The sequence below is a fragment of the Leguminivora glycinivorella genome, chromosome 15 (genome assembly GCF_023078275.1).
Source record: "Leguminivora glycinivorella isolate SPB_JAAS2020 chromosome 15, LegGlyc_1.1, whole genome shotgun sequence".
Taxonomy (NCBI): Eukaryota; Metazoa; Arthropoda; class Insecta; order Lepidoptera; family Tortricidae; genus Leguminivora; species Leguminivora glycinivorella.
Window position 1 is genome coordinate 12,437,477 of NC_062985.1, and position 72,089 is coordinate 12,509,565.

Here is a 72,089-nt window from a genome sequence, read left to right on the forward strand (position 1 = left end):
CGTAGTGATAAACTAAACGGTTTAGAAGATAGATGGTTGTAAAGGACACGTCAAAATTCTATTAACGTCCTTTACACCCATGATTTGATAGGGTCGTAAATGACGGTCTTAGATGATTTTTATACAAAACCGGGGCGTAATTGTAACCGAAATGGTACAAATGATGTGCTAAGTTTACAATTAAAAACTGGAAAAATGTGTCAAAACGTACTTAATATGGCATAGAATAGCTACATTAGTTTAATGCAGTGTATTATTTATCTAAGCTATCTTAGCAACAAAAAAGAACAAGACTATTTTATTTATATCCAGTTTTGTAATAAAGAAACAATATTTGCTTAAAAACTATCTACTTATACTTTGGCAACAAACTCAAAGTTTTTTTTTTAGTATTCGCCGCTGTTGAATAGTCAGTAGGGTACGCATTCAACCTTTAATTCTAGCAGGGAAACGCTTTCGTAGTATTATTGTACTGCGGCGAGATGTAGGTAATTAAAAAAAAAACACTATGGTAATCAGGGTACGTACCCAAATGCACAAACGCTCACGATAATATCTATTTCGTAGCTATATATCTTTATCGCTCTTGCGTATTGCACCAAACTGCATTTTTGTCGGCGTCTGGCGTCGACGATTGCCATTCAGCTACGCCGGCAGTAAACTTTAACAGCAGACTATACTAACATTTAGTGCGACAATAACAGGTGCGTTTCGCTAGCGAATGAGCGTTAGCGTTTGGTGACTTGGCTATGTACCCAGGTACTTAAAGCATTGACTATAATATTTCTAGGATTGAACTCATAATTGAGATTATTCTTATTTAACAGGTTAAAGACTAAATAACAATCTTCTGTTTTAAAATTATCAAAAATATGAATCAACATAGTAGGTAGTCTTGACTACAGTTACTATTATTTATTAGTTGGTCACAGTTTGTATACGCGTCCTAACTTGCGTTTATAAATAGGTAATTAACTCTTAGTTATTCTTAGAACTTCTTTCTACTTTAGACTTATAATTACTGTCGTATTAATATAATCTACTGTTCACAGTTGCTGATTAAAGTTTACGTGATTACCATTAGTGTTTTTATATTTACTTAAACTACGAAAGCGTTTCCCTGCTAGAATTAAATACTGAATGGGTAACTTATTGAGACAGCGGCGAGTACTAAAATAATAACTTTCCAAAATACTAGATAGTTTTTAAGCAAATTTAATGTTGTTTCTTTATTGCAAAACTGGATACAAAATCGTCTTGTTCTTTGTCTTTGCTAAATATTAAGATAAATATACACTGTAACACTATTGTGGCTATTCTATGCCATATTAACTACGTTTTGATACATTTTTCAAGTTTCTCAATTGTAAACTAAGCTAAAAACAGTTGCCATTTGTACCATTCCGGTTACATTTACGCCCCGAATTTGTATAAAAATCATCTAAGACCGTCATTTACGACCCTATCAACTCTAATTGTTCAAAAAAATCGTGGGTGTAAAGGTCGTTCATAGCATTTTGACATGTCCTTTACAACCATCTAACTTCTAAACCGTTTAGTTTATCACTACAAGTGCTACACTAGGTTAAGGATACTAAAAATATACATATTTTTCTATATACGTCACAAATATAGGTCAAAAAACAAAAAAGATATAAACATTTTTCTAAAAAAAAAGTTGTTTTTTGCTTCTCCTGAAAACCTGCATTTTGTCCTTTACGCCAATTGAACCCAAAGGTATCGATATGTAACTCCGTATAGACGGATAAAGTCTAAGAAAAAAACGTACCTCAAAGCCATAGAGAAAAAGGTACGGTGGCCTAGATGGCGTTACACCTTTGAGGAACGCTCTGCTAGATGGCGCTAATATTAATATTTGACATTTTGACACATATCATGCTAACAATATGGCCAAAATGTCAAAACTGAGGTTCAAATTTTTAAGCCTCTGTCGAAACTGTCGAGAGATGGCAGTCTATGCACTGTGATTACACATTTTACTTTGACAGTAACTCTCTATAATACTAGATCCTCTTTGGTAGTAGTAAGTACATAGTACATACTTAAGTATACCGATAAGTTGTTTTAATATTAAGATTTTTCTTACAAAATTGGTGATTTTAATACTCAATACATTACAAGTACCTATTACATTTTTGTGCCTCGTGTGTCGTGTGTTTAGGTAAATTAACTTTTCCATTCTGTATTGTATACTTTTTAACTACACATAAAATACAATAACAAAAAAAATATTTCACCTTTAAGGATTTGAATTTAATCCTTCCTGTTTTGTTTCAAATATTTACAGTTGAACGCGAAATGATCACTCGACTGTCAAGTGGTTAAACAGAATGAGCGCCAATTTCTTACCCAAAATCACATCTGCTGAAAAAATCGCTTTGCCCCATTCTCATTTGAGGAAGATTTTGTTTTGTGAACAAATAGCTGCCATCAGCGCGACGTGTGCACTACATCAAGGAGACAAAATTAGGAAATACGACGTATAGGGCAATTCACACGTACCCTGACATCAGAAAGACATCTGAAAGATGTCATTTAATTATTGTGTCTCGCTCACACCCATACAGCGCGTGGTGCCCTCTATTTCGCCTATCATTAATTCGCATAATATTTGGACAGTGTTATGGAATAAGCGATCAAGCGACAGTTAGTTGAAATCGAGAAAATGAGCTAGAAAGATTTGAAATTTGAATCAGTTGTTGTTAGTTCATTTATAAAGTAAAAAAGTTAATTTTGACATTGAACCTATAAAAGTGTTCATAATTTAAATAGATAAAAAAAATAACACCATACCTATTCAAGTTTCGAAGTTATTAACGTTTTTCCGCTTGATTCTTTATTGAACTAATACTGGGATGAGGTTAATTTATTTCGTCGTAGCGTACTATGAGACATATTTTGTCGCTTGATTCTTTAATGCAAATTGTTAGAGGTAGAATACTGGAATAATATAAAATTTCATATATTTGAGTAAATAGTGCTATTGTAAATAAATCAACAACAATGTTTTCCTCCACAATGATTAGGACTAATCCGTCTAACAATTTAGTTTTGTTCTCCAATCAACTTTTTTTAATAAATGTCAAAAAAATCAGCATATATGGCAAAATTGGCATTGTAACTAATAATAATTCATTAGTACTAGCCAGGATTACACACATAAGATATTATGATATAACAAAACCTCTTGCTTGATACTTAGTTCTCATTAAGCGAAATATCCTGCAATTCAAATATGTAACAACGAATTAAACGACACTATTAGGGCGGTTAAATCGATATTGCGTTTATAAATCATCAAAACTTTAAACCAAAACGAATTAATAACATTTTTATGGCGTTTAACTCGATTTTGCGATTTAGAATATACGCTTATTATAATTTGTAAAAGTAAATTTGGCGTTCAATTCGTTTTTACGTAACGACTTAGTACACAGGACCATACAAATTTTAACGTGTCGCTTGATTCTACCCCTTAAAATAAGGCTGTAAGCATGATTTTTCAACAAAGAAATAGTAAATACTATAGATTATCACATTTATATCCGAACTGCATTCATAACTTTTTTTCGGATTTTGGCGCTTAGTTCGCTATTCCATAACACCGTCCATTAGGAATTCGCGTATAACAAATTAAACTATGCGTTTAATATTATGCGACTTAAGTTATGCGAAATAATGATATGCGTAATAGACGTTATGCAAAATCATATTAGGAGTATTATGTTATGCGAATTAATATAGACCCCGCGTGCTAAATTCAGAATAGGCAACATACCTGTAAGTAAAATTATTTTTTTTATTCCATGCACGAAAAATAACATCAAATAACATGGAATACGAAAAACATGAACAGAAGTTATTTTTAAACCCAATTTCTATTTTATGTCGGAGAGAAAGATATAAAGTAAATCAGTTGACCGTGACATTACTCGGCACAATTTCATAATAATTCCATCTTAGCAAATCGTTCAAATTCGTCTCTTAAAAAAAAAGCTGATTTGACTAGAAGGACAGTAGCCTATTATTGCATGATATTGTTTATAGATGGTAAATTTTAACCTTTACCTTACTTGACCTGGGGGCCGATTTTTGAGTCTCACTGTCACTAAAATACCGGTTGAAAACGGTAACTTGCCTATTATTTTCAGTGACAATTTTCTGAATTCGAACGCGTGATACTCAATAATCGGCCCGCTGGTAGGAATCGAATTAGGTCAAGCAGTGTTTTTGTGTAACGATCTCTCAATTTACCAAGTTCACCGGTGGCCGATCCGGGGATCGAACCCAGTTCTTCAGATTACGCGGCTTCCCGGCCACCCAATAATCACTGTTCTTTAGCCTTGTTTTGAGTTCCTATAGTTTTCAATACAGATATAAAAGAAAGGTTGACTGGTATGAATGCTGTTTTGCATTAAGTCCGCCTTTTGTACTACATATAACTTTTCTTTGTGCACAATAATTAACTGCCCAGATTTAGACTCAGACTACTTATGTCTGTTACTTAAATAGTTAACAATTTAACACTTGCGGTTAAATTTTTCTTGTTAAGGGGTGTTACACATTAAAAGTAAAACGAATTATGCCATCATAAAAACCATCGATTTATTTACATTTTATACATATTTACATCAAATCATTCCACCTCGCAGTTTATATACAACCGCTCGCTATATCCACGAACCAACAATATCAAAGAAAGAAATTATTTTAAGATATGTTAACATTAAACTCTAGAATAAAACATGACTAACAGAATATGTAATAAAATAGATATAGTTAGGACAACAGTACTAGACAAAACTTTGGTTACATTTTTAGTCCTTGCTCGTAATTTACTTACATTATATTTTAGGAAAATAAGTAGAACATGCAAAATAAAACGTACCGGTCGATTAAATATTTTTTTCTCAATTTACCCTGAATTAATTACATTCATCAATTTAAAAAGAAAATAGTACAATTGTGCAGAATACAGAAAACTTCCAAAAAAACAACTGAAATTACCACATTATCCATGTTAAATAATAAAGAGAACATAGGTAAAGGTACTTTTGGTGGCAAATTATGAGCCTCATATAAGTTTAAGATCTCTTACCAGTTTTAGTTTCGCAATTTTGGAATATTTCTGCACCTACTTGCTAGTAGTAGCCAGCTCTATAGAAATTAGCAACGAGCGAAGGATTAGGTCCCTTAGACAACACATTAAATCAGTGGTCCGAATTACAGTAGGTATACCTACATCATATACGAAGATAAATAATTTGTATATTACACAAATCAACAATTTTTGTTAGCTTGTAAATAATCTGAGTATTTTAGAAGTAATAATTGTAAAGCTGAGTTTAGACGTGCAAGTTTTGAGACAGAAGTATATGCAAGAAAGAGATGCAAATATCTGCCACTCACTCTTACCTATAGTTGCGTCTCAAAACTTGCAGCAATAACTTGCTGGTCTAAACTTAGCTTTATAATCTGAAATTTAATTTCAGTCAATATCCGGCTGGTTTACAACCACTTTGAAGCAACGGAAACGGGTTGTTTTGTTGTTCCATACGAACTCCTTTTATTTGCTCTTATATGTAGATTTTATAAACTAACGGCTAACTTCAAACAATGCTTTTAGGATTTCATAGCGGTGCAATACTGACAGATCGGTAAAGTACCGCTCTGATATCTTACAAATATTGCTCTAATGGGGCCGATACTTTCAAATAAGCGAGTCAGTTTTTAATATAAGAACAGACAATTTATTTTCTAAAAGCTTGTTTTTTCAGTAAAGTGTACATTTTACTATTTTCATCACAATCTTTGAATATTTAATTAATCGTAAACGAAACTGGCAAAAGGCTTACAAATAATCAAGCACACTTTAATAAAACGTGGAGTGGCTGAGATAAACATATGCACTCATTTACATACAAATGTCTACAGCAATTAACTCTGAATATTAAATGACGTAATTGAATACTCGAAGCGTGTAAATAATTCATATAATATGGCTGTACATAGCTCTTTCATATAATGAAAATCTACACACCAATACATAGAGAAATAATACACAACTGTTAGTACATAGCATCATCATTTTGTTTTTGAATTGGAACTTTATGACTAATTAAAAAAAAATACATAATAACAAATACATAATACGTAATTCAGATTAACGACGAATTCACAGGGCTCGGGCTAGCACTTCATTGACGCGCCATTATGTCGCCGCGAGATAGACTAAGTACCTACACGTCCTTATGTCATTAATTACAATAAAATTAGAAAACAGACGTGTGATCTATGTCACGGCGGGAAACTACAGCGCCTGTCAGTTGCTACTGTTGCTAGCCTGATGGTCAGATGTCATCATCATGGTCATCATCATATAAACCGAAAGACGTCCACTGCTGGACATAGGCCTCCCCCAAAGATTGCCACAATGACCTGTCCTGCGCCACCCGCATTCAGCGGACTTCTGCGACCTTCACCAGGTTATCAGTCCACCTTGTTGGGGGCCTACCCTCGCTGCGCCTTCCGGTACGCGGTCGCCACTCGAGAACCTTTCCGCCCCAACGCGGCCATCGGTTCTACGTGCAATGTATAGGTACAGTATGTACTTAAATTCGAATGTACAAATAGCTCCAATATTTTCAAAAAACTCTTTGCACCGATAGCTATTGAATTAAATAAGTTTAAACTTTATAAATTGTAGTAGAGAACATCACGAAACGAAACGCTCGTAGATATCTATCTCTATCGCTCTTGCGTATTGGCGCGACAGATCCAGACAACCTTTCGCGGCGTTTCGTTTTCGTTTCGCATCGTAGAAATGCCATTCGGCTACGGGGCCAGTACACTTTTTTTTACATACCTTGTTATAAGAACCAGCTGTTAACACAAACCTAAAATGTGGATTTACAATAATGATAAATATAGTCGTAGATAATTGCCCTCAAAATTTAGACTTATGGGCATTTTCAGAATTTGGGTCCCCCCAATTAGCGTAAGTTGTTAACAAAAACTAACTCGCTGTCAGTTTTGTGACGACAATTAAGCAAAAAATTTACTTTTTTCATATTCTTAAAGTTTATGTAATTAACACAAAAATAATATTTTTATTGATATTTCATGCTTAATTATCGTCACAAAACTGACAGTGAGTTAATTTTTGTTAACGACTTATGCTAAATGGGGGGTCCCAAATTCTGAAAATGCCCTTATACAACCAGATTTGACATGACCTAAATGTTATAGTTGTATACATAACTTTGCAATAGTTCTTCCTTCAATTTAAAAACAATATATTCTTTAAAAGGATGGTGTTGAACTAACATAATATATCGTCACTACTTTGAAAAAATCTCGTATCTCACGCTGCTCCTCAAAGTTAAAATGCAGTAAGTCTATATGCATTCCATACATACTACAATTTTCTTTTCATTGACAGACGAAAATACAAGTTTTTTTTAAAGTAGAGACGATATTAATAAATTCTAATTTGAATATTTGACACTGATTACATTAGGTATACTTGTTTCTAAAGGCACTAACGGGATGACAGAAATTTGAACGATTTTAGCACTATAAAGTAACCCGGAAATAATTGTTTATAGTATAAACTTTATACTTCTAACGCCCATCACCCTTGACTTGTACCAGCTGTTGATTTTGCGTCGCACTTTTTGTAAGGGCCGCTTGCACCACCCGCTTAACTTAAGGTTAGTGAGCTGTCAATTGTCAAATTCCATATAAAATGGTGAGTTAACCTCGGGTTAACCCTCCATTTTCGGTGGTACAAGTGACCCTGTCGTGTAGCTACTAAATAACACTAGTGTGTTAAGCCCGTTGATAGTGGGAATTTATAAGCATGAAAAAAATACAGATATTACGCGCAAATTACATTATACTACATTATTTTCTAAAAACGCTGAAGATTTGATTTATTTACGTTTGCACCACAGAACTAGGTTTATATAAAAGAAACAAGTTCATCTATTTATTTGTATCTAGGGGCCGAGCGTGTCAGATTTTGTACTGAAGTTGTTAATTGTCTGTGATTTTAAATATGTCTCAGGCCCATGTGTGTTCATAATTTTTGTGTTCTTGCAATTAAATATCACGCAACGAGGCATTTTCAATAAAATAAAATAAATAAATAAATAGTGGGGACACCTTACATAGATCAACTTAGCCCCAAACTAAGCAAAGCTTGTACTATGAGTGCTAAGCGACGATATACATACTTAAATATGTAGATAAATACATACTTATATACATAGAAAACATCCATGAATCTGGAAAAAATATCTGTGCTAATCACACAAATAAATGCCCTTACCGGGATTCGAACCCAGGACCGCGGCTTAGCAGGCAGGGTCACTACCGGCTGAGCCAGACCACTCGTCAGTCATTTTCAATGTTTTTGTTGACTTCAACTTACAAAAATTGACGCCCGAAAGTTGCAAACTGCGATTAAAGATGGACAACTCAGTGGATTTTACTGAGTTCATTTGACACACTAAGTAGATACGTTTGCCTGATCTATGGTGTACCCTATATTATGACGTAGACAGGCATCAAAATTATATACCACAAAAAAATCAAAAAAGATCCTCAGTTGTTTCTTACATGTTTTAGACTATTTAATTATTAAGCTAAGCCCTTTAGAAGTCCTCTAACCTACCAAATATGTAGCTACGAAAATTGACCTTTGATCGTTAATAACTGTTTTATATATAATAAAAAATATTGTTACAGTTTAAAATATTTCTTTAATAGACTACAACTATTTGGTCATGTCAAAGTGGTCTACATTATTTTGTATTATAATATTTATAATTCCTAAGCTATGTACACTGTTATCATGTATTCAAACCTTTACACATCAGTCTGTAGTTTAATCTCTATTACAAACCTGCCGGATGATCCTTCTGAGATCAAAAAGCTGTGGCACATAATAATTATTTATAGAGCTGTTTATCAGAAAACGAATTTAATATTTAACTTTACTATAGAAGCCAAAATGAGACGGAAAAGTGGAAAACCCGCGGGACCACAAGAATACCAGTATTCAATTTTATCCCTTTAATCAATGTAACACTTATTTATTTATTAGAATTGAGGGTTCTGAATCTTCCGCTTTATTCGTCAATATAAAACTTTATTAACACGTCTCGCCACAACACGTCGTCGTCGTAATATACGCGTCTGGAATTAAAATGCAACCATCACGAAGTTTTTAAAAGCTATTAAAAACAAACAATGACAGTTTTTTATATAGGTACCTACCATTCTATGGAAAACAACATAGGTCGATTCTGCAACATTACTTTTCTATTAAAATTTATGGTTTGAACTTGAACGTCGAAAAACTCTTCAGAGTTAGTTTGTACAGTTGATTTCAAAGATATGTTTACCTTCACTTGTCAACAGTTGAAAGGGGGAAAACGTATTGATACTCTTGAGATAAGCTAAGGCCTCATCCGGCAAGCACACAACAGGGCTTATCCTATTTATATTGACTCTGTTCACTATGTTGGTTCCTCCAGCAGGCCCGCCTGTCCCGCCGCGACGGTTAGGGCTGTCGCCTTCAGAGGAACCATGTCCTCGTCCAGGGTTGTCAGCTGGGAGTATTCAGCTTGCGGGAATACTGTGCGCCGCTTCCGCTTCTTTATGTTAAACTGTTGAGAAAAAATATAGTTTAATTTTGACCCAAATGATTATAATTAAAAAAAATCTCGTATCTCACGCTGCTCCTTAAAGTTAAGACGCAGTAAGTCTATATGCATTCCATACATACTTACTACATCTTTCTTTTTATTGACAGACGAAGATACAAGTTTTTTTTAAAGTAGTGACGATAGGTACCTTTTTTACATTTCAATTTATTTCTACAAAAATAGCAAAAACAATCACTGAATACTTTAATCTACAAATTAAATGATTGGCCTTAATTGCCGTCAGTCGGCAAGAAATTTTTAAATAAATTTCTAGTGTTGTGGAATAATTTCCATTTGGAAGTAAGTATTTTTTAATTACTAGGTTTTATTGATAAAGTTTTAGTTATTCTTTGTAAAAAAGTTGAAGACGATTACATTAGACTGGAAATGGTCACAGATTAAGTTGGAATTGTGCCAAATCTGTAAGTACTAAAAAATATTCCTTTAAGTGACGTAACACATTTAAACTATTTATGAAGGAGTTTAATTGTCAATGTCATAGTAATTAATCTAACATGCACAAGTGAATAAAAATAACGAATTACCCTTATAACTATAAATACTATGACGACTACAAGAAGCGCCGAGCCGACACTCCCCACTGCCAATAAATCATGGTCCCAGATATTCGAGCGGTCCTTCGATTCGTCAACAAAAAACGAGGCTGTTATACGAGTGCCAATGTTCTCCGCAATGCGCCTTTTACCCGCCGATGAGCCGTTTAAACAGCCTCCTAGAAAAGAATTCTGGTTTACCTTTTGTATTCAAAACGCTTGGAAAACTCTATTGGGAATAGAATCCGTATAAAAGAAATTGTTGCGAAGCCACAGGCTAGACAACGCCCGGATACCGAGTTCGTTATAAACTTTATACCTTTGTTCTTACGCCGCCGTAATCTTTATTTATCCTTTTCAATTACTTCAGTGGCGTCTTTGAAACATAATGAAATACAACAATTTTGTTTGATAAGGATTGAGTGGGAATCTTCCGGAAAATGTATACCAAATGTTTTGTAATTTATTATCGAAAGTGCCTTACCTATATCTTTGTCGCAATGGCAACAGTCAGTCGACACGTTGGTGCTCAAAAAATTTGAAACCATACTTTCTGTACAACATGGCAGACATTTATGATTTACCCTAAAACAAACAAAAATCATTACATGCTTTTAAAATTGCTGTCCAATTATAGTACCTCATATAATACCAACATAGTCGTATAAAAAAGCATATTATAAAAATAAAAAGAATTTACCTATCTAACCGCAATGGGTGAGCACATGTCACACAACTTGTAGGCCCCGGTCCGGAACATGACCGGCAAGAATCGTGACAAGGACGGCAAGTGCGCGTCCTGGGCTCGTAGTATTGGGAACTAAGGCACTCCACACATAGGCCGTTCTCCAAAGAAAAGTGTGTCGGGCAAGACGTGCAGCGCTGCGGCCCGGCGCCGTGGCAGTCCTGACAGTAATGGTGACATCGCCGACAACTGTCTTGCCATGGAAAGAAGTTTTGAGGGCATTCAGGCCTGCACTCGCCGGCGGCTAACCTCCATTCTGGAGGGCAAGATGCACACTGGTCTCTTCGAGGGCCTGTACATGTCTCACACGATAGGTAGCATTTTGAACAGGTTCCTTCATCTGGGTAGTACCCGGGAGCACAGGTCGCTCTACACGTGCCAGACTGTAGACGCAAAGCACCCGCACAAGATGTACAGTTCAATCGCGAGACACACGCCGTGCACGTGTGCGGACACTTCGAACACCGCCCGGCCGTCTGGAAATATCCTTGCCCGCACTCAGCCACGCACCTAAAACAAACGAAACCTTAGTGGCTCCTTTCTTTGCAAAGACAAAAGCCAGACTTAATAAAGTGTCCTCACCTCGATCCCTGTAATAACAGCGGGCTCGAGCAAAACAAACAGTCCCACTCATTCGAACCGCTACATTTCTCACAAGTAGAATGGCAATTTTTACATCGACCTTCCTCGTAGTACTCGTCTGAAAATAAGCTTTAGTTGTAATCTACATGTAAGAGCATGAAATAAAATACCGTATTTCTGATAGTAACATACTTGTATCACATTTCTCGTTGCCACTTGGGAGGCATTTTCCTCCTTTAGTAAAAATCCATTTATCTTTGCATGCTGTACATATTGTGTTTGAGCACATTGAGCACCCAATGGGACATCTGAAATAAGTAATAAGTATGTGAATTAAAATTAATAGTATTTTCAGGAAATCGTATTACGATAATGATAATGTTTTTTTTATATTTATATGCTACTTACGCTATACATTCTCTTCTCTGAACGTCTGCGTAATATCCGGTAGGGCATTTTTCAACGCAACGGCCTTTGAATACGTAATTGCCGATCCTGCATGAGACACACGCCGTTTCGCTCGGGCCGTTGCATGACTCGCAGGTCCCTTGACATGGCAGGCAACCAAAGTCATCCTTTTGATATGTACCCGGAGGACACGTTGCTAAACAAGAACCATTATAAAGCACATAGTTATGGGCGCAAGAAGCGCACATGTCAGCTTTCTCAGAACATGTATCACAGTGCTCTGCGCACGGGAAACAGGCGTTGGCATCGGGGTCCTCATAGTAGCCATCTGGGCATTGTTGTAGGCAGACGGCTAAATCGATGACCAGGAGGTGAGCAGGAGCGCAAGTCAGACAGGAATCTTGGCCAGCGCCAGCGCAAGTCTCGCATGACTCGTGGCAGGGCCAGCACACACCGCCTTGATTCACGAAACTTCGCGGCGGACAGCGCGACACACACGAGTTGTCTAGCCTGTAATGCTTACACGCCACACATTGTGTGGGACCCTTGCCATAACAGCCCTGTGAATCACATTCCGGATCGCATAGTCTTTGCACTTGTTTATCATTGGCATCCGCTAAAACATTTTTTCTTTGCGCGGAAGGAATATTTTTGGGATTGGCATGTCTGTCCGAAATTCCGAGCTCGATTTCGTTAAGGAATTGCGAATATTCGGAGGCATCATAAACGTCGTTTACGTGATAAGCCTTTTTGTCCTGGTATGCGTTATTGTTTGATGTAAAATAGCTTTTATTTCGTAGTCTAATAGGGTTAGTGGCGGTGCCGTAAAATATCAGCTGCCATTTTTTTAACAGCCCCGCTTGGGTCACATGATTATTTCCCGCGTTTATTATCTGAAGGGTCCATCGTCCTTCGGCGCTCTCGCCCCAGAAATGGACACTTAAAAACGGCCAATCGTCAAAATTAGAGCTTGTGGCGTCATGCGTCCTTTCAAATAAAAGAGTCGAAGTGGTTCCCATCGGCGATGTAAGTAGTATGCGCAAATTACCTCTGGGGAAAAAGCTGAGTGAAATTTTACATTGAACGTGTTCCAAAAACCTGACCTCATTTACGGTACCGCTGCACCCATTGACATCCATATGCATTGATATCGTGTAGCCGGAAGAAGTTTCGATCGATTTGTCCTCGTTTATTTCTTGCGACTTGCAAATGTGTTGAGGTGCCACGCCGGTCCATTGTTCGGCTAATGTGACCATTTGGGCGGCGTCCATTAAACCGTAGCCAAACTTGTGGCTTACTTTCCGCTTCACTCCATTTACGATCCACCCTTCTTCTTTTTCTAATGGCTGCGACCTTGAAGTTAAAACCACTAGATGTTGGACGTCTCGCCACGACAGCAAAGGGTTCGCTTCTAGCGCTAATGCACATATTCCCGCAGCTAAAGGCGCCGAGGCGGACGTGCCCGTATGATCTACTGTACATAAGTGATCTGGCCTTAATTGAACATCCATATCAACAGTAGCTACACTTTTATCCCTACCCGGAGTACCGGAACTATAAGTTGAGGCCAAAGTAGAAGAGCACTCTTCTAAATACCATGGCTTATAACCGCCTTGGGTTGCGCTTGATACTGATATCGTGAAAATACTATTTGCGTATCCGTCGCAATTACAAGAGTCGGTGTGCCTTCCTCCGTTGCCCGACGCCCATATAAAGATCGACCCCTTTCCTCCCCTGCCGTTTGTCACTCCATTTATAAAGGCTCTGAAACAAAACATTTTAATGAGCTCACCGCTTGCTATTATTTTTTATCGCATGCAATTAGTAGTCTAACCTTACCTTCTAGCTAAAGGACCAGGTCCGTCGACAGTTTTTCCGTCGTCCTCGGGTCCCCAGGACGCGCTGTATATGTCTATATGATGAGGGTTGAAGCCTAGCGCTTGGGCCTCAACTGCGTCATTAACAAGGCCGTCTAACATCCTGACGCCTCCAATGCTCGCATTGTACGCAATACCGACGCCGCAGTACCTATTGTACGCGACCGCAGCCACCTCTCCCGCGCACCGGGTGCCATGTTTATTGTCGCCATTGTCCTGCGGCGTCGGGTCCGTGTCGTTCCCGTTTATATCGGTCGATGCGGTCCCGTCCTAAAACATCACAATAATAATAAAATATGCCTCCGTATAGTGCTAGCCGTAGAATGTAAAGGTGTAAAAGATACAGGAATGATACGAATTACAAATATATGTTTCCACGGGCGGCAGTTACACAAGAGCTTGAGGCAAAATAATAATTTATCGTACAATAAATGTGCACTTACATAGTTTTGTGACAAGTCTGGATGGTTGGGCTGAATGCCATCATCTAAAATGGTTATGACTACCCCTTTCCCCGTGTATCCCTTCCTCCACGCGTAGCCTACGTTCATGTCCAGACCGTCGGCCGCCCCGCCATTCTGTAACAAAACTAGACATTGGCCCAAAATCGTTGGAAGCATTCCTAGCAATTTGGAACGTTTTAAGGTGGAAACTCATTACACCATATCATGCTATGACCGTGCTATGAACGTGTCAGACAAAAAAATATTCTTTGTATTACAAAGTATGAGGCTATGCATACTAGCCCGTTCCATCACCGATCATACCCGTAGCGTGCCATGCACGGACCGTCAAATATTGTCGGCGAGGATATTTTGCCGGTGTCGAAACGCTCCGTGAATGGCACGCAACGGTGATAGAACGGTGCGTGCAGGCGGTCAAACGGGGTATAACCGCGTATGGTGACCGTTTGAAGCACGTTATACACGCGTTGTCATACTTCTTTCAGTCACTATACTCGCCTATGCTACGGGGATGATACGCAGACACTACGGTCACTATACTCGTCTATGCTACGGGGATGATACGCGGACACTACGGTCACTTAACTCGTTATGCCCGGATATGAAATGATGTGGACACGTTGTAGTGGGCATAGCCATCCGTGTCGCGTAACATTCCGTGCCTGACACGTTCATAGCACGGTCATAGCATGATATGGTGTAATGGGTTTCCACCTTTAACGTATAGTTTGTGCTACTTAGACTGAACGCCAAAAAAGATTAAAACAAAAGAGTCTACACAAATGGTGATTGTAATAGCGCAATTACATTAGGCCGTTATCGAAATTGGGGCTAACAATGAACTACGTCGTATGCACCCGGGTTCGGGAACTACCAATTTGGGAATAATCAAACTTAATTATTTTAGAAGTTCGGCTCCCACATGTGTGGACCTAATCGATATTTAATTAGTGAAAGCAAATCAATGAGTTGAATGAACTTATTTAATTTACATGAAATGAGTTTACAAGTATTCTTCATTATTAATTACACTCGGGATGTTACTTGGTCAGAAACGCTAATTCCTCTCGGCAGCAATGGAGCAAAATGTATTTAAAGCAATGCTCCATCCACGAACAATAGCCTTTTACAGAAGAGGGTTCTAAAGTATTTTTCGTTTTAAAACGTGTTAATACAAAGACGAGATGCTTGCCTCGGTATTTATTTGAAACTATCATACTAAAGAGTTAGTCGGGAAAGATAATAGACATTTTCTTGGCATTTGCTCTTCAGCCTGGTTAGTCTCTGTTTCAAGACAATGTATAAAGCATCTAGTAATTAGCGTCGCTGTACTTATAAATAATTTAAGCTTTCTTAAAATGTAGTGGAGAAAATACGCTTTATTCTTTTAATTTACTCTTAAGGTTAGGTTTAATAATGAGTGATGATCCATACTTTCTATACTTACTAATATTATAAATGGGAAAGAGTGTGTGTCTGTTTGTTTGTCCGTCTTTCACGACAAAACGGACGATTTGACGTAATTTTTTAAGTGGAGATATTTGAAGGGACGGAGAGTGACATAGGCTACTTTTTGTCTCCTATAAAATAAAGAGATTTTTTTCCAAGTAGGCAAAATACAAATTTTACAATGCGCATATGAATATCAAATGAAGCTACATCGGCTCTGTGTCTACGCCTCAGCTTGAAGAAGATTTCAGTCCCCCTTCAGTGGGAGGAGGTATCCACTATGGACTAAAAAAGCTGAAATCTATTATTATCTAAGCAATTATCCATCAGGGGTTATTCAATCAATATCTATGTTAAACAAACCAATCTTTATAAAAATTTAGCTAATACCGTTAATAATCAAGTACAAATTGGACTAATAAATGATGTAACATAATTTAAAATGGAATTTAGTGGAGCACCGTAACCAAATAGTTTTCATCGGCCTTCCATTTGCTTTAGTTTTGATTAAATTTCCCGTTAACGTAAATAAACAAACATAGTTCATTAACTTAACCCCCAACACGTCTGGGATTAAGTATCGAATACTTCCAAATTGTAATGAATCATCTTCAGGGCAATTTATCTTCAGAACAAGTCACGAATATAAATCATGTAGATTTATCCGGCAGCGTTACGGGTGCGGGAAGCGGGCGTTTTCCTTCGGGCGTACTAATAACAAATAAAACAACTTAATAGTTCTCTTATAAACTTTAGGTGCAGAGAAGTGTAAAAATATGGGTGTTACAAAAGGTTACATTACAACCATCATTTTTTAATTTCCGATGCAAAAACGACGGGTTGTTATAAGTTTGACGTGTCTGTCTGTATGTTTGTGTGTGTGTCTGTCTGTGGGTGTGGCATCATAGATAGAATTAGTCGGGAGTGTTCTTAGTCATGATTTATGGAAATCCACTATGTCGGAAGTTTTTTCAAAATTAAATTTTTGTGGTTAGGTTATTTACAATATTTACGTACCTACCTAATAGTAGGGACGAGATACCTAAAGTAATCGACTGTAGGGCTAGCAGATGATAGGAACAACAGTATCTGGCTGCGGCATACTTCACATACTTGATGACATTTATGACGTAAGAGTAGTCTATTTCCCGACGATATACATAATATCGCGCCAAATGCATCATGTATTTTAGACGCTATTGACAGCATGGCAAAATTTAAATTTGAATCAATCTTTGTCAAGGCCATGCATTTAAGGGTTAAGTCCTACTGCTACCCCTGCTGGTGAATTAAAAACGAATAAATATTTTAAAACTCTAGTCTAAAATGTAGGATTGTAGCCGAATTGAGGCCTTAGCCAAAGCACACCTCGGACACTGGCGATCAAATATATGAAAGAGGCGCGTTCCTCGCACACAGTCTAAGCTCGTGTAGGTGAACGCGTACTATGCTTGTATGAGTGAATATAACAGGTCGACTGTTTGCGTTTTTGACAGGCGGTAACTGTGAGTTAACCGAGAAGGGGTGGGCGGCACTTTCAGCGGGGAGCGAGAGTGGCCATACTGTACGTTAGTACTTTTTATTATACTGTGGCCAAAGTCAGACCATTGTAAAAAAATGTACTCTACCTTGAAGGAACTTGTACTTTGGAAAGTTTTTGAAACTTTGTTTATTAAATAGTTCACAAGTTGCCTCCCTAAAAGAGATAACCTTGCCCACATTGCGTGCTACGAAAAATAGTAAAAACAAAAAGCTCTAAAAGAATTACATTTTCTACCTCTCACGAACTCTTAATTATTATATTCTCAAATATTAATAAACAGAGTTCGTGAGAGGTAGAAAATATATGAACTCGCAAAAAACACCTGTTACAATTAGTAAAAACGCCAGAGAGAGACACGTTATCCCCGTATGACACACTTATCTATAATAATATCAATCAGAGAGCGCGAAAGAGAAAAGTCTCAACCAAAGTTTATGTTACTTCCTTCTGGAGGTCCAGTAAATAAGCCTTACAACGTTTTTTGAAAACCGCCAGGGACTTACAGTTAACTATGGGTGGCGGCAAATTGTTCCAGCATTTAGATGCAGCATAGCGAAAACTGCCTTAATCTGTAGTAATTATAACTATTATAAGGTAACTGTAAGATATATCTAAAGGATAAGTTTGCTTTAGTTTAGTATCGCGTATTTTGAACGGGGGCTCTTAACCGATAAGGTTTTTTTCCAAAACAGACTAATATTTTGAATTACTTATATAATGTTTTTATGTAGGCCTAAATCATGTACTACGAGTATTACTAGTACTTATTGACCGCAGCGAAGCAAGGGCTACGTTTTAACTCAAGCAGTTTGCTTTTGTATGTCCGGATGTCTCGCTCTACAGCTCTCATTTCCCAACTGATTCGCGTGAAATTTTGTGACCAGATTCTATGACTCAATAAATTTTTTTTGTCGTCACAGATTTTGGAAATTGTAAAAAATTACTAAGTCATGGGGCCTCACGCCTTAACTTTTAGCCGTATCGATATCTTAAAAGTCTTGCCTTTTAGATGCATGTATATAGAGTGCTTGGCAAAAAAATCAGACGTTTTAGAACACAGGTTTAGACGGTAGATGTAAAAATATGTAATTTTGCATGAGAATAAGCATTTTAATTTCGCCAATCTACGTATGTGTTAGGGTGGCTCAGTGGTAAGTCACCGTGCTTTTTTCAAATTTCTAATCACCAAGTTCTGCGTTCGAATCCTCCAGGTGCCATAAACTTTGTATTTTTTTGCATTTAAATTATGTATTATAATAATTCTATTTTAACCAACTAAGCGATATATACATTTTATATACATATTCATTTTTTTTCAGTAGAAAGTAAAATCCTGTTTGCTTGATGATCGAAATTTGCATTTTTATGTCCGTATATTTTCCTACATTCAACCGATTCTCGTAAAATTTAATTATGTAACGAGACTATTTATATTTATTTTTTATGATCCAGTGTTTAATAATTTTGAAGTACAAAAAAAACTTATTATTTATAAATAAATTTAGTGCCGAAGATGGCAAAAATAAGTACTAACCAATTTGATATAGAAAGGATGAGCTGAAATAATTACGATGCCTCTCCTACAACGTCACGCCACAATATTCTCACAGATGGCGTTAAACAGAAGATAAAAACTTACCTCGGAAAAATTGTGTTTGACCAAAGACCTATATAACTTCGTCTGACTAAGACTCTATACTCTCTGGTTTGACTAAAGAAAACGGACGCAAACATTAAAAATTTGTGCGTGGAGTCCCTCCGCGCGGCATAAGTGAAACTTCGTAACATAATTATGATAGCTGTAATGTTGGCAACAAGAAGAAAAATAATAAAAATAAAAATACAAAAAGTTTTGCATTTGCCGGGAATCGAACCTAGAAATATGACTAGCGTGAGGGCCAAAATGTACCATGAATGACACTGCACCACCGTGGTTTGTACTAATCGGTGCGAATTTAAGTGTTATGTGCTGCCACTTTCAAATACTCGTAGATTGAATTAGTGAGTTGGCGATGCATCGTAGTATTTAAAATAGTTGGGTTAGGGTTTTCTTGTGACCCTGAAAAGCGAAAATAGGAAACCTACTTCGCGGGCTACCGTCGACACGTTTACAAAACAAAAACTGATAACAAAACCAAAATGGACGACGAGGGGGAAGCACCCACAGTCCCACAAGGGGGGCTCGATACCACGTAGTACGTATTGAAAATAAGTTAGGTTAGGGTTTTCTTGCGAAGTTTAAGATCGAAAATAAGGGGGGGGGGGCTCGGCGGCGCAGCCCCCGCAAAATAGAAGCACCAATTAAGTATCCAAACTAAGTAAGGTTAGGTGTTCTTGTGACCCTGAAAAGCGAAAATAAGCAACCCACTTCGCGGGTTAGCGTCGACACGCTTACAAATCGTGGACGACGAGGGGCGAAGAAAGAAATACCACCGTTGTACTTATTGAAAAGAAGTTAGGGTTTTCTTGCGGCGAAACACCCACCCCGGGGCTCGGAGGGGGGGGGGGGTACCCTCCACGAAATACCAACGTAATACCTATTGAAAATAAGTTAGTTTAAGGTTTTCTTGCGACGAACAAGAGTAATTATAAGGGGGGGGGAGGCTTGGGGGGCCCAGCCCCCGAAAAAAAAAGACCTATTAAATATCCAAACTAAGTTAGGTTAGGATTTTTGTGTGACGCTTAGAAGCAAGCCCACTTTGCGGGCTAGCGTCGACACGATTACAAAACAAAAGTTGATAACAAAACCAAGGGCAGGACTATGATGCTTGCCATTTTCTCACTTATCTACGCGGATAAAGCATCCGTCACGTTGTGGCAAGTTAGTCAGTGTGAGATTGACATGTGTCATATCCACATTGATAAGTGATAAAAGTGCAAGCATGATAGCCCCACAGTTTTTATATGTTAAATGCAGAAATTGCCATTAAGGGCTTGAGTTGAGTGCCTATAGCGTACGAGTATATGTCGCTTGAAACTGTTGCTGTCATGAGGTCATGACTTGACTGCGATAATCACTAATTAGCTTTCAGTTTTGCGTTCCCTAAGCATTTCGCGAAGGTCTACAGCTACAACAAAAAAACCAAAGAAGAAAAAAATACCGGTTTTTAGGGTTCCGTAGTCAACTAGGAACCCTTATAGTTTCGCCATGTCTGTCTGTCCGTCCGTCCGTCCGTCCGCGGATAATCTCAGTAACCGTAAGCACTAGAAAGCTGAAATTTGGTACCAATATGTAAATCAATCACGCCAACAAAGAGCAAAAATAAAAAATGAAAAAAAAAAATTTTTATTAGGGTACCCCCCCTACATGTAAAGTGGGGGCTGATTTTTTTTTTCATTCCAACCCCAACGTGTGATATGTTGTTAGATAGGTATTTAAAAATGAATAAGGGTTTACTAAGATCGTTTTTTGATAATATTAATATTTTCGGAAATAATCGCTCCTAAAGTAAAAAAAAGTGCGCCCCCCCCCCTCTAACTTTTGAACCATATGTTTAAAAAATATGAAAAAAATCACAAAAGTAGAACTTTATAAAGACTTTCTAGGAAAATTATTTTGAACTTGATAGGTTCAGTAGTTTTTGAGAAAAATACGGAAAATTACGGAACCCTACACTGAGCGTGGCCCGACACGCTCTTGGCCGGTTTTTTTGTATGAAATAAATACCGATTTCCGAGGTTTGGTACCGCACAAGAAGATATTTTAAAGTCAATTAACAGTACCCGGCGAATGATTGCACATGGGTTTCGACTTCGTAGAGCGTTGTCTCTTTCTTGCTTATGTGACGTTCATAAAATTATCTCTTTCCAATGACCGATGTGCATTCTTTCTCCCTTATTCATAATCATAAACGTTCACTAAAGTTATCAAGCCAATAAAGTTAGTTTGTCCCTTTCCAACGTATAGATGTGATAGAAAGGGACAAACGAACTTTATCGGCTTGATAACTTAAGTGAACGTTTATGAATAAGGGGGTATATCGCCGTTCACTGTACAAGTGACAAAATTATCACTTTTTTCCCGACATTTTTATCAGGTTGCACGACAATGTCGTAAGTGACTTTGAATATGCCTACAAAGTGCGAGAATTAAAATCGTTATATTCCGAACAAATATTTTTTTTGTAGGGAAATTGTTCAGTAATATTTTTGTATATTTGTTTATTAAAACACGTAAATACAGCTCTTCATTTGTTCCTCTATCAGTGCCTGAATCTATACTAGGGTGCCTCAACGGTCCAATTTCTGTCTAAACTGTCATGCCGTGACAGTAATGTGGAGACGGTCCCAACTCTGAACATAAATTGAGTTAAACACGATCGTCGTTTGACCTCTGGCCACAGAGAATATAAAATAAGAATGTAAATAATAAATAAATAATAATAAATAAATATTATAGAACATTCTTACACAGATTGACCGAGTCCCACGGTAAGCTCAAGAAGGCTTGTGTTGTGGGTACTCAGACAACGATATTATATATAATAATATATAAATACTTATATACATAGTAAACATCAATGACAGGTACAAATATCTGTGCTCATCACACAAATAAATGCCCTTACCGGGATTCGAACCCGGGACCGCGGCTTAGCAGGCATGGTCACTACCAACTACGCCAGACCGGTCGTCAAATAATATTTTTGTACGGTCATTATTGTGTTTACAATAAACTGTCAATAAAATCTAGAACTTTAATCCCAATAATGACATTAACTATCCGAGTGTCGTCTTTGAGTTTTTGACGTTTCAAAATAGTAAACGTTACTTGATAGCGTAACTCAGCGTAAGTTCACGGAGAATAATGTAATTTTTAGTTCTAATAATTAACAGTTCGGGGGCGCTGTTAACTTTCGACAAACTAATGCCACGTTCTGTGATGCATCGCATTGCACTGAGAGAAAATACAACCAGTTTTCTTGTTCGTTCAACAAGTATTTTGGTTAAAATAGCGCCTACGTGTTCTTTGGTTCAAACAACAAGCTACTTGTCATTTGAATCGGCAATATATTTGAATCAACAAGTCGATTTTATAAAAAAAACCTGACACATATTGTTTTAAACATACGTTTGGCTGATTCAAACGGATAAACCGCAACAAGTCGAACTTGTTAAATTCACAATGCAAATTTCTCTCAGTGTGTGATGAAAGAAGATTGAAAGTAAAAACGAGTCACTCAAGTGTAAAAAATCATAGATTGTTCGATATGTTTCGCTCCGTAATTTTAAATATTTCGTGCCGTAAAAATCAGCCCCTAGTAAAATAGGTTTTGACGACCGGTCTAGCGCGTATAGTGACCCCGCCTGCTACGCCACGGTCCCTGGTTCAAATCCCGGTAAGGTCATTTATTTGTGTGATGAGCACAGATATTTGTTCCTGAGTCATGGATGTTTTCTATGTACGAGTATATAAGTATTTGTATATTATATATATCATTGTCCGAGTACCTGCAACACAAGCCTTCTTGAGCTTACCGTGGGACTCAGTCAATCTGTGTAAGAATGTCCTATAATATTTATTCTCTTTATTTATTTTCATTATATTTTACAATATGTATATAAAAATAAAATATAAAAACATTTACAAAACAATATAAAAACATTATAAACATATAATAAAAAAACCTAACCTAGTGTGCCGCCAGCAGCGGGGCAGGGCCCAAGCTGCCGGTGGTTAGGGCTGCAGAGAGAGGAACCGTCGGATTATTCGAGCCGTGTCCAAGATCGGCGCCTTCTGCATCTGACCCTTGATCCACCCACCTAGCGAGAGTCTCTTAAGATGTTGGTCGAGACTCTTCGCTATGATAATATGTATTTATTATTATTATTTATTTATTTATAGGTACGTACCAAATACCACTGCTCCTTGAACAGCGGGTCGGGGAAGGACGGAGTGGACTGCCGCATGACGTGGCGCGGCTGCAGGTCCCGCTTCGACCGCCTCAGCTCGCGTTGCTGCATCACCCATCTCACCTGGAAACAAAACTTTCGTTAGCCCAAAATGTTAAGACGATACAGGAAGGGTCAATTCTCCATACAAACGCTCTCGACTATTTCCTCCCTGATTTTTGGAGATAGAGCAATGATTTTTTCAACATAGATTATTATAATTAATTTTTATCTTTGTCGAACCTTTTTGATTTTTTTGATATTCTTATTTTCAAAGACGCTAGAGCCCATCAAAAATTTCCAAAAACGGTGTTATTAATTATGGCGTAAAAAAGGTGTGGTTTTCAGAATTGGTGACAACTAGCCAAAAAAACTAAACGGTTCAACACAGATTATTTCATTGTTATTCAGATTCTCAAATTTCGTTACGATTGATTAAGTTTTGAAGGAGGAAACCGTCGAGAGCGGAACCTCGATTTTAAAGATTTTTTCGCAATATCTTTTAACTGAGTTGTTCTTAATGGACAATTTTTTTTTCGTCAAATATAGTTGATAACACTAGTATATTAAACTAGAATTCCCAAATTGAAAGGGGGGCTTTCCATTTTAGCATTTTCGCTCCTATAGCGTCTTAATTAGGTAAGTTTATAACCGGCAATGCGAACTGCTAAGGAATGGAACATGCTCTCCTCATCTGTATTTCCGTCCGAATACAATTTGGGTGTATTCAAGTCAAGAGTGAATAGGTTATTACTGAACCAGTGAGCTACAACTTCGGCGTTGTCGTCACTTTCCATGAAGTGCGACTAAGGTCAATTTATAAACTGTGCAGTTTATAATAAATAAAAAATATAATTATGTATTCTGGACGTCATTTGTCATAGTTAATTTCACTATATTGCTTGAAAAAAAGAGCTGGTGGCCTAGCATAGCGGTAAGAGCGTGCGACTCACAATCTGGAGGTCGCGGGTTCGAACCCCGGCTCGTACCGATGAGTTTTTTGGAACTTATACATAAGCATAATAATGTGCGAAATGTCATTTGATATTTGCCAGTCGCTTTTAGGTGAAGGAAAACATCGTGAGGGAACCGGACTAATCTCAATAAAGCACAGTTACCCTAAGTGCGTTTTCACATTATCCGATCCGATATCGGATGTCGGACCGATATCCCATACATTACAGGCGCCATCTTGGATGTTTTCTATTGAAATCCTTCCGACATCCGATATCGGATCGGATAATGTGAAAACGGCCTTAGGGGTGGAAGGTCAGATGGCAGTCGCTTTCGTGAAATAGTGCATACGCCAAATCTTGGGATTAGTTGTCAAAGCGGACCCCTGGCTCCCATGAGCTGTAGCAAATGCCGGGATAATGCGAGGAGAATTGAACTTCACTATATTGACTTTATTAAACGAGTAGATAGTTTAATAGTATTTCACAAGTTTCATAACGCTCATTAAATAATTTGATTACCAGCTTTTAAGAAACAGGATAACTTCGGCAAACACGTAATTTCAACTAATATGAATACAGTGTCTTCTATTCACATATGGTGCGTGTCTTCAGTGGACATAAATGACACTCAATACTCAATAAAATGGAAAATATAATAATCGATTGATTGAAATTACCCGTTTCGAAGTTCCTTCCCTTGTACTATCAACTGTAAAAGTGCATGGCGAATTTATCAATGAATTAATTCATAATTTCTCCTTGCACTATTCCAGCTGATAGTACCTTCCGTGTAAAACAAAACATGTTTCAACTATTTGGACCTACCTAACTTCGAATAACACAAACAGTAGGTACCTATGTTGGTTATAGGCGTTGTAGCTATAATATAAAGTGCCTCCCTTTTAAGTATGGATCCAATATATTCCCCTCGAGACTGTCACGTATATAGTATCAAATTATACATAAATGCCTATAGTTACACCTTAATTTCATTTGGAATAAATTTACTGCGGATTCCAGACATAGATTTCCTTGGGGACCGCCTAGGGAATTACTGAAACTTTTATAAAGAAAAAACGTACGCTGAAATCCAATTCGTGTCACAGCACAGAATATTATAGTTATTAGATTAAGGTACCGACGCCTAAGATTTTTAATATAAACTTGTAGTTTTCTTTATAGTGCTAACGAATATAGATACGTAATTGAAGCTCATTCACACTTAAAATGGAGTTAAAATTTTAAAGATGGACTGCTTATTTAAGAACAGGTGGCCTAGTCACAGTTATACATATACAATTTATTCTACCAAAACAGTACACATGTATGCATAGTACATACACATACATACATAGTAGTTATACATATATAATTTGTATCAAAATAAGTAGACGTGTAGGTACATAATAGACAGTGGTAGTTCAATATACACCGTGTTTTATTGAATTCCGCTAACTTCGGCATATAGGTCCATTCTACGAAACGGAATGGCATAGTTAGTTTTCTTAAATTTGTATTTTTTTCTAAAAATCCTGCGATAGATATTAACTTCAATTGCTGTTGAGAAACGGGCTTTACAATTAACTCACACTAAGTAAGTGTCCAAACTATGACATCGCATATCGAATACACAAAGCCCGTTTCTTAACGGAAATTGATGTAACATCTATCGCAGGTGTATGGTATTTTTCAGAAAAAAGTTACGAATTAAAAAAAAAACAATTATGCTATTCTATTTCCTATAATGGACCTAGCTATATGACGAAGTTAACGGAATTCAATAAAAACACGGTGTATAAGATGACTGATGGAGACGCAGACATGATTAGGACCAAGCCTGTTCATTCAATAAGTTATAAGCAATTAACTGTTTCATTTTTTTTAGAATAACGTTAGTAAAGGTAATTGTTTGTCTAGTCAAAAATAAAGTTTTAATTTATTTGCAAAGTTTAGGTCACAACAAAATCTGTCAAAGCTGCTTAATAAAATTAATTTAGATAAATCTTTCGCATTTATAGTTACATGAGATAAGAAAGCTTGTACGGAACCCTCAGCGGTTTTTTCTTCTAGATTTAGTGGCAGACCCAAGCGCTTGTCAGCAAACTTTGCTAACAAATTACTAATACAAGTTAGACTATGTAAATGAAAGCGAAATAGATTTTTTAACTTTTGTGATTAAATTAGTACTTAATGCTTACTTTTGATTGAGTTGAATTATTAAAATAGGTTATCTCCCAGGAGATACCCAGGTACAAAATAAGTTTGATAAAATCGCCTTATTGGACATGAAGCATTAGAAACCTAAGGCCACGAACGCCACATACAGTGTGCAAGTCAAATGTTGACGATAAATTAAACTGACACGTCAACAAGCGTCTATTAATTCCTGACGTATAAGGTACAACAGGCCAAATTCCGACTGGGAGGCAATTATAGGACTTTTTTATAGGACTTTTTATAGGATTTTTTTTTTACACAGATTGATTCGAGCCCCACGGTAAGCTCAAGAAGACTTGTATTGTGGGTACTCAGACAACGATATACACCGTGTTTCACTTAACACTAAAAACCTGAAAACAGTTTGTTCAGAATCGAGAGTAGAATCGATTGAGCTATATCTTGATGGGGGTAATATTTTTATTTAAATTAGTATTATTAATTATTTTTTACGTGCCCATTCTATTGTACTCGTAAAACAACATTGTGTATATCGCATTGCTAGAGGTTGTTTACCTTTTTTTCAGTATTTAGGGGTATTAATACTGGCCGGTTACTCGGACGATTATTTTTTCCGCTACTAGTTTGACGTTGTTTGTCAGTATAATCTTAATGTTTATCATAAGTCATAACAAATTGAACTCGTACCTAATTACAACCTTGTCATTTTGAATATTGAGTTTATTTGCTTACTGCGATTACCTGTCCAATTTGAAGTTTACTGTGACAAAGCTTTAAAGTGTTTTACAGTGACATCTTAGCTGTCTATTGGTAAACCTTATGTCGTTGCAGTAACGTACACAAATAAATAGTGTTATGGTTTATTATGGTAGTTAGCAATTATTTTATTGAGTGTAGAGCTAAAAGTCAAGTAGAGCTGTACAGAAAATTAAAAATTCAACTAAAAAAAAAGTAACGATCAGATTAAAAGATGAATACTCTAGATGAATTTAAAAAAATAAAAATCAGTTGGGGTGTCTGAGGTTTTGAGTGATACCGGAAACACCGTGTATATAATATACAAATACATATATTGTATTGTATTGTATTGTATTGTATTGTATTTATTTTCTACATGTACAGTACAGTGATGCATCAAGATACATGGTGTTGGGTAAAATATCTAGAGATAGTACATGTTACCCTAGAATATACATAGAAAACATCCATGACTCAGGAACAAATATCTGTGCTCATCACACAAATAAATGCCCTCACCGGGATTCGAACCCGGGACCGCGGCTTATCAGGCAGGGTCACTAGTTCACTACCCGCTAGGCCAGACCGGCCGTCAAATTGTAACTGATCCATTTTTTTTCCATTACTACACAGTTAAGTTGAGTTCCACATGTATCCACTAAACAAGCACATATATAACCGTTGGACGGACACTCTATTTAATAATTCAAACATGGAAAAAATTGGATTGGAATACTTTTTTATGTAATTAGATTAGACAAATAAAAAAGGATATGCGCTCATACAATACATAGTTTATAGCATAAACAATGAACGATATACTTTGGAATATACCTACATGGAGAGAAAAAAACAACCAGTTTTCATATTCGTTCAACAAGTGCTCTTTGGTTCAAACAAGTTAGATTTTGTTAAGTGTAACGAGTACATTCTACACGTTACTCGTCATTTGAATCAACAAGTCGATTTTGTAAAAGCAAAATGACACATATTGTTTTAAACATAGGTATGTTTGGCTGATTCAATCAAATATCCTTTTCCCCTCACTAGCTCGGAAACACGTGTTTTGTCCTTTAATACCAGCGGGTAAAAACGCATTTTATCCACTAGTGGGTAAAGTAATTTGACCTTGAATAAAGTCAAATTAACTGTTTTAAAATTGATAAAAGTAGGTGAATCTAGTAATTAAGATGATTTACCACCTGTGGAACTACTGGAAGCAGTGATAAACGTATTTTTACGCGTTGTAGTTTCCTCGCTATAGTGAGGGGAAAAGTTTTGTGTTACACTCGATCGGGTGCAAATGTATTTTACTTCTCGTGTGTTAAAAACTCGCAAGTTCAGGATTCTATTCTCGAACCACTCGCTTCGCTCGTGGTTCAACTATAGAATCCTTTCACTTGCTCGTTTTTCAATTCCACACTCTGCGTTAAAATACAACTTTGCCCCCTTGTATAACAAATAACTATTAACAAGTTTGACCTTGTTGTTCGAACAAATTCGACTTGTATCATCAATATTGTGATTTATTCCGTTTACTAAGATACTCCCGTTTCAAACAGATAATCCCGCAACAAGTTGAATTGTTAAATTCACAATGCAAATTTCTCTCAGTGTACCTTTATTCTTTTTTTTTCACTCTGCACTCCCTATGCCGATATTGCACGACAGCAAAATACCTACCAACCAACCCACAAGAATAATTATTACCACCACATTATTACATATGTATTTGTAATACCTACATACTCTTTGAAACATAATTTCGATCTACTATTTGAAATTAAGGGAATGAATGAAAACAAAATAGTATAGAACTTGTAAATATGAAGTTCTATTTTTTTAATTATTACAGTTAACTAAAGTGAACTGTAATGAACTATTATAGATGTCAAGTGTCAAAGACTACCCAACACTGAAAAGTCAGCATTTATTATAGTTTAGTCTGTGGTGTCCTAATTGACAGATTAAAATCGACGAGTAGAAAAAATTGCATTTTGATAGCCGCCGGTCAGTTTTAAGTAAATATAGGATGGTTTTTGATAGCCGGATAGGCTACCAGATTCCGGGCTGCTCTGTGAAAACGGTCTTAGAAGACCTTCCCACAATTTCAAAAACAATGTTTGGCTTCAACGGATTTTCAAAAAATATACATTGTGCGAGAAAGTGCTCATTTTTGACAGTGTTTATGGTCGACCCCCGAATCAAATGCTTAGAAAAACTATTCTCATACAGTTGTATTTTTCACATGCAATTTGTGTCTACGCCAATCGATTCCATTCCTACACATTGATCGTTTTTCTCCTTTTCCTCCACAAACCGATATAACTTATAAAACGTAAGCATCTAGACGTACCTGGGGATCATTTTTCAGTCTATTCTCGTAGTCTATACTGGCGTTAGGCGAGCGCTTGCTCAAGTGTGGGTGTGACAGGAGGAAGAAATGCTTCAGGCTGCCGATCTGAAAGAGAAAAATCGCATCAATATTGGAATCATCTTTGCTATGTTTGTTTTGGTACGCTGGGAAAAGTTATAAATATTTACCCCCTTATCATAAATTAAATATAACAAGATCATACCATCCCATACATTAAAATGCGACCGCCTACGAACGCGCTTACACTCCACCACACATAGATGGCGCCACAAAAAATGCCTTGTTGCCACCGATTATTTGTAGATTGGCATTAAGTGTCAATTCCGAGGCGTAAATCTATGTCAAAAGTGACACTTAACGCCATCTACAAGTATAATCGAAAGCTACAAGACTTTTTTTTTGTGGCGCCATCTATGTGTGGTGGAGTGTAAGCGCGGTCTTAGGCGGTCGCATTTTAATGTATGGGATGGTATGATCTTGTTATATTTTATCTATGCCCTTATTCATAAACGTACACTAAAGTTATCAAACCGATAAAGTTCGTTTGTCCCTGTCCGACGTATTGGTGTGATAGAAAGGGACAAACGAACTTTATCAGCTTGATAGCTTTAGGCCTAATTTAGACGGCGTGCGAACTCGCATGCGATTTTAGTTACATTGCGGGCTGTTGAGGTTACATACAATTTTGCACCGCTATCAAATACCGCAATGTAATAAAACTCGTATGCGAGTACTCGTACCGTCTAAATGGGCTCTTAGAGTACGTTTATGAATGAGGGGGTTAGTGTTCAGCACTATCAGGGTACGGATGCATTTGGTCATCCGTTTGGCGCAAAAGAACCAGACTGCGTTTCGATTAGCGTCTGGCGTCAACGATTGTCATTCGGGCAGGCCGGCAGCTACCTGATGATTGGCGCGAGATTATCTTGCCGCAACACTTTTGTCATAAATACAATTAGAAAAAAGCGTGCCGTCTATGTTCCAACCAGATACTGTCGCGCCAACCACCTGCAGGGTTAGCATATGATTGCAGCGAGAGTATGTCGCCGCGAGATAGACTACCCGTCCTTATGTCATTGATACATTTAGAAGAAGACGTGTCATCTATCTCGCGGCGTCATACTCTCGCGGAAATCTTGTACTAGGCCTACTGGGCGCCAGCCCTCACTCTGGAGGCTTTTCTATTTTAATTCTAATGACTCTTATGAGTCAAATTAGTACTGTAAGAGGTTTCATATACGGAATGAAATCTTTTACAGCATTTTGATATTCGTTTACTGGCAGTCCCCGGTTTGAATTTAGAATAATAGATAAACGTCAAGGAGAACGAACACTTGACGGGGCATTCGAATAGAAGCAGCGATTGGGAGTAGTTGTTTGTTATTTAACTCCCTTGAAATAAAAAGATATTAATATAAAGAGTGTTTTAAATATATGGATGCCCTTCACCAATAGGCCGTCCCTCTTACAGTACCAACGGCCGCTGCTAGCATTAATGTTTGTCATGCCTATAATATTACGCGTATTGTAACATCAGTGTTACAGGGTTAGGTATTAATTCCTTATAACTGGCCAGTATTTTAATGCGGATCCCTAAAAATATATTCACAAGTCGCAAGCTCTTGAAATCGACCTAATCTAAACACACGGTCATAATTTTTGCTTTTTATTACCTTTTTTCGGCGAGTCGCTCTTATGGTACTTGACACTATCGAATACTCGATAGCTAAACACAAGAGTTCTATTTCAGATGCGTGTAAAAAGGGCGTAGGTTAATTTAAATAAGGTGACACATACGTCATCTTGTTAAAAATTATAATAATTTAAATTATGAAATGACGTATGTTAATGCAAAACGTATGTACAAAAGTCTTTTTATTTTGAAGATCTATTCGTGTGAATGTTATGGTTTTAAAATATAAACCTACAGGAGTTAGTCAAGATTTGGAGCCCGAAACGACTGGCTGGATACGCGTCGTGACATTTAGCCAGAAATCAGTTAATTGTGTCTTTATCTCTTAGGTCAAATCTATATAGGTAGATTAGCCTTGAAAGTGAATTATAGCAATAGTGTGATTTAAAATGACAATAGACTGTGTAGAGATTTTAAGTGTTTAAAGTGTTTGTTTTCTAATAATGTGTAATTATGTTCAAGTAGAATCAGTGAAATCAGGAAGTGTTTAAACTTATTTATAATTTAGTTTTAAGTAATATAAAGTTAATCATTTTATCCCCTTAGGTCATCACGTCGGGTGTTTTATATTTTTTTTTTAGCTTAGTCCAGCGTGATTCGCGAAGGGTTAGGAAATCGTCAGTGGACGATTCGTACGTAGGACAAAATAGATCTCTTCTGCAATGTTCCCGAGTCGAGCCAGCGAGCGAGAGTACGAGTGAACGAGAAGAAGATTATAGGGAGCCCTTCTGGCTACTTTCGTATCTCATGATTTAGCTCGTAATTATTAAATTAGCTATGAAAGTGGATAAAACACTCTTAAAATCACTTTTACTTTGATCAGTTTGCATGAATTGAATGTTGACATTGCAGTGAAGTTGTTTTGAAGGAGGAGCCGAATACCATACATCATACACTCAATCATATATTGGCTCTTTCCGGCAGAATGACGAAATTGTAGTGTCACGCATTTAATTGCTTCTTTGATTCTATTATTTGTGACGAGATAGTGAACCACAATAAAAAACTACACATACACACACCCATGTATTTTGTCTCACAAACATAATACATGGACACACACACTCGATACACACCACACTACACTTACACACACAGCTGACACACCACACGTTTAGTCCATTTGCATACACACACTTAGGTACACTCGGAAGAAGGTCGGTGGCCGAGAGTAGCTCCTGCCGCACCGGGCGCCGAATCTGGCTTTGGCCTGAAGTATCTGACGTGTCAGTGCTTCAGAAGTCCGAAGCCTCTACACCACACATTAGGTACACACCCAAGGCCTGAGTTGTTTGTATTTCTGCAACATTTCGCTCTGTAGTCCTGGGATTCAACCACTCGATATGTGCCGACCCCTGACGTCTGATGTCGTGTGTGAAGGTAGAGTGCTCTCTTTCCAATTTAAGGGGCTGCAGTACAGTGGATGTTGTAGAGTATAAATGATATTCAGAGCACCTTTGGACAAATTCACACACTCACTAACTTTGTCACAAATACGCGGCTGCATGTCGAGTTAGGGAAAAGCGTAAATATCGCAGCGCGTAGATAGCATGGCGTAGTTTATAAATGCATTGTGCGTAAATATATTTTTGAGAATGTCAGGAAAGTGAAGAATGTTGAAGAATGAATATCTAGGTGCGAAGGTTTGAATGTTTTTATGATTAGATAGGAATTGCGCCACGAAGGATTGTCGGACGCGTAGACGGGCTTGTTCCATTCTCAACGTCACGCGAGGTAAGGGGTGTAGGCGTGCAGGGAGCCCCTTTTCGTTCCAAAACAAAGTAATAACTTAGGTTCCCCTTTATAGATCTATGGTCTTATATCACAAGGTCCCTTTGTGGTCGGGTTTTATTTTAGGTTGTTGTTTGTCTGCTGTACGACGGAGTCTATGGATATTTATTTAAGTTAGAAAAGTACTTAGTTGTTTAATTGTAATATAATTATATAATGTAATTGTAAAATCAGGTAATTAAGTCAATTCATTAATTTTATTCTTAGTTTTAAGCCCCATGCTGTTTTCGGGTGAGTTGCATGTTCATTTATGTAGTTAGTTTTTTTTAAATATTTTTCTACAATTTATGTCTGCGGGAATTTTATTGTGTTTTTATTGTTTCATTTTATACGTACAATTTTATTTCAGTACGGTAACGAAATGTATTCGTGATTCTAATGATATTTTATCACAACGTAGCGGGTTATACATTTTAATCTAGACGATCACAAATATATAGGCCAATAGTTGAATAAAGTATTTCTTAAAAGCCGTAGGGTTATTGCTTTTACAGTATTAGTGACAATCAGCGCCACTTCTTTTCGTACATTACCAAGAGAATAGACATTTATAAGTTACGAAAAAAATTCGTTCTATAATAAGCTCTCTCTCTCTCTCTCTCTCTCTCTCTCTTAAATAGAATAGTCGTAGAGATGGGCCGAATACGGACTTTGTCGAATATTTTTAAAGCGGATGTTATGCTTAAAACTATTTACTATGAAATGATTGATGGTTATACATACTACAACTATGTTGTTATGATTTAGCGGTTAACTAAAACAGTAAAACTTAGTTAAAACAACTCTGAACTCTTCTCAAGTCTTAAACTACGGTTTTTTAACTTTTTTACAAAACAATTGTATTTATATTTGGATAGTTACATAGATAATTATCTCTTTTTAGTAGTTCCTTAGAAAACTACTAAAATAGAAGCTTATTATCCAATGGAATACGTAAGATCTTCATTAGTTATTTACTTTGTTTACTCGGTAAATATTCGGCAATGCAACCGACTTATTCGGCCGAACACGAACATTGAAAAACTTGCCGAATACCGAATATTTACCGAATATTCGGCCCATATCTAAATAGTCGTAATAATCACATGAGAATGAAATGTCAAATAATATTCCATTACAAAAGACATTCAATATAAACGAGGTTGTTAAAAACAGAAAATCCTTCAAAGAAAACTCATCACAAATGATAAATAAGACGAAAAAAAAACCTTTTGTTCAATTATCTCAAATTTTATCTGAAGCATTAGTAAAAGAACGCAACGAAAGGAAATTAATTTATACAACTAAATTATCTCCAATGCAAATCTCAAAGAATATTTCATTTACAAGGAATCAGTACCTACTTAAACAGGTTTAATTTCAGAACAAAATTCTAATTTTAATTATAAATGGCTTTTTATTATTAATCGATTAACGTGTGACCTAACAGGCATTTTCAGAATTTGGGTCCCCCCAATTAGCGTAAGTTGTTAACAAAAACTAACTCGCTGTCAGTTTTGTGATGACAATTAAGCATAAAATCTGTCTAAAAATTTACTTTTTTCACATTCTGAATGTAGATTATCGCTTAAAGTTTATGTAATTAACACAAAAACAATATTTTTATTGAAATTTCATGCTTAATTATCGTCACAAAATTGACAGTGAGTTAATTTTTGTTAACGACTTACGATAAGTGGGAGGTCCCAAATTCTGAAAATGCCCTAACGATACGTTACGGATCGTGGACGATTCTTACTTGGGCTGGGCCTGCAGGGCTGCAGGGACTCCCTAAATGGAGGTAAATGAAGGTCAAGTTAATATTGTCTTCGGTTACCGCCATAGCTACACATGAAATAAAACTATAGAAACTGATTGTATCGCGTATAATGAATGCTTGGGATCCAGTACCTAGTGCCCAGTACCCAGACGAAGACTGTGAGGCATTTGTGCTGTATGGTGTTTAAACTACGGTTCAAAAGATAGAGGGGGAGGGACACATTTTTTTTTACTTTAGGAGCTATTATTTCCGAAAATATGAGCGTTATCAAAAATTATTTTAGGAAACCCCTATTCATTTTTAAATACCTATCCAGCAATATATCACACATTAGGGTTGAAATTAAAAAAAGAAAATCACTCCCCACTAAGTGTAGGGGGGTACCCTAATAAAACATTTTTTCCACTTTTATTTGTGCACTTTGTCGGTGTGATTAATATACATATTCGTACCAAATTTGAACTTTTCATTCCTAACGGTCACTGAGATTATCCGCGGACGGACGGACGGACAGACAGACATGGCGAAACTATAAGGGTTCCTAGTTGACTACGGAACCCAAAAAAGAACTAAAATACCCCTAAACCGAACATAATACAAATCTACGATATTTGCCTTTCTTTCAACCATTTCAAGAATAACAAAAGCAGTAGAGCATACCTGCTTGTTTAAGCAAATATAATGAGGAAGGAACGTATATTTTGTCAAGCTTTGGTATTACCATGAAAGCAGGAATAGAGAAGTTGGTCCGGCGCGGTTTAGTGCAAAAATAAAGTTGTCGCGGAATAGACAACTGCAGTTTTTCTACTTTATATGAAATATGTCCGTTTTGGTAAGGCGAATCCTTACCAAAACGGACATATTTCGTGCCGATCAGTGTACGCCGTAGCCGAATGCACAAACATAAATAATATCTCTTTCGTAGCCATCTATCTCTATCGCTCTTGCCGCTTGCGTATTGGCGTGACAGAGCCAGACTACATTTCTGCGGCGTTTCGGTGGCGTTTTTCGTCGCAGAAATGCCATTCGGCTACGGGGCCTGGATTCGATGTAGACACAGAGTGGATGTAGATAACATTTAAACTATTACAATCACATATACATACCTACATATACAATAAGGTCCATTCCAAAATCCTATTAAAATCAAAAACATTTGCATTGTCGCCTGCGGTATTTCCGGACCGATACGACCTTCAAATCTTCAAGAAAAGAGCGTACACCCATCTTAAAGGCCGGCAACGTATCTCCAACACCTCTGGTGTTTCGGGTGTCCATGGGCGGCGGTGATCGCTTACCATCAGGCGACCTGTCTGCTCGTTTACCTCCTATCCCATAAAAAAAAATATTGCATTGAAGTAGAGAACCCATTTGTGAAAAAACCCAAATATAATGTTTATACACATAAAAGATAGATAGATAGATCGTTCTTTAATTAATCAACCGTGTTACAAAGGTGTAATTATGTACATGAGTAAATAGTGCAATTTGAAGGGATGTACTGAAATCGTGATAAAATACATTTTCATGTGTACTGTTTTATCTTCTACACTGTTCTGTGTTCTAAAACATTTAAATTTGAATTAACAATTATTACATTTACAAGCAAACTTCTCCACCCATTCGCTTGTCACTTGCACCACCCCAATACGGGCTTACCAAAACTTTATCAAACTTAGCAAAATCAATTTGCGAGGCCCAAGTGAACGACTTTGACTAACTCAGCGGTGATGTATTTCATAACATGTTGCCGATAAATCGAATCTTGCAGTAAAGTTATAATTAATAATAGTCTTGCAGTTATTCGACGGTGATTTATTGAAAGTTGGTTATTGGATTTAACTTAGGTATGTTAGTTAAGTATTAACCCGATGAATTTTTATATGGTGTTTTATCTTTTACAAGAGAATGGCCAAATCGTTTTATAGGTAATATGAAAAAGTGTACTCGTGTGACAACGGGCTAAGAATTACGTTACCCCTCATCTTCCCGTGGATGCCGTAGAACTCGACTGTAGGATTTGGGTTCAATTTTACCTTTCACTGCGATAAGTATCACAATTTTGGTATCTTTGGACCCTTAATTTCTAAGAGTGCCACTGAAACATGAGCAGTTTCATGTGCTCTGCCTAGTCCCTTTAGGAATACATACATATTGCATGAGTTTCTGTACATATATAAAGAATGTATCCGTGTTCATTGCATTTCTCTTATGTTTAGTATTTAATGCAATCTAAGTGACAGTGTGATTCCAAATCTCAAAATAAATGCTAAAGCAATTTAATGTACATGCCTAGGAAGCATCTTGTGGCTTCCGCAAAATTAACTCAACCCAATGCAGCAAACTTCACTCAAAACTGATCTAATGCAATGCAGAAACTCATTTTACTGTATTCCAAATAACGTTGAAAGTTGAACGACGATTCAGGAAGACTTACGAGGTCGGGATAGGTCCTACGTTCCTATTAATTAGCGCGCTCATCTCGGCTTGCACCCAAACATCATTTAAAAAGAAGGGCGTATGTTAGTATGACAGTCTCAGTCGCTTACGCCTTTTTGTTCCGAGAGTGAAGTAATCAGGAGTCGTCAGTTCGCGCTCGAGCAGCATTTCAATTTCAATTACACCTAACTTTTGTTCCCCCTCTTTAGTCGCCATTGTCATCATACTCGTCTCCAAATATTCATTCGCGCGAGATTTAATTAATTTCCGGATAATTTCGCTGTTTTTGTAAGAGCTTGATTATTACGTTAGATATGAAATATAATTTTATTTCAATGAGCAATATGAGGGCCGTATAATTTTTCGTTTCTAATTATAATTTTGAATGCTTCCTATTTATTATTACTCGTTTTGCCAAAATATCCGGGATGACTCGTTTTGTATCTGCTATGCAAGATAAATTAAAAATTAAACAAAAAAAATATGCCGTGTTAATTTGTTTTGTACTTGCATTAAGAATAAATAACCGTTTCTTAGCAAGATTGTATTTTTATTTCAACTTAAAATAATCCATTCTTCTTACAGTAAGTATGTATACATTGTATCAATATCTCAAACGACCCCTTATTTGCCAAGAGTGGCACAGAAACTTGAGTAGTTTCATATGCTCTGCCTACCCCTTTATGGGATACAGGCGTGATTGTATGTATCTCAAATGACACGTGCAGGAAAACTCTGTTTACTAAGCGGTTATGAATGTTGTGATCGTTAATTTTGTTTAATTTTATGCCTGTCACATTTTATCGTCGGTAAACATTTACCTTTGATTTAACGACGGTATTAACGGTACGGCCAGCAATAAACTTTCCTGCGTACCGGTACCGTATAGATACTTGTAGCAGTCATTAGGGCCAAGGCAAGTTAAGTTTTTAAGGCGCTCGATTCTAAAGTACAGATGTAGTGCATAATAAGTAGTTTAGCATAGTATTTCCAAATTCCAAATCATTTATTTGTCAATCATAGGTACAACAGTAGGTCTGAAATGTATAGAAAAGTATCACTTATGCTTCGCCACATGGCATACAAATACAATATGGCTACAGAGAATATGTAGCTTGCATTTATAAACTAAGTCTTAACAATTAGTCTAAAATTATATAGTAAAACATATGTATGGCAAGTTAAAAAGTAATAAAATTTCCCGAATCTGAGAAGAAACTCTTATGTAGGAAACGTTAGTATTTGTCATGCTTAGTTCAGGCAATATCAGTTCGTTCTGAAAGTACCAAGAATAAATGAAACAGCATGTTCGTACGTCTCCGTAAAAATACGAAGGAATAGACCAAACTCGTTAAAATTATAGATTTCAATTTATTTTTTATGACTTTGACGATCGTTCAAGCTGATTTATTTATTTAAACTTTATTGCAACTGTTAATGTAAAATATCTTCTTTCAAATAAAATAAAAACTGCCGAAATCGGTTAAGGCATTAAGTCTGCCATTTGTACTTTTTTTATTCAAAATCGAAAACTTATAATTAACAGTGATAGTATGTTGGTTTTTCAGGGATAATTTTTTATTATGTTAACCGATTTCGGCAGTTTTTATTTTATTTGTAGGAGTATATTACAATATACTCCTACAAAATGGTTATTTATTTGCTTAACCAACAAATCATGGTTGACTGGTAGAGAATGCCTTAAGGCATTAAGTCTGCCATTTGTACTTTTTTTATTCAAAATCGAAAACTTATAATTAACAGTGATAGTATGTTGGTTTTTCAGGGATAATTTTTTATTATGTTAACCGATTTCGGCAGTTTTTATTTTAAAATAAGTATAGGTCGTAGGTCGAATAAAATAAGTATAGGTCGGCGCAAAAGTGTACCTGTACTACAGTACAGGTACACTTTTGCGCCGACCTATACTTATTTTATTCGTCACCAAGGTTAAAGATCTGCCCAGTTTAAATAAATCCATGATAGTTTTCATAGTTTTATAGCGACCGTTTGATTGTCTCTTATTTGAAGTTAGTTACAAAACTAGGAAAATGCCACATTCAGCATTTGTTAGGAAGAGTCGTAGGAAATTAAAAAAAAACCGGCCAAGAGCGTGTCGGGCCACGCTCAGTGTAGGGTTCCGTAGTTTTTCGTATTTTTCTCAAAAACTACTGAACCTATCAAGTTCAAAATAATTTTCCTAGAAAGTCTTTATAAAGTTCTACTTTTGTGATTTTTTCATATTTTTTAAGCATATGGTTCAAAAGTTAGAGGGGGGGGGGACGCACTTTTTTTTCCTTTAGGAGCGATTAAAGACTGTATCGTTAAGTATGAAGACAACTTTGAGTAGCCGTATTTATTTGCTATTAGATTTTTTTCTTATAACAAGACATGGGCTTAATAAGGCACATAATAAGGTACACATTTTGTCCTAGAAGCTCGACGTAAAGCATATGGTTTAGACAGTATTGACTTAATCCTCCCGAGTACCAATTACGATTCGGGACAAATGCTACTAGAAAATTCACAAAGTGCGTAAAAGACGATACGATTGCGAAAAAAAATTGTACGGTGCGAACCTCAACGACACATGATCCACAAAGCACAATATCTGGACATAGTCTAGCCACTGTTATTAAAAAAAAATAAAGTTCAGGATCTGTGTATGGCGGCCATTTAGAGAATGTGGCATGGTGCTTACTCTAACTCCGACTTTGATGTCGAATTTGACTATCATACACTGTTTATATCGATCTGGTTTAGGCACTGTTCAAACACCATGAATGTCAATTAGACTTTGGCCTATGGATAATTTTTTTATCTGTTTCTCTCATCCTGCTCGCATCAAAAATTTACGGCAATCCGGAACGTTGCCCAAAATTGTGTTTTATTAATTTATATAAATTCACCGCATTTATTCTACAAGTACCCAATTGGAAAACCATGAAGAGGACTCTTAAAGAATATATTTTGGCAGCATATTAACCTTTGTTTGTTGAAATCGTACAAAGAGTCATTGAAATATTCTCAAATTAAGCCAGATAGGGGTTGTCCGAAATTTATTTGCTAGACCTTAATGAAAATACCATAAAGTCCCTAAAATAAAAAAAATATCAGACCTTCTTATATCAAATAGTGCTTACCAATACCTTCAGATCATACTCTCGGAACATAATAATACAAAATTATGCACATGTCAACATTTAGACGAGGTTTGTTTTGTCCTTATACTTAACGATACAGTCCTTATTTCCAAAAATATTAATATTATCAAAAAACGATGTTTGTAAACCCTTATTCATTTTTAAATACCTATCCAATAATATATCACACGTTGGGGTTGGAATGAAAAAAAATATCAGCCCCCACTTTACATGTAGGGGGGGTACCCTAATAAAACATTTTTTCCATTTTTTATTTTTGCACTTTGTTGGCGTGATTGATATACACATTGGTACCAAATTTCAGCTTTCTAGTGCTTACGGTTACTGAGATTATCCGCGGACGGACGGACGGACGGACGGACGGACAGACAGACATGGCGAAACTATAAGGGTTCCTAGTTGACTACGGAACCCTAAAAAACAGCTATGTGCTAATCATGTATCATGTAATACACAAATTACAAGTAAATAGGGACCTATTTAATATTTATCAACATTTCCACATTTTACCGAGGTATTATCCTTCTACTCAATCGATACACAATTAATTGTATATCTACGAAAGACAATTTCTATGAATGCTTAATGTTACCTTGAAAAAAACTGCCTTTTTTGTTAATAAACTTTTGCTGTTATTTGTAGTTCAGAACGAAAGTAACAAAGAGAACTGTAGTGATTTATTCGACGCAAAATATAACATAAAACAAAATAAAATGTAACAAAAAATGCAAAATGAACTTCAATCAAAGGGCGTTTCGGACAAGGTGGGAGGTAGAACTAGGGGTGCAGCTTATTTTTAGCAATGAATTTCTGCTAAGTCCTCGCATTCAAAGGCATTTATATGTTTTCTGGTGCCTCTCACCCTTACGGAGACTGCTTGTAATTTCACTTTCGCCTTAAAGAAAAGATTTGCTAATATGGTTTTCCACGAAAAATCTTAAATATAAGTATGTAAGAGTAATACGCAAGCAACTTATGTTTCAACCCCGTAGTTTCCATCACGCAACCGGATATTAGACTCATTTTTTTTTTATGAAATAGGCAGCAAACGAGCAGACGAGCCGTCTGATGGTAAGCAGTCATCGCCGCCCATGGACATAAGCAACATCAAGGGAGTCACTTATGCGTTGCCAACCTTTGAGAACCCTAAATACCTGCTTCTTGAAGAACCCCATATTTTTGATTTATTAATAAAAAGCGTATATTTGATACGATCGCCTGTAGTCATAAGGTAGTAGGTTAGTAAGTAAACACCAGTAGCGGCTGATCCATACAAGCCGATTCCCACAGGCTTTCCTAAAATTGATTACCTACTAGCATAGTACCTAATGTAAAGGTAGGTTTCTTATTGCTCAGTGTTGTCTAGCAGAAATGTTCACCAGCCGCCACTGGTAAACACTAAGTGTTTATTATTTTCTTGTGCAAGTCTTGCTCAAGAAAAGAATACAACACACATAAAATAAAAAGTTTCAGTACAAAGGCGAACTTATCCCTTTAAGTGATCTATTCCAGTTAACCTTAGTTAGCCCCTGGTGAAGACGTTTCTTAAAAGTGCATGACGAATTTATCAATGAATTCATTCATAATTTCTCCATGCACTTTTGCAGCTGATAGTACATTCCATACATTCTTAAATATTATTGTATGCTAGCATGCGTAATGAACTAATAATTATGCCCAGGCTTTCTGGCGTAATTCAATTGCATTAATAGTTATTTGTTTTACAAGGGGGCAAAGTTGTTGTTTAACCGCATGTGCCAGTATTGATACCCGAGCAAGAGAATGATTCCAATATTGAACCGCGAGCGCAGCGAGTGGTTCAAAAAGTGGATCCTTGAGCGCCACCGAGTGAAACACAATTTTTTTCACCACACCAACACAAACAAAATACTGAACAGAAATTTGTTCAGTATTCTACCAAACAGCTTAGGGCATCAAGTTGAAATTTGTATGAAATTACTTTGCACTCTTGTGGATAAAATGCAAGGCTTATATCCGTTTTCAAATAGCAAAATTGATCTTTACCAGTTGGTGTGGTGAAAAAATAATATTAAGCTAAGAATATATTTTTCCCCTCACTAGCTCGGAAACACGTGTTTTATCCTTTAATACCAGCGGGTAAAAACGCATTTTATCCACTAGTGGGTAAAGTAATTTGACCTTGAATATAGTCAAATTAACTGCTTTAAAATTGATAAAAGTAGGTGAATCTAGTAATGAAGATGATTTACCACCTGTGGAACTACTGGAAGCAGTGCATTTTTTGCGTTGTAGTTTCCTCGCTATAGTGAGGGGAAAAGTTTTGTGTTACACACGGGTGCAAATGTATTTTCACCACACCAACTGGTAAAGACTTTCTTTGCTATTCGAAAACAGATAGCAAAATTGCATTTTATCCACAAGGGGGCAAAGTAATTTCATACAAATTTTAACTTGATGTCTTAATCTGGCTGCTAGATTTTACCTATAAATGATGATTTTGAATCATAAATATTGAATAAATTGATGGATTTCATTTATTTTGATGTTTTATAGTCAGTATTTTGTTCGTGTTGGTGTGGTGAAAAGTTTTGTGTTTCACTCGGCGGCAAAGTTTGTTTAACCTTCGTGCCTTGAAACCCTCGCAACGCTCAAGATTCCACTTTTTGAACCACTCACTACGCTCGCGGTTCAGTATTGGAATCTTTCGCTTGCTCGGATATCAATATTGGCACGTGCGGTTAAACAACTACTTTGCCCCCTTGTAAAACAAATAACTATTTACTTCTCGTGTATTGAAAAACTCGCTAAGTGCAGGATTATATTCTCGAACCACGAGCGAATCCTTTCACTTGCTCGTTTTTCAATTCCGCACTCGGCGTTAAAATACAACTTTGCCCCCTTGTATAACAAATAACTATTTTCTCACGGGTGGTAGATTTTGGCGTCGAGCTTGTAACAGGCCTTCGTAACCTTTCAAGTCCTTAATAGACAATGTAGTTAGGTGGTAGGTATACATAAAATACACATAAAATGTTTAAACATAAACTAATTAGTAACTCCGAAAAAATCTGCCTAAATCACATACTAAAAATCGCCATCGTCCTGTTTTTTCACACTTTTCCGTCATTATTTCTTAATCCTTAAATATTAAATAGTAAATCATTACATGTATTGTTTAATTTATCTAAATGTTTATTAAATAATAACTATTTTCTCACGGGTGGTAGATTTTGGCGTCGAGCTTGTAACAGGCCTTCGTAACCTTTCAAGTCCTTAATAGACAATGTAGTTAGGTGGTAGGTATACCTAAGTACATTGCATCAGGCCATACAGGAGTGGATGCACATGCACACGGCTTCAAGGATCGGTTCGCTAAGTGGCGACCAAGGACACACCGGGTCGTTACTCGTGCGTGAGATCTTGAATGCCGGGAACTGATTAGATATCAACAAGAGGCCGATTCTAATGCTAACAACTTGCTACTGTATATCTACCACCAGGTTTTGAAAAAACGATACTTGATATCACAAATCAATAATACAGTCACCGACATAAATAAGTGATGATTTCTGTACATTGTCGCTTTAAATCGTTTGACAATTTCGTATGACATTTCAAACAAGACGTTAATGTGACAAGCCGTCGACGTAGCCGAATGGACAAACGCTCACTAAACGAAACGCTAGTAGATATCTATCTCTATCGCTCTTGCGTATTGGCGCGACAGAGCCAGACTATCTTTCGCGGCGTTTCGTTTTTGTTTCGCGTCGCAGAAATGCCATTAGGCTACGGCACAAGGTGTAGAAATCATCACATATTTATGCCGGTGACTGTACAAATTATAGTCTTTAACCCTTAAATGCATGAATTTTTCTTTTAACGAGATATTAATATATGTGATAGACAATGGATTTCTGACTCTAGGAAAAATAATAAAAAAAATATTTAAGATCGATTTAAATAAAATCGCTGTCAATAGAAATTGCCAACAATGTAAACAAACCATTATAAAAAATATCAATATTTTAGCACAATTTTATTATTTCAAAGGTTGAGGATCACAATTTGATATGAATTGATTAAATAACACATGGATTTAGCCAGTATCTGATGAGTTGGAATGAAAATTAAAGACATTTTGACTACAAGGTTTGTTTACATTGTTCACAAATTCTATTGACGGCGACTTTAGGCCAAATCTTATTTATATAAATATATCGTAATTGGTAAGTTTATTTAAAAAAAAAATACTACTATTAAAAAGATTCACTAAAAGGTACACATAAAGGTACACATAAAATGTTTAAACATAAACTAATTAGTAACTCCGAAAAAATCTGCCTAAATCACATACTAAAAATCGCCATCGTCCTGTTTTTTCACACTTTTCCGTCATTATTTCTTAATCCTTAAATATTAAATAGTAAATCATTACATGTATTGTTTAATTTATCTAAATGTTTATTAAATAATAATAAATAATAATTAAGCAATAAATGTGATTTTGGATAGCTACATATCGAGCCACGGGCCATCAAATATATGATGCATATATTATACATCACTATGCATTTAATGGTTAAGAGTAACCACTGTACAATACCTCTTCTCAATGAATTATTTGTATCGTAGTTGTAGTTGGAGAAAAATATGACTTCCGGGTTCTTATATCGTGGATGTTATAACCTAGCAACCGTAGCTTAGGTCCTCCTCATCACGGAACAAAGGTGTTTAAATAGGACCTCTTTAGGAGGCGTCCGCGGAGCCGAAAAAAATACGTAGATGCCATTTTGACACTTTTATGTAAGAGCAGATGCTGCCTTAGATTATAATTTTATTATGTATGTAATTTGTCATTCATCAAAATTAATATTTATTTATTTATTTAAACTTTATTGCACAAATTACCAATAAAAAGTACAAATGGCGGATTTAACGCCTTAAAGCATTCTCTACTAGTCAACCATTGGGCAAAACCGAGATAGTTTGGTGCACAAGATTAAAAAGCCAGTATGAATTGTAATGATTAAATACAAGTCGATACTATTATAATATAAACATACACAAATACAATAAATAAACCTACATACATATTAGTATATAAATAAAATACACGTATACATAAATAAATATTGTATTGTAATTCATATTTTCTGTACCTCCTACTGTAACCGTTATTGTATAGTTGTTTTTTATCCCTAAAATAAACCAAAATAAAATAAAATAAATAACTGTACCTATTGCGAGACACCACGTAGACTTTAATCTCTAATGTTTACAAATAAGTGCTTATGCAACTTACTTTTAAAAGAGAATTTATTGTAGTTTAAGAGAGGGATGTCAATAATGTGTGTTAGAATTGTAGTGTTATAGGCGCTACAATTTTAGGGTGATATAATTACCCGAGTGACTGCACATACACACTGCACTCAGGGATCGATGCACTAAGTGGCGACTAATGGAGATATTAGCTTGTCCGCGCGTGGGATTTTGATTTACATGAGGATTGCATTAGCCCGCGCGAGAATAGGCTTCAGCCGGCGTATCATGCTTCTAATTTTATCAGTTATCTGCGTGGATAACATACCTATCTCTCTCACACTGACATACTTGCCAAAACGTGACGGATGCTTTATCCCCAAAGACAAGTGATAAAATTGGAAGCATGGTACGCCGGCAGCGCTATCAAGGGAAGTGGATGGCAAAGCCTTCTTTGTGAGCCGAAAAGGCTCGTTGAAGGTATGATTGTGATATTTCAGGCCCACTAAATCCCTTACAGTTAAGAGTGCATAAATAAAATAATCAATTATATAAAAAAACCTTGTTCGGCGTTGTCAGTTTTTACTTCTAACAGGCCGTTACCGTCCGGCGAACTGATTTACGTCTTAAAACTGATTATTTCAACAGCCTCATTTCAATTGACTGTTTAAAGACCGAAGTTTATCTACTCCAAGACCACGGGCACAATGCCGTCCTAAAAGCAAAATATTATTACGTGATTAGGTCCCGCGTTTGTAACACATGATATTATTGTGTTAAACCAGTGGTTATAAAATGCCTAAAGCGCAGAAACAAAACGGATGTCAGCAGTTCTCAAAAAGTTGGTACAAAAATTAAGGATAAAGTTAAATTTGTTTTTATTATTCCTATTTTGTTACCCAAATTTTTTTGACGAATTGAGTTTTTAGTAAGTTTTATTTCATCATTAAGGTTCTCTAGTATCTATATTTTCTTAATTATAACAATTATCCTGTATATATGTTACAAAAGTTGACTTAAATATATTAATAATGGTTGGTAACAAAATAGGATCAATTAAAATTTGCTGACGTGGCTATGTACAAAGTATTCGTGAACTGTTCATTTATAAGCTTTGTGGTTGTACACCACCGCTATAAAATGTGCTTCGTTTAAAAAAAACTTCGAATCATAAGAGGTGCAGAATAGTTTTTTTTTCTAAAGTGGTATACAGTCTGTGCGAGTCACAGAATTTACAGGGGCCCATAATGACCCTTGTCTTTCCGATGTTCCGAACAGACTATAGACGCTTGAAACGGTTTCAGTGCCACAGACTGACATACATAGTGGTCAAATTTATAACACCCCTGTTGTGCCTCGGTATTAAAAGCCGAGGAAAGCCGATTATTAAATTGTACTTTCCTTTTATGACTTTTCCAACTGATAATTTATATATAAAAGTACTTAAATACAGACTTACGATGAAAAATTACGTATTCTGTTGTAGATGCACGGTGAACAAAGTGTATTGTTAATCGTAATAAAACTCGAGCTCGGCTAAGTATGATGGATGTAGACGCGGCTTTCGAGCGAAATCACGTGTTCGCACACGGGCTTTAATTTAACAGTGAGCACAACAAATGTCTTTCAATGCTTATGAGAAAAGACTTTTTATTGTGACTACGTTTACACACATAAGGACAAATGCCTGTCCGTGTTTGCTTACACCTTAGGCACACTTGCACCAACCACTTAGCTCAGGGTTAGTGGGCTGACAACTGTCAAATTCCATATAAAATAGTGGATTGACCTTCGGGTTGACACTACATTTTCGTTGGTGCAAGTGGCCCTGAAACTGTGACAAGTGGAAGGTATACATTTATGTGTATAATATTAATATACGTGCGAAGCCAAGGCGGGTCGCTAGTAGTAGTATATTATACATATCAGTAAACAACAAAAATATATTTAATTAAAATGAAAGCGCATGAATAAAATACTTCTATGGTTAGATTGTTAATTGAAGTAATAAGTAATAACAAATTGGCTGTTGAATGACATGTTGAAAACCGCGGAACATTTTACGACGGACGGATTAAGAATTTTAGAATGTTTTTTTTTTCTATTTTAGTCATTGTTGAGAGTCAATCGGTCCTCGCTAGAGATACGGGCGGCCGGTTGCTCTTTCATTGGTAAAGGCTGGTTTTATTGTGTTTTGTAGTGGTGTTTATATAGGTTAGATCTGAAATTTTTGAATGTAGCTTGAGCCTTTTTGCTGACACACAAACATGGTCGGTTTTTTATTTTCTTTTATTGTTTGTTTCGAATTATTTGATGTGTGTTTGCAAATAAAATATTTTTCTTTCTTTCTTTCTGTGGGTATATAAAAATAATAATAATAGGCCCTTGCATCTATGACAGATGATTTAAGCAGGATCCTTATGACATTTGCGTTCGTGGCTGTATAGAGAGAGGGTATATAAATCGACTGAAAACTATGGGTTTAATGGTGGGCCTGTCAATTTCGTTTATATACTACTAGCTTTTGCCCGCGGCTTCACCCGCGTTAGAAAGAGACAAAAAGTATAGCCTATGTCACTCTCCATCCCTTCAACTATATCCACTTAAAAAATGACGTCAATTCGTCGCTCCGTTTTGCCGTGAAAGACGGACAAACTAAAAGACACACACACTCCCATTTATAATATTAGTATGGATTAGTGATGTGCAAGTTGCAGAAACTTTCCAAAAAAATCTTAAATTTCTTGAAAAATTCACCAATCTCTCACGAAAAATAAAGGGAATTTAAAATTATGAAATGGAAAGTTTCCATCCATACAATTGTCCAAACAAAGTATGGAAAGTTTCCGAAGTTTTCCTATGTAAAAATTTCAGAATTTTGGAAACTTTCCGTCGGCACATCAGTAGTATGGATTGATCGCTTTTTATTGATGTAACCGTTTTTTTGCAGTTTCTTGTAATATTATAATTTGCATTTGTGTTACATTTTTCTTTTCGAAGCAAGTACGTATATTAGTTTTGAATTGCATTGTTTATATAGACGTTACTAACAATATTGTAACTATTATCACGAACCGGTAAATATTTAAAGTGGGGATTTTAGCACTGGCGTCAGACAGTAAGGTGCCAAGGAAGCCTGCGGCACTTTACCAACAGTCAGACTTATTTAACTAATAAATAATCATAAAACATGCCTTAAAGTGGAATATCATTTATTCAATTTATTAATTATAAAAGTGGATTACGAATTCAGTGAATACATCTAATTTAGTACAATTTTACAAAGATAATAGTGCTTTAAAAAAAACATAAGGGGAGTGCAAAAAGTTTCACAGGTAATATCAACCATTTATTTAGGATGCGAAGCAAAGTTAGTAAATATGTTAAAGGATTTATTTTAACATGTATGTGTAGTTTTGTTATCGTTCGGTGAAATTAGAGTCCATTTTCCTTGTCAAAACTAAGAAATATGTAATTACAACATTTTATGCTACAGCTTCAACAGGGGTATCTTAAATCAAAAAGAAATCTCACACATTGAAATATGTCATAAATATAAATTATGAGGAAATCCCGAAATCATCAAAGAAGCATGGCAGGATTATATTTGTGTTCAGTCGTTATAATATAATATTGGAGTATTTTGAACATGTTTATTTACCTTTGCGTATTTGAAGGGAGACATTATTATCAAACATAGATAGTTTCTTTGTTACTTGGTATTTCCTTATGAAAGGTTTGTAGACGAGTTTTTATGTAGAATGTATGTGAGCGTGATATTTGTACAATACTAACAAATTTAATGGTGATATATTTATAAATAAAAGTACGTATATCCATTATATCTTCTTAGAAAGTATATAACCATTTTTTTTACATTTTGTACGTTGTTATTAATATTATGCTAATTTTCGTGTTTTCTAATATACACCCCAGTATCAAAGCAATTAACTTTTAATTCATGAAGAGAATGTAAATAATAATATACCTACCTGATTCATTAAAATTATGTTTTATTATCCAAATATAGCTTTTGCTTTTTTAAATTATAAATAAAGGATAAATTTTTAACTTCTGATTAGCAGAAACGTCTGCAAACGATGCCACTAGGCTTAGAATAAATTTAAAAGTGGAAAATGTCTGCCTTGGGTGAGACTTGAACTCACGGCCTCTGGATCAATATTCCAGCGCTCTGCCAACTGAGCCACCAAGACTTCAACCAAGCCAGCGAGCCGTGAGTTCAAGTCTCACCCAAGGCAGACATTTTCCACTTTTAAATTAAAAAAAAAGGATAATTTAACACAGATTGACAGAGTCCCACGGTAAGCTCAAGACGGCGATGTTGTGGGTACATAGACAACGATATGTATAATATACAAATACTTATACATAGAAGATCATCACATAATTAAATGCCTTTCCTGGGATTCGAACCCAGGACCATCGGTTTAGCAGGCAGGGTTACCAACTACGCCAGGCCGGTCATCGGTGGTGTTATACTCAACTTATTTAGCAAAACATCATCATCATCCTCCTTGCGTTATCCTGGGAACCTGGGGTCCGCTTTGACAACTAATCCAAAGATTTGGCGTAGGCACTAGTTTTTACGAAAGCGACTGCCATCTGATTTAACAACCCGAAGGTTAAGTAGGCCTTATTGGAATTAGTCCGGTTTCCTCACGATGTTTTTCCTTCAACGAAAAGCGACTGCCAAATTAATATCACATGACATTTCGCACATAAGTTCAGAAAAGCTAATTGGTACGAGCCAAAAAACTTATTTAGCAAAACATTTTAAATAAATTACATTTCATATACATACAGTAAGCATAATATTATTGCAACATGTTTTAACATGTAAACTCCGTATTACCTATTCATCCAACAAAGATTTCTGTTAAAGAAAGAACTCTTCGCAGTGTCGTTCTGAATCAATTTCCGGGGAGCATAAAGCCTTCCCATGGCAATTTCCTTCAAGAAAAACAGGTTCGGAGTGAATTCTTAAATTAGTTAAAGCGAGATGAGGATTTAAAGGCCCGAGTGTTGGAAAACTTCTGGATTTATTATCATTAACCTTAAGCAAAGGTCAATCCTTAAGGCAACTTTCAATATATATTTTTACCTACTTCTTTAAGTATGAGTTTATATATCTATAGTAAGTGTTTTATAATTATCATAATTAACAAGAAACGAGGAAAACAAAGAAGGAGGCCCAGTAGTGGGACATTACATCAGGCTAGTAAAAAAAAAGAAAAAAAAACATAAAAACAAAAATAAATATTAAGTAGGACATTCTTACGCAGATAGATTGAATCTCTCGGTAAGGTCAAGAAAGCGATAATACTTAGACAGTGTTGTGGGCACTGAGACAACGATACGCAAATATCTATATATATTATGGTATACAAATACTTCAAAGTAAACACAAAGAAAACAACTATGACTAGGAACAAATATCTGTGATCATCACACAAGTAAACAAGACCTAAAAGGAATTGACTGACATCATGTTACCTTATTCAAATGCAACCGCAAGTTAGGGCTCATTTAGACGGTACGAGAACTCGCATACGAGTTTTATTACATTGCGGTATTTGATGGCTGTGCAAAATTGTTTGTAACCTCAACATCCCGCAATGTAACCAAAATCGCATGCGAGTTCGCACGCCGTCTAAATCAGGCCTTAGTCTATCTAATTCATCCTCTATTCTACGCTGGAAAACTTATTCCTCATATCTTTCATTTAGTTAATTTTAATTTTTTCAAACCATTTTTATACAATATACTTAGTGATAACTATTTCTTTTTAGCATTTCTACATAAAAAAATAATTCATCTAAGAGTTTCGTCCACAAACATTATTTTTTAGCGACATTTTCAAATTTAAAAATAGTCAAAATATGATAAAATTGTCAAAACAATTTGTTACCTAAGTACAAAAATTAATCAACATTGGATAGTATTTCCACTGTAAGGAGTACCACGAACAAATTATTTTGTGGCGACTGATTTACACAAATAATAATAGTTCTGTTTTATTAGCTTTTAATTAATTCTGTTTTATTTAATGGTAAACATATTTTAATTACACTTTATTTCGTTACATTTTATACATAACTTATATAAGTATATGGCATTTTGTTAAATAAAAAAAAAAACATTTTTTTTTTCATTTGCATACATAATAAATTGATTAATTAGTGTGAGAGGACCTTAATCATAACATTAAAGTCATTGTCAAGTGTTTGACGGCACATATCAAAACAAATAACATTAGGAAGTTGTCCAGTAATTATTATTTTTTAAATAATTTGATAACCGTAAGAGTTAAGAGGCTAGTTTCTTAGAAAAATTGATTGTATTTGACCTCAAGAATCTTCCCTTAAAGTCAACGGAATTCAATAAAAACAGGGTGTATATTACTTTATTCCCTGAACCACTGTAACCAATAATTACCTACAACTGAAATGCCTTCCATACCTACTCGTATTTCCATGCAAAGCGGGCTGGAAACTAAGTTAATAGTTTTGACCTAAACGTTCATGCTGAAAGCGGATTTTATGCCTGAAGTTTTCAGCAACCGCTACCGTGTTTCGTAATACAATATTAATTCAGGACCAGTTTCGTGTAACGTTAATTATTCCAGTTGGTAGTAAGAATTGGGATAAAGGAGAAATGAACAACAAAATGTACTTAAGAGATACCGACATCATTGTTTATGAACGCTGTACACAAGTTTCCTGTACTAAGCATAATAATATTTAGGCGTTTTTGCTAATACTGAAAACCTTATTATAAGTATATCATTAGCGTAAAAACGTATATTAATAATATCCTACCACATAATTACGGTGCAACTTTTTAACTATTGTACCTAATCGATTTCCTCCTCACAAGTTTGGTCATTTTCATTCATTTAATGTACTTGTTTTTTTGGCTCACGTATATTCACAGCATTTCATTGCAATATTAGTTTAAAATTTCCATTGAAATACGCAATGGTTTTTTGCTAGTTTTTTTATATTTTACTATCAATAAATAGACAAACGAGTATATATTGAATATACATAAGCTCTATCCGTATTATAAAATTACAATATTTTATTCAAAATCAAAGTAAAAGCATGAATATGATTCAGTTCATCGTTTTAGAAACAGTTTGTTTTTATTTCTGTATAAGATTTATAAGAAACTAAAATATGGTACAGAAAATGTGTAATTTTACGATATTTACATATTCATAGTGTTCACGAAAGCTGCATATTGGTACCTATTGGCATATATGTTCAGCTGGAGCTTTTCATTTACTAATAACCTTAGGAGTTAGGATACTTTATACTCCAGAAAAGAGAGAGCACAGGATATATAATTGAGTAGGGTATAATTAAACGACCTACCTATGTCATTTTGAATGTACGTACATCTGTCGGTTTCTGTCTATCTGTCGGTTTCTACAAATCGGGTTTCAGTTTACTTAGTACAGCGGGGAAAATCTCGACTGGGGGGCAAATGTGTCCATGTTTTACAATGTTTGCGTGTTCAGTGGATACATGTAGAACTCAACATCATAGTGTAATAATGAAAACAATGGATGAGTTACAATCCCAGTCAAGATTTAACCCGCTGTACCTTACTGTCCTTAGTGTTTTGCTTGGGAGATGACGGTGCTTACGCAACCTGTCGTTAAATTACCTTATTTAGGTAAGCTTACAAACAGTAATTAGTGACGGACATGAAGTTTAAAGGATTCAGTGTAGCTTCACATCTTAACCCGGAAATTGTGTTTGAGATTGCTGTTCGTTGTGTTGCATGTTAACAGTGAACTTACGAACCCTCCTATAAGAAAAGAAGGGTTTTCTTTAACTATTCACTATTGGTGCGGATATGATTTCGCACTTATGATTTTCGATACCCTTCAAATCAAGAGAGAACAGGCATCTTCTGGGCGATATCGTAGGCCACGTCTCTGCCTTTGGCTAGTCTGTGGCCAAGAGTAAGCCCATTTATAAAAAAAAAACATACATACATGTAATCACGCCTGTATCCCATAAAGGGGAACTACTACACATGAACTCCTAAGTTTCAATGCCACTCTTGGCAAAAAGGGGTTGAAAGAAATCCAAATTGTGACATTGAAGTCACAAGTTGCCAGCCTCTCGCCTATGCCACAATTTAACCCATACACGACACCCACGAGAAGAAAGGGGGTGGTGAAATTCTTAACCCGTCACCACACGGGGCTTATAAAAGAAATCCGCGAGGTGTATCATACCTGTCCGTGATTGATGAACCCGTGCCGGTGTGCCAGCTCGTGCGCCGCCGGGGCTCCTCCTGGCACGTGCACAGCGAACTGGTGGTGGTACAGTGGTGCACAGGACTCCACCAGCGCGAGCGCCACTATCACGCCTAGCGCGCCCATCACGCGCTGAGCGCATCGCACGAACTATCCCACCACGACCATGCCACCACGAAAACCCCAGACAATACTCCTTACGTACACTCGCGGCCACAGAAACCTAAAGGTTTTTTGAAACCCGTGCGTTCGGAATGCGGACTCCGCGGATACTGAGCAACGTGAGTGGAACTGTTCGTCGTTTTAGTTTGCGCATGCGTGAAAGTTGGCGCCCTTTCTTTAGCCTACTTGGTATCCTGACGTATTGTGTGCATGGCATCAATTGACTCGCATACTTAATTGGATCGAGGCGCTGTTACGTACACGAGTTTAAAATTAATCTGTTTTTTTACGGTTCTTTGTAACTCTCATTTTATATGCACGTTGAGAGTGTTCGTAGCCGATTGGCTTAAACAAAAGCTTTTACTGAGTATTTTGTTAACGTATCTTGTTAAGTTATTTATTTATAAACTAAAGGGGTACACAGACTATGAGATCGTAAAAGATACGAGTATCGGCATGTTAGTTAAAAGCGTGAATGCCGTACAATAGCAGACATTAAAATAATTGGTGAGCCATTTTAGTTCCGATTTAGCTTATTACGGTCTTTCAAAAAACGATAATTACACGAATAAGTTTCAAATACGAAAAAGGAATTATTCCTCCTAGTACATTAACCGAGAGTTTTCTTCGCATTGTATAGTTTCGTAGCATTCCGTAGCATGCTACGCCAAGCTACGAGACGAGCTTGTTGTTGCTTGTAGCACGGACGCGTTCGAAAACCATCATGCACGGTTGTGGCTCTGGAGCGTGGATACGCAAATTGTTTGATTTGCTTTGCTTACTTAAGGTGAACGATGATGTAACATTATCTCAATTTCCGATATTTTTGTATACCTGTAAAATGAGATCAATCTATACTCATATTATAAATGGGAAAATGTGTGTGTCTGTTTGTTTGTCCGCCTTTCACGGCAAAACGGAACGACGAATTGACATAATTTTTTATGTAAAGATAGTTGAAGGGATGTAGACTGACATAGGCTACTTTTAGTCTCTTTCTAACCCCCCCCCCCCACTTCCCTTAAATGGGGGTCGGAAGTTTGTATGGAGCATTCAGCAATTTTCGAATTTAACGCGAGCGAAGCCGCGGGAAAACGCTAGTTTTCTATAAATTAAAATCATAGACCAAAAATATAACACCTTTAATAGTATAAAATGTAGCGCAGTGATTCTATGAAACTGTTGGTTCCACATCAGTCCTGTTGATATCATTGAATTCGACTAGGTATGGGTTCAATTATGGGGGTGTGTAATGATTGGTATAACTGTTTTTGGTATAATAACATTTGATATAACAACATTTCGTATATATTTAAAGGATATAATCACTCATTTGACATAATTAACATTTGGTATAACCATAAAATATCTACTTTTATTTTGTATAATCATTATTTCGTATAACACTTATTTATAATAACCCTTATATGGTATAACTATCTATTGATATACGACTAGTATAATATAACTAGCAAACAGTATAAAACATTTCATGAATTAATTTTATTCTTTTTTGAAGGGATCACAGTTCTAACCTAACCTAACCTACTTTTCTGATAGCAGTACATATGTTTAAGGGTCACAGTTCTAACCTAACCTACTTACCAGAGTAAATGATGGATCTAATTTATTGTACAATTGTTTTTTATTTTAACTGTGTTTTAGAAAGAATTTGTGTTATACAGTTTATTTATTATCGGAAATAAGCATTATACACAAAATATGTTATAATAAATGTTATTCGAAAAAAATATCATTATATTAAATAAGAATTATACCATTTGTTAGTATATTACTTGTTCTTATATGATTCAATAATTATATCAAATGATCGTTATAACGACTAAAAAAATATCAAAAAAAGTTATATCGATCGATACGCACCCCAATTATGGTGTCACTATTTCGTGGAAAGTGGCATTGAAGCTTGAGCGGTTTCATGTGTTCTGCCTAATCCGTTTTGCACATGCGTATATATATGAGCGTGTTTTGTAGATTTTTGTACAATTTTATATACGTTAAGAGGGGGTCGTACGAAATCCTCGAAAAGTGCATTCGGCGTTTAACAAATGCTGCTCACATTTCTAAATTAAATGAAATAAAATAAATGGAGTTATTATCTTAAAGAGTGTGTCTACAACTTTTGACTATTCAGAATCTCTAATTATTAAAGGTATAATAAATAAACCCACGCAAAGTTGACCTAAAATGAGAAAAACGTATGTCGCCGTTTAGTAAACTTTGTTAAAAAAATTCAATACTTTAGTTATGACATTAAGTGATTCTAAAAGCCAGATAAATGGACTAGAAGTTTTGAGGTTTTTTATATTTTTCCTCTCAAAGGCAACAAAGAAATTTTACCTTAAATTTAAACTATCGTAAAATTTCCATACATTCGCCATTGCTGTCAGAATTCTCCTTTCGATTAGATGCCGTGAGCGGCTCGTCGGAGGCAGACGTGTCGCCGGTCGCTCCGCGTTGACAATTAAATTTGACAAATATTTTGACAGAAAATAGTGTACGTACACGAAAAACCATATCAGTGTAAAACTGTGCTCAAAATAAATAGGGTAAATCAAATATGTCAGGTGGAGATCCAATCTCATTTAAAATTTAAAGGTGCATGGCTTGTGCATAAAAAATAAATAAAAATATATCACATTATTAAAGAAAATAACCAACACAACCGAATGAGTATAAATGATTTCATTCTAGTTCGGTTAAATTGAAAAAAGTTTCATGTTTTGTTTTACTCATTGGAATACATTTTCATTACGCTGGTATTAACAGTACGTCATTTTAAAAATATATATGACAGTACCTACGTCAAATTTTGTCAACCAAACTTCACAGGTTGTATGTAAACAATTACAATTTAATTTATTCATACATATTCAGATACGTATTAATCGATTCTTACTTAGAATAGAAAAAAGGGGAATGCGAGCGGGTATAGGTATAGTGCTTCTGGTTCAAATTTAATTGTGTATATAAAAAAATGACTCAATTTCATTAAAGATTTACTCTGTGCATACCGCGAACACGTAACCGTAAGTTGAAAACAATAATAATTATAAATCACCTAAATACATCGTTGTTTACAAAGCGCTTGTTTTGAATGGCACTTCTCCACTCAACTAAACCAAATATTCATGGAACACCAGCTGGTGACCAGCATAAATGACTATGAACAGCCGTGCAAAAATATCTGATTTTCTATAGTGGGCCATAACATAAGTATATGACGACATGTTCCCGGCAAAAATTTGTGATGCTCCGTGACCGGCAAAAACATCGTCTCTCTTTCTAGCGTCTCGCGAGCGTATAGCGTCGGGCCAACTGTATGGAAAAAGACGCCGCGTCAGCGCGGCTTAGCCATACAGTTGGCCCGACGCTACGATCGCAAGACGGTAGATGTGGGAGGGTCCTTATCCGCATACATATCTGATCGGGTCGCTTAAAAATATTTGATTCTTTATAAAAACCTAAATTACACTTTCACCCGCATAAATATCTATCCATTGTTAAAGCAAATATATATCTTACGGGCTAGAAATCATTAATATGTAATTAAAGTGCAATAATAAACTCTACCTGGTTGCCTTACAGCCGTAAATTGTATGAGGTGATTTGACAGTTCACGAAAACGAGCCTTTATACAAGCTTTTATTCAACTTGCCTTGTTAGTAGGTATGTTAGTTTGAGTCAAAACGTAGAAGCTAAATTTGACCCACTTTCCGGTTTCCAATTGAGCTGAAATTTTGCACACCTATGTAAATCAAGTGACAATGCAATATTATGGTATCATGGAGCTAATCTGATGATGGAGCAGAAAGGTGATCATAGGAACTCTGTTATGAAACGTCGTATACCCATTGAGTCAGGGGTTTTTAAAAATGTCTCGGAGAGCAATAAATATTTTTTTTGCAAAAAAAACTTATTATAAATTGGGAGGTGTAATTTTTTATTATCTCTTACATAGCATTAAGACGAAAAATCGACCAAGAGCGCGTCAATGTAGGGTTTCGTAGTTTCCGACATTTTACATAATGACAATTTTTAGGGTTCCGTAGTCAACTAGGAACCCTTATAGTTTCGCCATGTCTGTCTGTCCGTCCGTCCGTCCGTCCGTCCGTCCGTCCGTCCGTCCATCTGTCCGTCTGTCCGTCTGTCCGTCCGTCCGTCCGTCCGTCCGTCCGTCCGCGGATAATCTCAGTAACCGTAAGCACTAGAAAGCTGAAATTTGGTACCAATATGTATATCAATCACGCCAACAAAGTGCAAAAATAAAAAATGAAAAAAAAATGTTTTATTAGGGTGGGGGCTGAGATTTTTTTTAATTCCAACCCCAACGTGTGATATATTGTTGGATAGGTATTTAAAAATGAAAAAGGGTTTACTAAGATCGTTTTTTGATAATATTAATAGTTTCGGAAATAATCGCTTGTAAAGGAAAAAAAAGTGCGTCCCCCCCCCCTCTAACTTTTGAACCCTACGTTCAAAAAATATGAAAAAAATCACAATAGTAGAACTTTATAAAAACTTTCTAGGAAAATTGTTTTGAACTTGATAGGTTCAGTAGTTTTTGAGAAAAATACGGAAAACTACGGAACCCTACACTGAGCGTGGCCCGACACGCTCTTGGCCGGTTTTTTTTTTTTTAATTATAAATGGGCTTACTCTTGACCACAGACTAGCCAAAGGCAAAGACGTGGCCTACGATGGAGTGAGCTCGCCCAGAAGATGCCTGTTCACTCTTGACAATTTAATAAATACCGTAATTTGGGGTGAAAAGGGTCCCGGGGGTATATAATGTTATTATATTTCTTGACATATTCCTTCTATTTTCCGCAATCAAAGTAGGAAAATAATATATTATGTTTTTTTTTATTATTATTATTGGTATTTAGGACAACAGCCGTAAATATTCAACTTACATGGGTATTTTTACATATTCTTAGGCCAATAACAGTTATCTGTTGAATGAAAAGTATTATACACAATATGTTACTAAAAAAAAATGTGTTACATATTTAAAATTACAGTGAAAATGTGCAAGCCACACATTTTTATTTACAGTTTCATGTCTGTCAAAGTTGACGTTCAAATTTATTGGATTTTTACTCATTTTAATCGTTCATTATCCTTTTGAATGTGTATACACTTCTAAAGTTTATGTATAACAGAAAATCATAAGACATATTTTCATTTTTATAATGGTTTTCATGAAGAAAGCGATGCAACTGTGTTGGGGAATTTTTACGGGATGAATAAATATCCGCGGCCTGAGGGGTGAATGGGATCAGGAATGGGGGAATCGGGTCGCAAAGGGGTGAATAGGTTTACGAAGGGGCTGATTAGGGTCGGAAGAGGGGTGAATTGGGATGTGTGGTCAAGCTTGTCACATTGTATACAATAACTTACCTAAAGTGGTATTTTTATGAATGACCTCTCTGTATATGGACGCAATTTATACGTCAATGTATTGCTTCGTAGTTAGACTAGATACAAGAAATTAACACTTAGAAATGTTAATCACACTTCTGTCTACCTCCACGTTTCTACTTAAGTCCGCAAAAATCACCCATGGTTGCTATAATATAGACGGATTACTTTAAAATAAAAATCATAAGTATGAAACTATACAACTAGGGAAGAAATAAAATTATTTTATTGAATCATTTTTGATTTGTTCTTTTTCAAGTTTATATAAATAATACATTTTCAATTCGCTCAAAGGTTGGAAGAGATCCCTTATAGGGATAAGTTCGCCTTTGTACATCATAACTATACTGTATTTTTATGTCCTAACTTGTCTTATGTACAATAAAGTGTTCACATACATACATACATATATTGAAATAGATATCATACACGAAAGAAAAACGACAAGGCCCACGGTGGCTGAGCCGGGAATCGAATCCGGGTCTTCAGCTTACGCAGCTAACGTTATTACCACTAGGCCACCAGGCCAGGTTAAAAAAACCGGCCAGATGAGAATTTATTTTCGCACAATTGTAAAACTAAATTATTTTTACTAGTTACCTCCAAAATAACAAATAAAATTGGGCTACATAGTACATCGTTTTCTGAAGATTTTGGGTTCATGGGGTCGGAACGGGTATAACTAACGTAATTTATGGTGAATTGGGCCAAAACCGACTTTTGAACGTCGATAGCCGTTTTTTTATATGTGCCATGCTAATTTTTTACACAAAAAAATCTTCCGGCAGTGTGAACTTCGGTTTGTCTTTGAGAATATGTCGTTTTATTTAGTAATTTTCGCTCACCCTAACGTTGGAGTGAATAGGGTCGGGAAGGGGTGAATAGGGAAAAGGGTTGACTCTTTCGGATTGCGAACAAAATATGACCTGTCACGAGCGTATTATATTTATTTTACCAAAAAATAAGGATTAAATATGTTATGAGTGGTCGGTAATGAAATCTACACATATTATGATAACCCTTAACCAACCTTTATAGTTAGATGGTGCTCTGACGCGGTGAATAAGTAAGTATGGTCGTGGGCAGTGCGGATAACGTGTCAAAATATAAGCATAGTTTATTGCTATTTTTCATGTTTAAATAAACTTATAAACTAACGTAGTGGGTATTAAAGTAAAAGGTTCACAGTGAATATTAGGTTGCCAGAAATGTGTTTAGCTATACCATTGTATTGAATTTTGTATCATAAAGTCAAACTAGGTATTTACTACTAAGTAATGATTTACTCTGTGGGGTGTCTTTGATCACTTGCATGGGGTAACATTGACCATAATGACACATAGTTAATTATTGTCTGATTTTGTCACGGTACTTGTTGAGGCTGATAATTTGATCGCTTCTTGTGATAAATATTGAAATAATTGCAAAAAAAGTTGGTTTTTCGAAGATGTTAATTTTTATTCTTGATCAAAGTAACCCCAAAATAGCGTTAAAGAGTTGTAATATTTGACTGCGAACCATTTTTTTTTATCTTTTCTTGACATAAAATACTTTTGTAAGGGATTACATTCGATTATCATTAAAAAAAATATATAGTGTATCAAAGTAACCCCAATGTCAGTTTATGTTTGATCACATCGTTTTTTTCTGCGTACATTATTTTATTTATTTATTTATTTATTTATTCCTTATTGCACATAAAAAAATAAGTACAAATGGTGGACATAATGCCTTAAGGCATTCTCTACCAGTCAACCACTGGGTTAAAAAGAAACATTTCATACGTGCAGGCATTGTGACAGAAAACAATAATCCTGATATCACTTATTTTGTTAACTTGTTAGCTTTTTAGCAGGAAAAGACTGAAAAAACCGGCCAAGAGCGTGTCGGGCCACGCTCAGTGTAGGGTTCCGTAGTTTTTCGTATTTTTCTCAAAAACTACTGAACCTATCAAGTTCAAAACAATTTTCCTAGAAAGTTTTTATAATGTTCTACTTTTGTGATTTTTTTCATATTTTTTAAACATATGGTTCAAAAGTTAGAGGGGGGGGGACGCACTTTTTTTTCCTTTAGGAGCGATTATTTCCGAAGATATTAATATTATCAAAAAACAATCTTAGTAAACCCTTCTTCATTTTTAAATACCTATCCAACAATATATCACACGTTGGGGTTGAAATGAAAAAAAAAATCAGCCCCCACTTTACATGTAGGGGGGGTACCCTAATAAAACATTTTTTTCCATTTTTTATTTTTGCACTTTGTTGGCGTGATTGATATACATATTGGTACCAAATTTCAGCTTTCTAGTGCTTACGGTTACTGAGATTATCCGCGGACGGACGGACGGACGGACGGACGGACGGACGGACGGACGGACGGACGGACGGACGGACGGACGGACGGACGGACGGACGGACGGACAGACAGACATGGCGAAACTATAAGGGTTCCTAGTTGGCTACCGAACCCTAAAAAGTTGATGGTCCCATTTTTTTTCTTCCTTAGTTACGTTACGTTTAAATTCCCAAATTGGTCAATGTAACCCCAGTTTACGGTAGACACCGTCAACCTATTCTAATAATTCTCTTTTTATTTGAAAGAAAATTCGTTACGATAATATGTAAGTATATAAAATATGCAATCTAAGATAAAAAATGCTTTTCATATAGTTACAAACTTAGTTCAGATTTTTTTTGTACAACTTTTAAAAATTGTTCTACCTATCAAGTTCAAAATAATTTTCCTAGAAAGTCTTTTTTCTACTCCCGAACTATTATTCGTCATTTACAGGGTCGTGCATAGATCTTTAAAACCCTACATAAAAGTCTATTCCCCAAAGCCAGTGTCCGCCGGCTTTCCGCGCATGCGCGCAGTATCGAAAAACTGAAAACGCATTGTTTGGCCCTGTAACCATGGCAACGCCTTATAACGATACGGCGCGCGTGCGCGGAAGGCTTTGGGCAGCTGAGCTGACAGTGCAAACCTTTGCGTCAAAATACAGGAAACAGTGTGAATTTCACGAAAGTTATTCGAGAAACCTATTAACAACTAAGTGCATGGTCGTAGAAAAAGTATTGTATGCAACGGTGTTTAACTGAGTCAAAAAATACTCGTGGCGTCTTAATAACAATTTTCGGCTTCGCCTCAAATTGTTACCCACGCCACTCGTCTTTTTTGATCTCCTTTAAACGCCTGTTGCATAAAATACTATTTAAAGTTCTGCTTTTGAGATTTTTTCATATTTGAGAAAACAGCCCTTATGGCCTGAAATACGGCATACGGCAGTGATATTGACATTGACATATGCTTTTTCGTATTTTGATGGTATTTTGACTGCACTGTATTTTTTGCCATGCTAATTTGAACCTTATCTCTAAGCGATGTTTTTTAATTGTCAGTTACATCACAGATGTGTATGACATGACATCTAGGTATTTTTCCATTTAAAAGAAACTACAAGGGGCTTTACAGACGTGGCGACTGCAACTGGTACAGGGCCTAAGCCATAATTTAAAATTATATTGTGATTTTTATATGTATTTGTGGTTTATTTAATACTAAGTATGAGTTTCAACATTTTCAACTCAAGGAACTGAAATTAAGAGAAGGGACTCGGAAATTGGGTAAGATCAAGAGTCTGATGCAGATGGCGATGGCAGTATTGGATAAGATAAGATATGCGTCGATATTCCCTGTCTTTCTTTGTGTCTCTGACATGACTGCTGCTAGCTGTACTCTATTCATTAGGTTTTTATTTTATACACATACTTTATTTTTGTATCAAAATAAATGATAAATTGATAAAAAACCTAACGACCAAAAAGAATAAAGTACCTATCTGTTAGTCTTTAATACACCCCGCATATACGTAATGCACAGCACAGGCCTCCGAAGACCGGCAGGGCAATCATGGTCGCGCGATAAATGGTATAACATCGGGCCGTCCCTATCGCACTTACAAATAGTGTGATAGGGCTGATGGTTTATCATTTATCACGCGACCATAATTGTCTGCCTGGAGGTATCGGCCTTTAGCCCTTCACACACGTCTTTGAATAATGTTTGCGGGGATAGGCAGGCTGACGATTTTTAATCTAAGTATAGAAAAGTAACGCAAAATGAAGTGCAATGTAATTTGAAATACACCTAGATAAACAATCAATTGAATAAGGAACGTTATATTTAGGTAAATTTAAGTCACATGAGACATGAACAGAGAAGGAAAGCTAGATGATGCGTATTTTTTCTCTGTCTTCTTGTATGCTACCTTTTTTACAGTTTTAATTTCTCAAAGGAGGTCAGTAGTTGACTACAAACTCAAAATAACACTCTTGAAAAAAATTAAGGGTCACTGACCTTTCACAGTAAATTGAGGTAGTGTGAGTGAAGGGTGTTTGTGTGTGTAATGGGGTAATTTGACAGATTCTGAAAATTCTGCCTGCTCTACCCCCTCTTAAGGTAAAAATACCTGTACTCGGCAGTGTACCAGTAGATAACACTTATACTCAATGACAACTAGCTTGTGCCCGCGGCTTCGCCTGCGTTAAATTCGTAAAGTGCGGAATGCTCCATAAAAACGTTCACCCCCCATTTTAGCTAAGTGGGGGGTTAGAAAGAGACAAAAGGTAACCTATGTCACTTTCCATTCCTTCAACTATCTCCACTTAAAAAAATCATGTCAATTCGTCGCTCCGTTTTGCCGTCACACACTTTCCGATTACAAAATTGTCATTAAATGTGACAGTAGGGATTGTCATTAAATGTGACATCTATCGGGCAATGTGTGTCGAGCTCTGTGGCCGTATGATGGGCTTGTTTGTGTCATTTCGCATTTAGATACTTGTCTTGTGTGTGACAGACATGGTGATAAATCCTAGCTAACCTAAAAGCTGACAATAGCCCTGGTCACCATGCCATATCGACGACCGGTCTGGCCTAGCGCGTAGTGACCCTGCCTGCTACGCCGAGGTACCGGGTTCAAATCCCGGTAAGGGCATTTATTTGTGTGATGAACACAGATATTTGTTCCTGAGTCATGGATTTTTTATATGTATATATAAGTTTGTATTTACATCATCATCATCATACAATCACGCCTGTATCCCATAAAGGGTTAGGCAGAACACATGCAACTACTAAAGCTTCAGTGCCACTCTTGGCAATTAAAGGGTTGAAAGAAAACGAAAACTGTGAACTCGCCTACGCCACAATTTAACCCATATCCCACTGTCGACTTCTACGACACCCACGGGAAGAAAGGGGGTGGTGAAATACTTAACCCGTCACCACATAGGCAGGTGTATTTATATATTAGTAATTATATTAACGCCTAGCACCCATAGTACAAGCTTTGCTTAGTTTGGGGCTCTGTGTAAGGTGTCCCCCAATATTTATTTATTTATTTATTTTATTTCATGTCATGCAAATGACTGTACAAATATATATCAATCTTGACACATACATATCACCCCTTTCCACGTGGCTGTACGACATACTAAAAGGCACAACTTTTAAAATCCGCAAGTCGGGAACTAGCGGCGGGTATTCAATTCGGAGTGGGCTGGAAATTCAAATGCCTTATTTGTTCTAGAGGAAACTTCTCAACTTCCTGGCGTGGTATGAGGAGTGAGAGATAGCGGTACAACATACAAAGTTTAAAATAAGGTGGTGATGTTGTAAATTACATCCAACAAACTTCGCAGAGGGCCATTTTTAGGGTTCCGTAGCCAAAATGGCAAAAACGGAACCCTTATAGTTTCGTCATGTCCGTCTGTCCGTCTGTCCGTCTGTCCGTCTGTCACAGCCGATTTACTCGGAAACTATAAGTACTACAGTGATGAAATTTGATGGGAATATGTGTTGTATGAACCGCTACAAAATTATGACACTAAATAGTAAAAAAAGAATTGGGGGTGGGGCCCCCATACATGTAACTGAGGGATGAAAATTTTTTTTTTCGATGTACATACCCGTGTGGGGTATCAATGGAAAGGTCTTTTAAAATGATATAAAGTTTTCTAAAAAACATTTTTCTTAAAGTGAACGGTTTTTGAGATATCAGCTCTCAAAGTCGTAAAAAGTATGTCCCCCCCCCTCTATTTTTATAACTACGGGGTATAAAATTCTAAAAAAAATAGAGGTGATGCATGCTAATTAACTCTTTCAACGATTTTTGGTTTGATCAAAGTATCTCTTATAGTTTTTGAGATAGGTTGATTTAACTGTAATTTTGGTTAAGTTATTGTGCTTACACTGAAAAGTTTATTATATTTGCTGCTACGGAACCCTTTGTGCGCGAGCCCGACTCGCACTTGGCCGGTTTTTTTTTCAAAGTTGTCCACCCCACTTTTTTTGTAACATGGGTATTTTTTACGCGATTCATACTCAGAATCGCGAGGTCTTTCGATCCTGATAGGAGAAAAAAAGTGTTCCAAGATTTACATACATTTTTTCGAACCTTCCTTTCCGTTACCGCCATAATGTATGAAAAAAAAGGTAACAGAATGGGAAAAAAACCTTGGGACACTTTTTTCTCCTATTAGAATTGAAAGAGCTCGCAATTCTGAGTCGAAACCACATAAAAAAACAAATCTAAAAAAAAGTGGGGTGGACAACTTTGAAAAAAAATGGCCCAGATTCGGTCACCTGCTCCGGCGCCGAATGACAAGAATCGGGCTGCTAAGAGAGAGTGGTTGTGGGAAATCCAACTGGTGGCGACCCAGATACCACTGGGAAAACAGCGTGAATCGGATCTGTGTCAGCTACGAGCCGATAATTAGCAAAAAACGCCGCAAAATCGGGGAAGTGGCGTACTCGTTTTGGAGACTAAAATCATCTCTTTATCGCAGAACCATAAATTAGTACATTGTGCAACAAGGGGAGGAAGTTGAATATAACTAACGAGAGTAAGTTAAATCGCGACGGCTCGCCGGAGCGATTTAAAGACTCGAGTTTGTAATATTCGTACTCCCCGAGTTACACACAATGTTTTTCATCACACTCGCAATCCAAAAAATATGTAAATAGATGTAAAACAGTTAAGTACAGTACTAGAAATTTCACAACTCCCTTGGGAGAACGATTTTTCTATTACTCACTCTCCGCCTGCTTGCAATAGCACATTTAGTGTGTGAGGGTGATGAAAAACAGTTTATTGTACAAGGAACACGAAAAATAACACATATAAATTGTACAAAAGTAAAATATCTATTTTAAGGATTTCTGCCAGTTAACCATAGATCAGTTAAGGGAGAATTGGATGCGGTAGTCTTTTCATTTAAATAAATAAAATATACTTTAATTAATATCAATATTGGGGGACACCTTACACAGATCAACCTGGCCCCAAACTAAGCAAAGCTTGTACTATGAGTACTAGGCGACGATATACTTACTTTTATATATTTGTATTCATCCGCCTCTGCCCCTGCTTTACCTTACAGAGCCAGGGATGGGGCAAAGTTTCATAGATGAACTGCCATGTTTGGTAAGGATAAGCAAACAAACTTACTTTATCTGACTTCAAAAATGAACGCGCTAATTTGACTGTTACATAACGTTCGGGCACGTGTTCAGAAACGAGAGAACTAGGTACGGTCAACCAATTGGAACCCTAGGCCACTCTACAACCATGTCAAAATGACAAGTAGTAAGAGTTTTCTTACAATCTGATTAATAACGTCACTATGACATAGTTCTACAGTGGCCTAGGGTTCCAATTGGTTGACTGTACTTACTGCAAGAATAGTTATCTACATACATACATATAATCACGCCTGTATTCCATAAAGGGGTAGGCAGAGCACATGAACTACTAAGTTTCAGTGCCACTATTGGCAAAAAGGGGTTGAAAGAAATCCAAATTGTGACATTGCAGTGACAGGTTGCCAGCCGAGAGGCGAGAGCCTACGCCACAATTTAACCCATATCCCACAGTCGACTTCCACGACACCCACGGGAAGAAAGGGGTGGTGAAATACTTACAAAAATAATAAAACCTAAAAAAAAAGTTACTAATATAATTAGCAACATCAATGCTAAGTCAAAGTGAGTTGTTGGTAAAAATGGACATAAATACAAGACATCATTCATTAATATATTTTGTCACAAAGGAAGCAATATTAAATATCGGCAAGAACGTTAATTAAATACTGAGCTGGATACCACTGTGTGTGCCTACAATGGAGAAATTATTATGTTTAAAAATCATTTAAAATATGTAGTAGCAATAATTAGTTGGTGTGACTTGACCTCTCTTTGCGTGCGCTATCACAGATAACAAAGCAATGCCAATAGAAACAGTATCAAACGACCCTAACCCGCTGTTGAACTTTTTTTGTTAGGAAGAGTCCTTTCTGTTCATCCATATCCATACTAATATTATAAATGGGAAAGTGTGTGTCTGTTTGTTTGTCCGTCTTTCACGGCAAAACGGAGTGACGAATTGACGTGATTTTTTAAGCGGAGATAGTTGAAGGGATGGAGACTATGGAGAGTGACATAGGCTACTTTTTGTCACTTTCTAACATGAGCGAAGCCGCGGGCAAAAGCTAGTTAGTAATATTATTTATTCTGTGCTATGATGCCTAAACAGATTTCGTAGGAACCGAAACTCCACACGTAAGCAGATTTCCACGACAACACTACATGCTATGCAATGTGTACCAGGGATCGGAACCGGTTTCAAAATATCGGTTAATATTGTTCGTAAACAGTTCAAATTTCTGTTCTGTCATTAACCGGTAATCTACAATAACGTTTTGACAGAGAACAAATCAATTTCGGTTACCTGTATTCAAGATGAACAGAATTTATTTCGTTCCGTGAAGTTTATTGAACGGGTTAATAATATGACATGCTGTGTCAAGTTTGACAATAAATTTATTTACATATCTATAACAGCCTCTTCAACCAGCAATACACTGATATTGCACCTTTTTATTGTGAAGTTATAAATCGGTATGTCAGACATTGACTATCCCACATTGAGTAATTATTAACATAATTACTAAAAGTTATCCCACCAGGCGGCGCCTGTGCAAGTGTCTAGCCATGTCACTGTCATTCATATGTGAGAGAGAGAAAACAAATATCATCTTCTCTCTCTCACGTATGAAATTCTTCATCTGTGCAATGGAAGGACGGGACGGCGCCATCTGTCATAACTTTTGAGTGTGCCTCCTCATTAAATGCAATAATTGATACCTTTAGCCAGAGACTTCGGTAGAAAGAGGTTATATTCATTTATTACATTTTAACTCGAAATTATGAAAAAAAAAATCATATTTTATTGTACAACTAAAGAAAATAAACACCGTGGGCCTAGCTAAAAACTACTAGGAATCACATTACACAGTGTAACAACATTAATTTTTAAAATCTAAATTATAAAATGCAAACATGGAAAAAGCTTGCCCACTACGAGGATCGAACCCGGTACCTCCATATTCCTAGTCCATGTCCCAGACCGCTAGACTACGGAGAGATTATAAGTATGTTAATTATGTTCACAAAATTCACTCATTTATTACCGGCGTTATTCACGAATTAACACGCCGCACTGCGTGCGTAGCCGTATGCACAAACGCTCACGAAACGCTCACGATAATATATATTTTGTATCTATCTATCTCTATCGCTCTTGCGGATTGGCGTGACAGCCAGACTACATTTCTGCGGCATTTTGGTGGCGTTTCGCATCTCAGAAATGCCATTAGGCTACGGGGCGTGATCTGAAGACACATTTTAGGGCGTTATCACATTTGGGGACTTCTGATCAAGCAAGCAAGCGCCCATCAACTTCGCCGCGAGTCTTGTTAGCTTATTCATAAAAAAGTTAATGTACTGATTAGAAAGTGTTTTATACCTTTCTCACAAATACCTAGGACATTATTCAGCTTGACAGACAGATAACAGACTATTATTAGCTAATTTAGGTTTATAAGGCGTTTATGAAGAATGTCGTCCTAAAAGTACGAGAATCCAAATATAATTTATGGCGTAAAATTATAATCTGAGCGTATAACATGTCTACCGTATGCCGAATGACTTGTGGGCCAAGATAGCCACGGAATGGGAGCCCCATGAGTCGAACAGAGGATCCGGCAGACCTCGCCGGCGATGGCGGGATAACTTGGACTCCTTTTTGACAAACTGGCCAGTTGTAGCTCAAGATCGAGAGGAGTGGAGGAAGAAGGGGAAGCCTTTGCCCAGCAGTGGGACACAATAGGCTCACAATAATAATAACAACAAGCTTCTATCTAATACTACAATATCTAGGTGACCCAGCTCTGCTCGTAAAATACATAAAAAGTAAAAAATGCGTGTTTTCCCAGATATAACACCTATCTAAACCGATATTCGCACTCGAAAAACTATGAAATAGCTAATTTCCTCGAAATCGTTAAAACCGTTTCCGGGTTCGCCGAAAATTTTCGTTGCGAGTGTAAAACTGTAAACGGGTATTTTCAGAATTTGGGCCCCCAAATTAGCGAAAGTTGTTAACAAAAATTAACTCGATGTCAGTTTTGTGACGACAATTAAGCATAAAATCTGTCTAAAAATTTACTTTTTTCACATTCTCAATGTAGATTATCGCTTAAAGTTTATGTAATTAACATAAAAACAATATTTTTATTGAAATTTCATGCTTAATTATCGAGAAAGGAACAGTCTCAGCTGTAGGCATAACCCCGCGAGTAACTTTGGAGAAAGCGCAACACCACCTCTCGACACCCCTGAGCCACTCACGCCGGTGTTGCGCCTTGCCGTCTTTATGATGGAAAATCAGGTGCCCATCTACCGAGTGGCGAGTCACCACCTGCCTTGATAACACTGTATTACAATGTTATGGCAGGCCTGCCATAACATTGTAATACAGTGTTATCAAGGCAGGTGCTCGGAACTCAATAGCCCAGTCTTATTTACATCCAAATCTAAACCACAGAACAGGTATGTATCTTTCCATTTTTCTACAATAGTCCAATGCCTGCTGAAACCGGTTTACGTGTATCTATTCCTCTACCCGTGAATGGGTTCCAGCAGTCATTCTACATAACATCAAAGCTCTCCAAACGGCCTCTACGTGTTAGATCCATATCCCCACGCACACCTTATAAATGACCGGGCTCGAAAGACCCAGTAGTTTTAAACGAAGATAACATTATAGTATATTATATTATTATAAAGGTAACTTTATGAAGGCTATAAAAGTTGAGTACCGCGTTTAGGCCACGAGGCCTGCCGATTGGCCTAAGTAAGGTACGAGACTTTTAGTTTTCATAATGTTACAATTGTATACTATACTTTTTCTACGACAGCCAAGTACATACAAAGAACAATAAAATGGTTTAATTTCCATGTACACTTTCTTCGACTTTTCAGGTAACAAATTGTCAGTCACTTTGTTCATTTACATTGTTCATTAGAATCACTCATAATCATTAATCCCTTAAGATTTTGCACAATAACGTCGACCGATAATAAACTATAAAACACTGAAATAGTTTCTACAAAGTTTACAAACCAACAAAACACGCGCCGAACAAGTCATAGACAAGATAAATAGAAAATAAGCCGGTTCTCAATTACGAAAAATGTGGTTGCGTTTAAGAATATTTAAATGTCAGATGAAAAATTATATGATAGAATTATGGTTCTTACCTTTGTTTTGCAATATCTAATATATAAAACGCATTTCAGTATATTTTTCATCTTGATTTAAATTATGAACCAAAATATTAATTATTTTTGAAAAAGCTACTTATTACTGCAATTGAAAACAAACCTGTTAAATGGAAGTTTTAATATAAAAAAAGATTAACAGAACTCCTATATTCATATGATTACTGCTCAGCAGTTAACTCAAATGAAGTAAATTTGGATACCGCTGACAATAATCTAATTGACAGATTTAAGTGTTGAAGTAAAAAAATATTATAGTGATGCCTTATTGATACACAATAAAATTCGGGTGTGTAATGATTGGTATAAATTTTTTTGGTATAGTAACATTTTATATAACAACATTTGGTATATTTTTAAAGGATATAACCACTCATTTGACATAATTAACATTTGGTATAACCACAAAATATCTATTTTTATTTTGTATAATCATTATTTCGTATAACACTTATTTATAATAACCGTTATATGGTATACCTATCTATTGATATACGACTAGTATAATATAACTAGCAAAAGGTATAAAACATTTTCATGAATTATTTTTATACTTTTTTGAAGGGATCACAGTTCTAACCTAACCTAACCTACTTTTCTGACAGTACATATTATATGTTTAAGGGTCACAGTTCTAACCTAACCTAACCTATTTTTTCTGGTAGCAGCGCGTTGTGTGTAGGGGTCACAGTTCTAAGCTAATCTACTTTTCTGGTAAATGACGGACCTAATTTATTGTATTTTTATTCTAACTGTGTTTTAGAAAGAATTTGTGTTATACAATTTATTTATTATCGGAAATAATCATTATACTCAAAGTATGTTATAATAAATGTTTTTCGAAAAAAATATCACTATATTAAATAAGAATTATACAATTTGTTAGTAAATTATTTGTTGTTATATGATTCAATAATTAT

General features: G+C 36.2%; 1 protein-coding gene and 1 non-coding gene across 2 annotated transcripts; both read right to left on the bottom strand.

The window, feature by feature from the left end:
* Positions 1 to 8,819: 8,819 nt before the first annotated feature.
* LOC125234222 (furin-like protease 2) lies at positions 8,820 to 54,124 on the bottom strand. Its single transcript, XM_048140431.1, has 12 exons — positions 53,857 to 54,124; positions 29,477 to 29,581; positions 23,210 to 23,332; positions 14,344 to 14,478; positions 13,863 to 14,170; positions 12,024 to 13,787; positions 11,808 to 11,923; positions 11,616 to 11,733; positions 10,989 to 11,543; positions 10,773 to 10,873; positions 10,280 to 10,467; positions 8,820 to 9,695 (listed from the first exon to the last, which is right to left on the bottom strand). The coding sequence occupies exons 1-12, from the start codon at positions 54,001 to 54,003 to the stop codon at positions 9,546 to 9,548; spliced, it is 3,810 nt and encodes a 1,269-aa protein (XP_047996388.1). The 5' UTR covers positions 54,004 to 54,124; the 3' UTR covers positions 8,820 to 9,545.
* Positions 49,726 to 49,798, bottom strand: Trnan-auu. The gene has a single exon. It is a non-coding gene; the product is annotated as a tRNA-Asn (tRNA).
* Positions 54,125 to 72,089: the final 17,965 nt, after the last annotated feature.

Coding starts and splice junctions, on each gene's coding strand:
- LOC125234222 (XM_048140431.1), bottom strand. CDS start 54,003: ATGGGCGCGCTAGGCGTGATAGTGGCGCTCGCGCTGGTGGAGTCCTGT. Junction 11,734..11,807: donor CAACGAGAAATGTGATACAA/GTATGTTACTAT, acceptor GCTTATTTTCAG/ACGAGTACTACGAGGAAGGT. Junction 9,696..10,279: donor TAGTATTTATAGTTATAAGG/GTAATTCGTTAT, acceptor TTTTCTCAACAG/TTTAACATAAAGAAGCGGAA.